This window comes from Brassica napus, chromosome C3 (assembly GCF_020379485.1).
Source record: "Brassica napus cultivar Da-Ae chromosome C3, Da-Ae, whole genome shotgun sequence".
Taxonomy (NCBI): Eukaryota; Viridiplantae; Streptophyta; class Magnoliopsida; order Brassicales; family Brassicaceae; genus Brassica; species Brassica napus.
Window position 1 is genome coordinate 32,024,177 of NC_063446.1, and position 72,089 is coordinate 32,096,265.

Genomic DNA, 72,089 nt, shown 5'->3' on the forward strand with positions numbered 1-72,089 from the left:
CTTTCTGACGCAGATCGACGTCTTTTTCCAGTTCATATGTGGCATGGAGAAGTAACCTTTGATCGTGTCGGTTACGTCCGATGCAAGACATCCGTCAACCCCAAACCTGAAAAAAACAAATTTAAAGTATAAATTATTTATTAATGTTATAAAAGAATTTTAAAAGAATTAAAAAATAATAATTGATGTAACATACCAAAAGGTTCCGTCCGGTCGGTCGGGGTCTATGACTGGTAAACCTTCTCTGCCTGGCTGGCCGAGAAGGTCCTAGACAGTGTACTGCGAGTAAGGAGCACTCGGAGGCACCATCAAATCGGGATGAATCTCGGCGGGCATCGGAGGAGCCATCGGAGGAGGTACAAGAGGAGGCATCGGAGGAGGCACATGAGGAACCGATGGTGCACTAAAAGAAGGCGACCGAGAGACACTCTGAGAAGACTGAGTCTCGGGGACAGTCTCCGGACCCGAAGAACCGGGAGCTGAAGAAGAACCGGGAGCCAAAGAAGGCGGGTCTAAACGACTACCAGGCTCACCGAACAACTCTCTGTAAAGGGGAGTAAGCATGTTCTTTCGAGTGCCCTGCAAAAAAAATTTAATCTTTGAAGTTAACAATTTCTATAAATCTAGCTAAATTCTCTACATTAACCACATAATCAACACTAATTAACATAAAATCCGTAAACCTATCTAAATTCCCTACACTAACCACCTAATCTATCCTAAACTAATCAAATTAGAGAGGAAATACAGAGGAATTAGAGAGAGTTACCATTGCTACGAAATAGAGAGGAAGTGGAGAGGAAGTTGAGACGAAATGAAAGTGTGAGCGCTCGCGAGTATATATAAGAGATTAGGTATCCTCGTAATGTCCTAGTAAATTTACGAGGAATTACAAAGGCCCGCATTTTTTTCCTCGTAAATTCCACGTTAAATAAGGAGGAAATAGCAAGGCCCGCGTTTTCCGGTTACGAGGTCTTTACGACGATTTCGGATTACGTGGAATTAACGAGTCACACGTTCTTTATTTTTTAATTTCGTCGTTATTTCGTCGTTATTTTACGAGGAAATTACGAGGATTATGTTTAAATCCCTAAAATCCGAAACCCCAAACCCCATCTTCTGAGGATTATGTTTAAATCTCTAAAATCTGAAACCCTAAACCCTATCTTCCATATCTTCTACTTCATATATTCCAAACCCAAACCCATCTTCCCTTTAACGAGGAGCTTGCAAGGGCCGTGTTTGATTTCCTCGTAACGTACTCGTTCATTTACGAAGAATTAGCGAGGCCCGAATTTTTAATTACGAGGAATGTGACGAAGCTAATTGGTCGTAAAACCTTTCGAAATTTCCTATAAATACTCACCAGTTTGCTTCTCAAATCAAAGATAAACTCACCAATTTGCTTCTCAAATCAGAGATAATTACTCACCAGTTTGCTTCTCAAATTAGAAAGATTTGGAAAAAAAGAAAGAGAAGAAGATATTGGAACACATGTGGGCGGAGACAAGGCTAGACTTACGTAGGTCTCGCCTTGTTTCTTCCCACCTGTGATTCCAATATCTTTCTTCTCTTCTTTTTTCAAATATTACAACGGTAGTCCCTAATTGGTCGTTCATATACGAGGAAATAGCAAGACCCTTGTTTTTATTTTACGAGTCTATAGCAAGGCCCGCGTTTTCCGGTTACGAGGTCTTTACGACGATTTCAGATTACGTGGAATTAACGAGTCCCGCGTTCTTTATTTTTTAATTACATCGTTATTTCCTCGTTATTTTACGAGGAAATTATGAGGATTATGTTTAAATCCCTAAAATCCAAAACCCAAAACCCCATCTTCCTTATCTTCTACTTCATATATTCCAAACTCCAAACCCATCTTCCCTTTAACCTCAATCTATTCTTTCCATTCCAAACCCTAAATTCTAAAACCAAAATTCCTTAACTTATAATCTCAATCTCTTATTTCTAATACAAACTCCCATTACCTTACACAAAATCAAATTATATAAATAGTTTTTTCATGATTAACTCCATCAAATCACATGCATTAAGTCTGCAAATCAATCTTTTTAAAAACAAATACATCAATCGGATACATCAACATTCTCGTCATCACTAAAGACATCATCATTTTCATTAAACTCGTCTTCAACAGCTTCGTCTGTGGCATCGTCGGTAAGATCTTCGTACTCATGATTATGCGGATCAATGAGAAGGATGTCATCAATTTCTTGTTCAGGTTCCTCGACTTCATTTATCTGTTATTCTTGCAATGGTGGTTCTTCTCCACTGATGATTCGTCCTCGAGGTGTAACTTTGATCACGGCTAACCAATTTATTCCTGATTCTCTCATCCGAGGGTATGGAAGGAAGCTAACTTGGTCTGCTTGTGAAGCTAAGATGAAAGGCTCGAATTTGTTGTACCTGCAAAAATAAATAAAACATAGAATATAGGATCTGTGCACTATGAGCGTCTTCTTCACTCGACCACCAAACCTCTTTTGATTTCCCAACGAGTCGCCCAATCTGGCTAAAAATGTCTGGAACACCAGCAACTGCATATGTTGACGCGACACCACCATCATCATATCTTCTTGGAGCTCTTTTTTGGGTACGTACTTTTGACGCAAAGTAATACGATGTGAAGTGAGAAGTTTCTTCCGTCAAACTTCCAGCAATTATAGAACCTTCAACTTTTGCGAGGTTCTTTGCTTTTCCCTTCAAATATTTCATGGCCTGCTCATACTGATACATCCATCCGTAATGTACAGGTCCACGAAGCAATGCCTCATATGGGAGGTGGACACTAGATGCTCCATGACGTCAAAAAATCCCGGAGGAAATATCTTCTCCAAGTTGCACAAAAAGATGAGAATGTTCTTCTGAAGTTGTTCCCTGAAAAATGCTTCAATGCCTTGTATATTTCAAAAACAATTAAACACATTATTAGTCATATATTATTGCAAACTAAACCATTATAAAACTACTGCGTTATAATATACTACCTGCAAGTGCTTCATGTACATTTTTTGGAAGTAGCTCCGTAAATGCAAATGGAAGTAGTCGTAGCATAGAGACATGACAATCATGACTCTTCATCCCAGAGAACTTTTGACCCTTTTCAACACATCTAGAGAGATTTGAAATATACCCATCGGGGAATATCACTTCTGATGCCACCCAGTTGAACAACACCGACTTTTTTTCTGAAGACAATCTGAATATCGGAATGGGAACTTGTCCATTGCTTTTTATGTGTAACTCACTTCTCGAGCAAATATCCGGCAAGTCCAACCTCGATTTTATGTTGTCTTTTTTTTTCCCTGGGACATTCAATATTGTATTCATGATGTTCTCAAAGAAATTCTTCTCTATATGCATCACATCGAGGTTGTGGCGCAGAAGAAGATCCTTCCAATATGGCAACTCCCGAAATATACTCTTCTTGTGCCAGTTGTGATGAACACCGTAAGAATCAGGCATATTACCGGGGACATGCCAATTACCACCACAACGAACTGTTTCGTTAGCTCCGTAGTAGTCGATTTGCACTTCAATTTGTTTTCCAGTTAGATATGGCGGAGGAGTGTCACTCACAACCCTTTTGTGCCTAAACAATTTCTTGTTTCTTCGGTACGGATGGCCAATGGGAAGAAATCGACGGTGACAATCGAACCAACTTGTCTTCCTACCATTCTTCAGTTGAAACGCATCTATCATTCCATTACAATATGGACAAGCTAATCTCCCATGTGTAGTCCATCCAGACAACATCCCATAGGCAGAAAAGTCACTTATGGTCCACAAAAGCATTGCTCGCATCGTAAAATTCTTCTTCGTTGAGCAGTCATACGTCCTCACCCCTGTTGACCACAAATCCTTCAACTCTTTTATCAGTGGTTGTAGGAAAACATCCAGAGACTTTTTTGGATGATTCGGACCAGGTATTAATATGGTCAAGAATAGCAACTCCCATTGCATGCACATCTCCGGTGGCAGGTTGTATGGAGTAAGAAAGACTGGCCACAATGAATATTGTCTCCCTGACATTCCGAATGGACTAAATCCATCTGTGCATAATCCAAAATACACATTCCGACTATTGCTAGCGAATTCCGGATGTACTTTGTTAAAATGTTTCCAGGCTCTTGCATCTGATGGATAAGTCATCTCACCATCCGTCTGAGTATGCTCGGTATGCCATCTCATCTCTCTGGCTGTCTGCTCAGATTGATACAATCTTTTCAATCTGTCTGTAATTGGTAGGTACCACATCCTTTGGTACAGTACCCTATTACGTCCCCGTCCTTTCGGCTTGAATCGTGGCTTCTTGCAGAATCGACATTCTTTTAACTTCTCATCATCTCCCCAGTAGATCATGCAGTTGTCGATGCAAACATCTATCATCTCTGAAGGCAACCCAAGACTATAAACCAGTTTCTGAATCTCATAATAAGAATCAGCAGACACATTGTCTTCCGGAAAATACTCTTTAAACAAGTCTGCCCATTCATTCATGCAACTTTCAGGTAGATTGTGATCAGTTTTAATATTCATCATTCTAGCAGCCAACGACAATTTAGAGAGACCTTCTCTACAACCACTGTAAAGTGGCTGATTCGCCGCATTTAACATTTCATAAAACTTTTTTGCATCTATGTTAGGTTCTTCATCTTCATCATGAGCTACGAATGCATCAGCTACCATATCATGAACCCTATCATAATCTACCATCTGCTCCTCCTGATGGTAACTATGTTCATTATGCAAATGATGATCAACCGGTTCTTCCTGAAAATTGCTATTACTACTACTAGCTTCATTCTGATCATAATTATAACATTCTCCATGTTGAAACCAGATATAATAATTTGGCGTGAAACCTCTATTTATTAAATGCTTCCAAACATTTTCACGATTTGCCAATTTCGAATTGTTGCATTTTCGACAAGGACAGAACATCTTACCGCTTTCTTGGGTGAGCGGTGTGGAATCTGCTTGATGCATAAATGTCTCCAGCCCCGCAAGGTATTCTTTTGTCACTCTCCCGTTAGCATCTCTATGCATATGCATCCACCTCCGCAACTCGAAAATATTCTCGTAGCCCGACATTTTTTTTTCTTTCACGTTTTTTTTTTCTTGTTGGTGTGTTTAAAATGATGTTCAAACGTCCATATTTATAGGAAATTTTCGAATCTGGTAGTTGTAATTTTGCTAGGAATTTATGACGAAATTTAGTTAGGTTGCCGAAAAAAACGTGCTACAACTACAAAGTTGGTGGATTCAAAATTTTTTCGCTAAGTAGACGTAAAATATTTCCTCGTAAAGTACACGCTACATTTATGTCGAGCTTACGAGGAAAGCGTATTTCCTCGTAAAAGCCACGTGACATTACATCGACTTTACGACGAAATGATTTCGTCGTTATTTTACGAAGAAATAACGTTGATTTTATATTTCCTCGTAAAGTCGACATAAATTTACGAAGATTAGTTTTCCTCGTTAAATTTCCTTGCTAAACTTGTGTTTTCCTCAATCGGATACATCGAAATGATTTCGTCGTTATTTTACGAAGAAATAACGTTGATTTTATATTTCCTCGTAAAGTCGACATAAATTAAAAAAAATAATTAAATAAAATATTTAATTACCATTTCCAAACGGACACCGTTGTGGGTTTTTTGGCTCGTAGAGTGAAGCATCGGCCCGTGGCCGTGCTCATCTACCGTGTTACAGGAGGCAGAGCAAGACTGGGCGATTCTAATGGCGTCAGGATCCCGCCAATAACGGATGAGGTCATCCCACACATCCGTGGTGAGCTCAGCGGGTTTGCCACACTCATACCCCTTCACGATCGAGTCACCCTTTCAGTTGGAGACAATGTCCAACAAGCGAACTTTCGCCTTCGCGTAAAACGCTTTCCTCACCCTCTCATTGGTCCATGGACCAATGATATTTTTGTTGTAAAAAAAATTTAAATTAATGATTAGTTTTTAAAAAAAAATATATATAAATCATGAAAAAATTAAAGTATATATAATTAAGTAATGGTAACTTACAGCGTAAATTTTGAACCACGTGTTTCTGACGCAGATCGACGTCTTTTTCCAGTTCAGATGTGGCATGGAGAAGTAACCTTTGATCGTGTCGGTTACGTCCGATGCAAGACATCCGTCAACCCCAAACCTGAAAAAAACAAATTTAAATTATAAATTATTTATTAATGTTATAAAAGAATTTTAAAAGAATTAAAAAATAATAATTGATGTAACATACCAAAAAGTTCCGTCCGGTCGGTCGGGGTCTATGACTGGTAAACCTTCTCTGCCTGGCTGGCCGAGAAGGTCCTAAACAGTGTACTGCGAGTAAGGAGCACTCGGAGGCACCATCAAATCGGGATGAATCTCGGCGGGCATCGGAGGACCATCGGAGGAGGTACAAGAGGAGGCATCGGAGGAGACACACGAGGAACCGATGGTGCACTAAAAGAAGGCGACCGAGAGACACTCTGAGAAGACTGAGTCTCGGGGACAGTCTCCGGACCCGAAGAACCGGGAGCTGAAGAAGAACCGGGAGCCAAAGAAGGCGGGTCTAAACGACTACCAGGCTCACCGAACAACTCTCTGTAAAGGGGAGTAAGCATGTTCTTTCGAGTGCCCTGCAAAAAAAATTTAATCTTTGAAGTTAACAATTTCTATAAATCTAGCTAAATTCTCTACATTAACCACATAATCAACACTAATTAACATAAAATCCGTAAACCTATCTAAATTCCCTACACTAACCACCTATCTATCCTAAACTAATCAAATTAGAGAGGAAATACAGAGGAATTAGAGAGAGTTACCATTGCTACGAAATAGAGAGGAAGTGGAGAGGAAGTTGAGACGAAATGAAAGTGTGAGCGCTCGCGAGTATATATAAGAGATTAGGTATCCTCGTAATGTCCTAGTAAATTTACGAGGAATTACAAAGGCCCGCATTTTTTTCCTCGTAAATTCCACGTTAAATAAGGAGGAAATAGCAAGGCCCGCGTTTTCCGGTTACGAGGTCTTTACGACGATTTCGGATTACGTGGAATTAACGAGTCACACGTTCTTTTTTTTAATTTCGTCGTTATTTCGTCGTTATTTTACGAGGAAATTACGAGGATTATGTTTAAATCCCTAAAATCCGAAACCCCAAACCCCATCTTCTGAGGATTATGTTTAAATCCCTAAAATCTGAAACCCTAAACCCTATCTTCCATATCTTCTACTTCATATATTCCAAACCCCAAACCCATCTTCCCTTTAACGAGGAGCTTGCAAGGGCCGTGTTTGATTTCCTCGTAACGTACTCGTTCATTTACGAAGAATTAGCGAGGCCCGAATTTTTAATTACGAGGAATGTGACGAAGCGAATTGGTCGTAAAACCTTTCGAAATTTCTTATAAATACTCACCAGTTTGCTTCTCAAATCAAAGATAAACTCACCAATTTGCTTCTCAAATCAGAGATAATTACTCACCAGTTTGCTTCTCAAATTAGAAAGATTTGAAAAAAAAGAAGGAGAAGAAGATATTGGAACACATGTGGGCGGAGACAAGGCTAGACTTACGTAGGTCTCGCCTTGTTTCTTCCCACCTGTGATTCCAATATCTTTCTTCTCTTCTTTTTTCAAATATTACAACGGTAGTCCCTAATTGGTCGTTCATATACGAGGAAATAGCAAGACCCTTGTTTTTATTTTACGAGGAAATAGCAAGGCCCGCGTTTTCCGGTTACGAGGTCTTTACGACGATTTCAGATTACGTGGAATTAACGAGTCCCGCGTTCTTTATTTTTTAATTACATCGTTATTTCCTCGTTATTTTACGAGGAAATTATGAGGATTATGTTTAAATCCCTAAAATCCAAAACCCCAAACCCCATCTTCCTTATCTTCTACTTCATATATTCCAAACTCCAAACCCATCTTCCCTTTAACCTCAATCTATTCTTTCCATTCCAAACCCTAAATTCTAAAACCAAAATTCCTTAACTTATAATCTCAATCTCTTATTTCTAATACAAACTCCCATTACCTTACACAAAATCAAATTATATAAATAGTTTTTTCATGATTAAATCCATCAAATCACATGCATTAAGTCTGAAAATCAATCTTTTTAAAAACAAATACATCAATCGGATACATCGACATTCTCGTCATCACTAAAGACATCATCATTTTCATTAAACTCGTCTTCAACAGCTTCGTCTGTGGCATCGTCGGTAAGATCTTCGTACTCATGATTATGCGGATCAATGAGAAGGATGTCATCAATTTCTTGTTCAGGTTCCTCGACTTCATTTATCTGTTATTCTTGCAATGGTGGTTCTTCTCCACTGATGATTCGTCCTCGAGGTGTAACTTTGATCACGGCTAACCAATTTATTCCTGATTCTCTCATCCGAGGGTATGGAAGGAAGCTAACTTGGTCTGCTTGTGAAGCTAAGATGAAAGGCTCGAATTTGTTGTACCTGCAAAAATAAATAAAACATAGAATATAGGATCTGTGCACTATGAGCGTCTTCTTCACTCGACCACCAAACCTCTTTTGATTTCCCAACGAGTCGCCCAATCTGGCTAAAAATGTCGGGAACACCAGCAACTGCATATGTTGACGCGACACCACCATCATCATATCTTCTTGGAGCTCTTTTTTGGGTACGTACTTTTGACGCAAAGTAATACGATGTGAAGTGAGAAGTTTCTTCCGTCAAACTTCCAGCAATTATAGAACCTTCAACTTTTGCGAGGTTCTTTGCTTTTCCCTTCAAATATTTCATGGCCTGCTCATACTGATACATCCATCCGTAATGTACAGGTCCACGAAGCAATGCCTCATATGGGAGGTGGACACTAGATGCTCCATGACGTCAAAAAATCCCGGAGGAAATATCTTCTCCAAGTTGCACAAAAAGATGAGAATGTTCTTCTGAAGTTGTTCCCTGAAAAATGCTTCAATGCCTTGTATATTTCAAAAACAATTAAACACATTATTAGTCATATATTATTGCAAACTAAACCATTATAAAACTACTGCGTTATAATATACTACCTGCAAGTGCTTCATGTACATTTTTTGGAAGTAGCTCCGTAAATGCAAATGGAAGTAGTCGTAGCATAAAGACATGACAATCATGACTCTTCATCCCAGAGAACTTTTGACCCTTTTCAACACATCTAGAGAGATTTGAAATATACCCATCGGGGAATATCACTTCTGATGCCACCCAGTTGAACAACACCGACTTTTTTTCTGAAGACAATCTGAATATCGGAATGGGAACTTGTCCATTGCTTTTTATGTGTAACTCACTTCTCGAGCAAATATCCGGCAAGTCCAACCTCGATTTTATGTTGTCTTTTTTTTTCCCTGGGACATTCAATATTGTATTCATGATGTTCTCAAAGAAATTCTTCTCTATATGCATCACATCGAGGTTGTGGCGCAGAAGAAGATCCTTCCAATATGGCAACTCCCGAAATATACTCTTCTTGTGCCAGTTGTGATGAACACCGTAAGAATCAGGCATATTACCGGGGACATGCCAATTACCACCACAACGAACTGTTTCGTTAGCTCCGTAGTAGTCGATTTGCACTTCAATTTGTTTTCCAGTTAGATATGGCGGAGGAGTGTCACTCACAACCCTTTTGTGCCTAAACAATTTCTTGTTTCTTCGGTACGGATGGCCAATGGGAAGAAATCGACGGTGACAATCGAACCAACTTGTCTTCCTACCATTCTTCAGTTGAAACGCATCTATCATTCCATTACAATATGGACAAGCTAATCTCCCATGTGTAGTCCATCCAGACAACATCCCATAGGCAGAAAAGTCACTTATGGTCCACAAAAGCATTGCTCGCATCGTAAAATTCTTCTTCGTTGAGCAGTCATACGTCCTCACCCCTGTTGACCACAAATCCTTCAACTCTTTTATCAGTGGTTGTAGGAAAACATCCAGAGACTTTTTTGGATGATTCGGACCAGGTATTAATATGGTCAAGAATAGCAACTCCCATTGCATGCACATCTCCGGTGGCAGGTTGTATGGAGTAAGAAAGACTGGCCACAATGAATATTGTCTCCCTGACATTCCGAATGGACTAAATCCATCTGTGCATAATCCAAAATACACATTCCGACTATTGCTAGCGAATTCCGGATGTACTTTGTTAAAATGTTTCCAGGCTCTTGCATCTGATGGATAAGTCATCTCACCATCCGTCTGAGTATGCTCGGTATGCCATCTCATCTCTCTGGCTGTCTGCTCAGATTGATACAATCTTTTCAATCTGTCTGTAATTGGTAGGTACCACATCCTTTGGTACAGTACCCTATTACGTCCCCGTCCTTTCGGCTTGAATCGTGGCTTCTTGCAGAATCGACATTCTTTTAACTTCTCATCATCTCCCCAGTAGATCATGCAGTTGTCGATGCAAACATCTATCATCTCTGAAGGCAACCCAAGACTATAAACCAATTTCTGAATCTCATAATAAGAATCAGCAGACACATTGTCTTCCGGAAAATACTCTTTAAACAAGTCTGCCCATTCATTCATGCAACTTTCAGGTAGATTGTGATCAGTTTTAATATTCATCATTCTAGCAGCCAACGACAATTTAGAGAGACCTTCTCTACAACCACTGTAAAGTGGCTGATTCGCCGCATTTAACATTTCATAAAACTTTTTTGCATCTATGTTAGGTTCTTCATCTTCATCATGAGCTACGAATGCATCAGCTACCATATCATGAACCCTATCATAATCTACCATCTGCTCCTCCTGATGGTAACTATGTTCATTATGCAAATGATGATCAACCGGTTCTTCCTGAAAATTGCTATTACTACTACTAGCTTCATTCTGATCATAATTATAACATTCTCCATGTTGAAACCAGATATAATAATTTGGCGTGAAACCTCTATTTATTAAATGCTTCCAAACATTTTCACGATTTGCCAATTTCGAATTGTTGCATTTTCGACAAGGACAGAACATCTTACCGCTTTCTTGGGTGAGCGGTGTGGAATCTGCTTGATGCATAAATGTCTCCAGCCCCGCAAGGTATTCTTTCGTCACTCTCCCGTTAGCATCTCTATGCATATGCATCCACCTCCGCAACTCGAAAATATTCTCGTAGCCCGACATTTTTTTTTCTTTCACGTTTTTTTTTTCTTGTTGGTGTGTTTAAAATGATGTTCAAACGTCCATATTTATAGGAAATTTTAGAATCTGGTAGCTGTAATTTTGCTAGGAATTTATGACGAAATTTAGTTAGGTTGCCGAAAAAAACGTGCTACAACTACAAAGTTGGTGGATTCAAAATTTTTTCGCTAAGTAGACATAAAATATTTCCTCGTAAAGTACACGCTACATTTATGTCGAGCTTACGAGGAAAGCGTATTTCCTCGTAAAATCCACGTGACATTACATCGACTTTACGACGAAATGATTTCGTCGTTATTTTACGAAGAAATAACGTTGATTTTATATTTCCTCGTAAAGTCGACATAAATTTACGAAGATTAGTTTTCCTCGCTAAGTTTCCTTGCTAAACTTGTGTTTTCTTGTAGTGAGATGATTTAAACTACGATAAACGTATTAAAAAATTTACACCGACATAATAAAAATTGAACATAGGTTCACTGAAACAATTATAATAGTCATATTAGAAACTTAGTCAACCGAAGTGAAACTATGACTGAATCTTCTTAAACAAACAAGTTAAAAAATATGATGATAATATAAAGAGAAATGATCATAGAAACAACAATTCATACGTAATATAAAACCATACTCTTTAAACAAAAATCAAATGTTAAATAAAAACACAATGAACACAAACTTTCATGTAAAGCGCAGATCAACTCTTAGCATATATATAACATTTTGTTTTTGAAACACAACATATATATATATATGTTTCATATTAAGTGTCAATTTAACATTTTTCACGGAGATTAAAAAATTATGTAATATACTAATATATCATTTATTTAATGTATGATTAATTAAATGAAAATAGTTTAAATAAAAACTTATTGGTTATTCAAAATGGTAAAACTACACTATAATTATAGAATGATACTTATTTTGAAACAAAAATTAAATCTAAAGTAAAATTTATTATGAAACAGAGAAAATAATATTTTTATTTAAACACAAGTTCTAAGAAACTGCCATGTGTCATTTTATATAAGCTTATAAAATATATTTGATGTAAATTAGAATATACTTTTTATACTAATTTAAAATCTATAAAACATTTATTGTCTTAGAAAAGTAAAGTAAATTTATGAATGTTAAATCAACAAATAAGAAATGAAGTAATGTATTAGTTCTGTAATTGTTTTAGATTCACGATTACTCCGGATATCTACACTAGAATCTGGTTTTATATTGTGTGCCTTAGTTACATTTTCGTGGGGCGTAAACGATTCAAACAAGAGAAATCCTAATTAGCTGGATATGTGTCACTGTCTTTTCGTCGAACCATTAACCGTAAGATAAGCTGCTCGAAAGGCAACGTAGGGACGGGGGCAATGCATACGGACAGAAACATCGAACCAACTTTGAAATATTGTCAATAAATAATTTACTTTGCAAGAAAAAGGAAACTTGTGGACCACGTATCAGTGATCGTGGCACGAAGTATAGCCGATCATGAACTTGTGTTGGTTACATTATCTTCTTATTCATATAAAACATTTAGATATATATCTTTATGGTTTTAGTTTCTTGAGGAATGTGAACCATTTACTAATTAATAATCTCTCCATTCAAAATAATTCATGTTTCTTAAAAAAAATATTTCAAAAGATACATTTTTTATATTTTCAAGATAATTTTATTAAAATATATTTAAAAAAAATTAATTCTGTTTATTAAATTTTTGATTGGTTAAAAGTTTTGGAAAATAATTAATCACGAAATAATGCATTTATAACATTTTTTATAAAATATTTTCTTAATAGTGTAAAAACTTTAAAATATACATCTTTTTATAAACCGATGGAGTATTAATTTTTCTGACCTGTTTGGTTCTGAAGACAATTATAATAGGTATGGTGGCATCAGAAATATAGTTCATGTAGTGTTTTATTTATATTTAAATATGTTTTAAGATTGTGGAAATTTTATCATATCTTTTTAAACAGACGATATAACTGATGTTGTTACTGAATGAGGAGATTTCTTTATTTTTGTTTTGTTTCTCAAATTGAGAAAATTGGTTCGCATGCCCTTAATTGGTACCATAACTAGAGCTTTTTTTTTTTTTTTTCCATCTTTTATTTTATTAATGGGTCTAAGCCCATGATCCAACAAAACAAACATAAAACATAAAGCCCGACACAATGGGCCTACATAAACTAAACCCGGGCCTAAAGCACAAGCCCACAAACCAAACGGCTAAACACGCGTCCAACAAAGCTCGCATGCCCGTCCACGTGTTGAAGCCCACCCCTTTCGAGAACACGCGTCACCTGGTCACACCACCGCGACCGGCACCGAGAAAAACATCGCCGGCGAAGACGAAACCATCTCCTTCTGCTCTGTCTTCTCTGACTCCGGCGTAGTTTTTCTCGAGTTAGTCTCGATGTAGCTCTCCGTTGAAGAGTCCAGGCGAAACAGATGGGTGAGATGGTCTCAGTTTCCGGTGTGCTCCGTCGAAACTATAGGTGGTTTCGTCTTCGCCGGCGATGTTTTCTCGGTGCCGGTCGCGGTGGTGTGACCAGGTGACGCGTGTTCTCGAAAGGGGTGGGCTTCAACACGTGGACGGGCATGCGAGCTTTGTTGGACGCGTGTTTAGCCGTTTGGTTTGTGGGCTTGTGCTTTAGGCCCGGGTTTAGTTTATGTAGGCCCATTGTGTCGGGCTTTATGTTTTATGTTTGTTTTGTTGGATCATAGGCTTAGACCCATTAATAAAATAAAACATGGAAAAAAAAAGTTGTACCATAACTAGAGCTTTGCACCTGAAATGACAGTATTAGTTTTATTCCGAAATTAACCCTACTTCCTCATTGACGACCCTAGGTGAAGCTGTGTCAGTATGTTCTGCGCATGTCGGAAATATGTGTTAGATGGAAAATCCTTTTCTAGTTCTCTTTTTTCTCATAATATCTTTCTTCTCCAAACTTTTTTTTTCTTTTCATTTCTCTGTATTTTACAATTAAATATGTGTTTCGCAAAGTCTTTCTCCTCTCTCCTCTATTTTTTGTAGTTTCTTTATTTTTGTTTTGTTTCTCAAATCTATAGATCTTTATAATTGAAAAAAATGAGAAAGGAATCCATCTCAGGTTTGTTTTAAATTTGTTTTGTTCTATTTTTTCATATTATGTTCTTCAGCTAAATTTTTTTCCTTTTAATTTATTTTCTTTGGTTTATGATCATTTAATTCTCTGTTTATATATATCATAATCATATAGAAGTCTGAATTATCTTTGATGGTGTAGGTGAAAGTTGTGTCAGATCTGAGAAGGATCAGATGATAAACTCTCTTCCCAGAATTGGGAAGTTGCTGAAGATCGAAGATGATTCCAGAGTGATGGCTAGCAATATCCTGATGTTTGTTGATATATATAACATTTATGTTAGTAGCCATTTTACTCGTTACCCAATATTATTTATGTTTATTAGTGTATCTTTTGTTTTTTATCGCCATTTGAGATAAATGGTTTGTTAACTGTTATTATTTAATTGTCGCTAATTGATAATATGTGGTAAAATGTTATAAGCCATGTGTTGTTAGCAGATATATAGTTGGTTAGATGATACATGGCTTGTTAGGTGTTACATTTTGCTTGGTACTTGATATATTATTTAATACATTATTTGTTAACTGATACATGTTTTTGTAATAGATGCATTATTTTTTTATTATGTATGTGATTGATTATTTTAACACGCTACACATAATCATGATCAGCTAACAAAGCATGTTATATGGTTTGTTAGCCGATATATTATATACTGAATAAACAACTTTATTCTTCGTTTGTTAGATGATAAATAGATTGATATATGTTTTGTGAGTTGATACATTGTCTGATAAATAATTCATTATCTAATAAATGAATTGTTATCTGGTACATATTTTCTTAGTTACCAGTTTTTAACAGCTAATAAAATATTGCTAACTAAAAAATACCAACTAAAACATATGTTGTCAAGAGCGGGTTTCTTTGAACTTTTGATACACCACCGCATGAATTATGGTTGAAGAAGACCACAACACAGAATCACTATAAATATAATTGGAAATTGAAAACAAATTATGATTTGAAACGGAAACGGGTAAGAAAAACGTTCATAGAAGAGGATAAAACCGCCGCAACATGTCATATCGGGTGTTTAATGTTAAATCCTTCAGTGAGTTTAATTTGGTTCATCATAAACAAATAAAAGTATTTACCATATTTTCTTTCTTCATAGAATCACAACCATGTATCTTCGATCTCTGCTTTATCTTTTGTGAATCTTCACCAAATATTTTGAATCTTTGTGAGAATCTTAGTAAAAATTCATCAATTTTTTTTAATCTTAGTTAGAAGACAACGATAAATCAAGTTTTGAATTTGAGTTTTTTTTCTAAAAGCTTGATTGATAAACGAAATAGATGAGAATGGACAAGGAAAACCATAAAATTGATTTTAAAAATAGAGAAAAAAATGTGGAGGAGAAGACTCTAGCAACAAACCTACAATCTCGATCATGCCTCTACGAATCTGCGGTGCCAGTGTACTAAGCTAAAGCTTTTGTCATAAAGTGTGAACATTTTCGTCTACTTGCATCCTAAAGTGTATAAGATAGACCATTGATGTCCACTCATGGGTAAGTCACTAATTAAGGCTTTAGTTAGGTGTAATTAGCTAATTCTCCCAATTCTTAAAGAAAATAAAATCTAATAGTACTTTAACTGATGTTTACAAAATATATTAAACTTTTTTTATCTTATGTCCAAATTTGAGCTTCATTTATTGGTGGAAAATTCTCCATCCATTACTAAACTTAGCATTGCATTGTTTTGCATATTCAATTTTTATTTTTGCATTCACTTTGACATTTTTTATTTCAAGTAAAACTAAACACTGTAAAGACACCAAATGCACCAAAATATTTCAAAACTCATAATTTGATTAGATAAAAGATTCAAAACATATATTAGAAACTAGTAAAAATACCAATATATCAATTTGATGTCAATTTACTTTAACATTCGATCTAATATGACTTTTTATATTAAAAGTTATTTTAGCTTACTTAATGCAATTCCATATTTATAAAAATAGAATATAAACTGAAAATACTTAGTTATAGGTATTTTCAAAAAAACTTTCTTCATAAAGTATTTGAGTGTTTTAATTAATTATTGTCTTTATCATATAATTTATAGAAATATTAATAATTAAATTATTAAAAACGTGGGATCTAATGGTTTTAGATTATTTGGAAACATGTTTAATTATGTATTGTTTGGAAACATATTTAGTATTATAATGTTATTTTTCTGAATTGTTTTTAATGTAATTTTAATATCTTTAATTATCAATGATATTTGTAATAATTATCACATGAAAAAATGTTAATTTTATATTATTTTTTATTTTATAGCGGAAAATGACTATGACTATCTAGGCTTGAGTTAGGTTCAAGTGATTTACATAGTGGATCGTAACAAATGATTGGTTCATCCCTTGGCATTAGTCGGAAGGTATTCAAAACTCAGATCATGTAATGTGGTAGTCAATCTACTCTGTATCACTAAGTGCATTGCTTTCGGAGCCGACAAAATCAGCTGATGGGATTTATCAAAAAAAAAAAAAAAAGTGAGTGGGATAGTAACTAGCAAGGCAACGAGAATAAGTGGGGACTTGGAAGTGGTTGGGTAAACAATAAACATGTAAGTGGTTGATTCATTATGATATTGAAAATGCACACGCTTGCTTCTCCTTATTGTAATGTTTTTTTTTTCGTTTTTTTTTGGGTCTAAATAATGTTTTTTTTTTCATTATTTTCCTATTATTGTGATTTGCGATAGAGTGGAGACGAATGAAAACTGTTTGTCCCTTGATACTTCCGAACAGCCAGTTGAAGAGTTCTTCTTACTTCAGTAGATTTGTATTTGAATGTCAGAATTTGGGAATATCCTTCTTATAAAATTACGGAGTTTATCAGAATCACAAGCTGAATAGAATTCTAAACATGAAAAATTATCTATGATAGAGTTTAAAATCCTATAATCTCTTGCATTGTACAGTAAAAACTTTACAAATTAATATTTAATAAACTAAATTGGGTGGTGACGAGTACTTAATTATTATCATTAAATTATATTGTTTTATTCTGCATTTATGTTTATCTGATTTTGTATAGTAAATCAGTTTATCAGATTTTTTTATTAAGATTTAGCTATTTTTCATTTCTATTTTAATGTGCATTGTAAACTTCAAATAAAAATCAAAATTTAAGAATGAAAATCTTTAAGAAAAACATTAATCATTTTTGAAATAATTTGATGCATTAAATGATTTTGAAATTACATATTCTTCTAATTGTTCTGGGGTGACCGAAGAGGATACGTTTACCGAAATTGCAAAAAATGGATTGGGTGTTTTGATGAGTTCTTCATCTGGAACTGAGCTAGCTTTAAAAAGAGAACCGGCATTAATTCCTTGGAAACAGATTCCATCTGATGAGGTCTCGAAAACCTGTGACGGTAAGGACGCCAAAATTGCCAAGGAAAGCATGAACAGCGGAGAGAAAAGTGGAGGAACATCGGATTACAGAGTAGTTGTGGCATTGGAATTCATGAGATTAGGATCAGAGATGACCGAAATCATGCTCGTGAGATGGTGTATGTTTACGCAGACAGATGTAATAGTGGAGACAATGTTGGATAATTCCAAGCTCGTGGAAACTTAACATATTATTAGATGTTTAATATGTTAAGATAAACACAATAAGGAAACCTAAAAATAGGAAAATAAAGTTTCTATTTAGGTTAGGTTTGTGTTTTCTATATCCCACATGTTAAAGGGAATTGTCTTTCATATAAATATAGGTCTAATGGAGAGGTGTTCCATATGATCTCAGAGAAACATATTGAGAGCTTTAGTTTTGAGTAGTTTCTAAAGCTAATAAGAAAAGTTGTTCTTATAACTCTTTGTGTTTCTAAGAGATCTGAATTGGTATCAGAGCCTCAGGTTGGAGACTCGATCTAAGCTTAAGTTGTAGCTTAAGATCCGGGTGCTTGTGAACAAGAGATCGCGACGGCAAGATGGCTGACGTGACTAGGGCTCCACACACGAAGGACTTTGGATCTACATCCATCCAATGTCCGATGTTGTCACCGACAAACTACACAGTTTGGTCGATGAGGATGAAGGTTCTACTACGTGTTCATGAAGTGTGGGACACAATCGAACCCGGTTCAGATGATCAAAGGAAGAACGATGTTGCGATAGCTCTTTTGTTTCAATCTGTTCCAGAGACTTTGATTCTCCAGGTGGGAGAACAAACCGCATCAAAAGAGATCTTGAATGCCATCAAGTCGCGACACCTAGGAGCTGATCGTGTAAGGGAGACGAGACTTCAGACGTTGATGACGGAGTTTGATAGGTTGAAGATGGATGATGGAGATACGGTCGATGACTTCGCGGGGAAGATATCGGGCCTATCATCCAAAGCAACCTCGTTGGGAGAAACCATAGAAGAATCCAAGATGGTCAAGAAGTTCTTGAAGGGTCTTCCAAGACACAAGTATATCCAGATCGTAGCATCACTTGAGCAAGTCCTAGATCTCAACTCGACGGGGTTTGAAGACATAGTTGGAAGGCTTAAGGCGTACGAGGAGCGTGTAGGAGAAGAAACTCAGAAAGAAGACCAAGGGAAACTGATGTTTTCGAACAATGAAGAGCATAGTCAGAGGGGCTATGAGAATTCCCGTGGTAGAGGAAGAGGACGGAACGGTAGAGGCAGAGGTCGAGGTAGGTCACACAACCAAAACCGTGCGTCACACACCGAAGATAACAACTCGAAGAAGAATCGTTCAAAGCTGATATGTTGGAGATGTGACAAGCCTGGTCACTACGCAACTGTCTGTCCCGAAAAGACAGAGAAGAATCAAGAAACCAACCTAAACGGGAGGAGCACGTCAGGACATGCATTCTACTACGGTTCATCACTGATTACTTGGACGTCGCAGAAGCAGCCGACGGTTGCATTGTCATCATGCGAAGCAGAATTCATGGTAGCAACAGAAGCAACGAAGCAAGCTATATGAATCAAGGAATTATTGAGTGAGATACTAAGCAAAGAAGGCGAGAGAGTCAAGCTTAGGATCGACAACAAATCAGCCATTGCTCTAACCAAGAATCCAGTTTTCCATGGAAGGAGTAAGCATGTACTCAAGAAGTATCACTTCATTCGTGAGTGTGTGGAGAACGGGCATATCGAAGTGGAGCATGTGCCGGGTGTTGAGCAGAAGGCTGACATCCTTACCAAGCCATTAGCAAGGATTATGTTCAAGCAAATGAGGAGCTTAATCGGAGTTCAAGAAATTGTTCTCCCTAATTCAAGTTGGAATTAAGGGGGTGAATGTTGGATAATTCCAAGCTTGTGGAAACTTAACATATTATTAGATGTTTAATATGTTAAGATAAACACAATAAGGAAACCTAGAAATAGGAAAAGGAAGTTTCTATTTAGGTTAGGTTTGTGTTTTTCATATCCCACATGTTAAAGGGAATTGTCTTTCATATAAATATAGGTCTAATGGAGAGGTGTTCCATATGATCTGAGAGAAACATATTGAGAACTTTAGTTTTGAGTAGTTTCTAAAGCTAATAAGAAAAGTTGTTCTTATAACTCTCTGTGTTTCTAAGAGATCTGAGGCGATACCTGGCAACAAAATTATCTGTTGATAAAAGATCACGATGAAATTACGTTTTGGGTTCTTCAAAGTTGATTTGATGTTACCATCTCGTCGGTGGATTTGAGCTCTGTTCAGTACCATTTTGGGTGTTACTCTTCATCTCTACGTTGAAGTTTTGCTTCAAAGCGTAAAAAAGACCAGTTCAAGTTCTCTAACCTAGAGCAACGATCTGTCACTCAGTTCTGATTGGGTCAGTTGGATCTGCCGGTGATGTGGAGACATGCTTAAGAAATGGTCATCCTAGTGCGCCACTTGGTTGTTTAGGCATATTGTTTCTTCTCTTTTTTTGCAGGTTATGATCTTTATCTAGTATTCTCTCTATCTCAATCTAGTATTCTTGTTCAGAAGATGTGCGTACCGCCCACTGCTGCCTTTTGGTTCTTAGTGGTTGTTCCATCAACTTTCTCCGCTTATCCAGTTTTTTTAGTGGTTCAGTGAATAGATCGGTTATATTCTTGATGAAGTAATTGGAATTTAGCTACTCCAGTAGGAAGGAAAACTAAGATGACTGAAAAGTCCTTTAGGCTCGGAAAAATCCAGCAATGCGGGTAAATTTACGTTAATTCCACCTTCATGAAATATATCTACTCCGGTTGAGAACGGAGAACGATTCCCAAGATTTCTTGACATTTTTAGGATATCATGTTGACTAGGTTTGTGTAAGAGAACCTAGTTAGGGGATGGATTGAACGGGAACTTTGTTTGATTCAAAATTGTAACCAATACAAAAACTGAGACGTTTTTTTTCTATAATATAAATATACATTTAAAAAATATATATATATCCTAAAAAAAAAGAAGTATTAGGTCGAACGTTTATATTGAATGAATCATGATGTGTACGTGATATATTATCCTTTTTTTTTGTTCAAAGTACGTGATATATTATCCAATCACATAAATGCCTAGATGTAAATTTGGTGTGTGTATCAAGTACACACTCGTGTGTGACTCCCGACAAATTTTGGAATGTTGCGGATGCATATGGCCCAGACATCTAATATACGTGACGAGTAGGCCAAAAGCCAACGCAGAGGAGAAGTGCAAAAAGACCAATTCATGTAACCCATACCGTACCTTAAACAAATGCACGTGTGATACTTTTGACCTTTTTGTAATAAACACATCCCAAATACTTGATGAAATTTGAAGAAAATGCATGTATCCTTGCGGCGGTAAGTCTTGCGAAAATCCATATATTATGTTTGTTTATGAATCATCATAACATATGTACTCAGTTTTTTTTATCTAGTAAAATAAGAATTTCCTATTTTTTATTTTTTTTTCAAAAGTTATCATTCAAGATGTAAAGTTTAGAAGATTGAAAACGCGTTTATTTCAATAGAAATTATACACATAAATAAAGTCTAAACTGTACAGCGTAGACTGTTAAATGGTACGACGACCACTGACCACCCACATGTTTTGTAATCACAGGTCGCCATTATTGTTATTGGGACCTGCTTGGCCATAGCAACGAAAGGGACTACCAAAAGCTCGGCTTGTATAGCAAAATACAATGAACGTTTTTGAAAGGTGAACAACACATTAAGGTAAGCCGTAGAGGTATAAATGAAGAAAATTAAGAAATACTAGATTTTGACCGGCGTTTCAAAAGCGCGGATTTAATTTGTTGATAAAATTATATATAATAAAAATGGTAATTTTGTACAAAATTTTTATTTTTCAAATTATATATACAGTTTTATAAATTTGTATTCATGATTTATTTTAACTATTGTACGAACACAGAAAAATATTTTTATATGCATATTCATAGTTTTTTATTTCATATTTAAAAATTTAGATAAAGAATAGTTAAATATAAATGTTTCCAATTTTATTATAGCCGTAAATGTTTAACTTTTTGATGTTATATTTATGAAAAAAAATGGACTAAACTAATTTTTGGATGTCAAATATATTGACAGTTTGAACTAAACTAATTTTTGGATGTCAAATATAATTTTATTAACAATTATATTAAGTTTTAACCTATTATTTAACCTGTGATTTTTTCTTACTTTTAAAATACAATTGTATATTGATTTAATATATTTTATACTTAACCGAATAAAATATTTTAATATATAAAATTTATTAGATTTCTAATATAATAAAGTTAGATTACAATTTGGTATATATATATATATAATTATATGAAAATTAAAATAGAATAGTTCATTTATTTATTTTTTGTACTGGTTTTAATTTTATTTAATAATTTTATTTTAATAATATAAAATTAGATTAAATTAGATAAAAATTGTTCACAAAAGATATTATGTAGACTAAAATTTTGTCAATTTGTTTTAAATGAAACACAATATTTAGTGTTGATTTAAAATTTTAAGTAGACAATTTATAACTTGAGAATTTTTACATTTAGATATTTATATATCAGATTGAAGAAGCTTTTGATATCATGTACAACATCAAACGGTAGAAAAAAAAAATTAATATCCATGTTATTTTTTGTCAAATATAAATTTGGTTTTGATGATTTGAAGTTATTTGTTACATGTGACATATATTAATTAATTAGATTAAATAGTGTAAAAGAGTCGTTAGCAAACCATGTTTATGTGAGAGACGTGGGCTCCACCACTTTAGCATTATTCCTGTGAAAACTAAAACTGATTTACGGTTACAGGTAAAATAGTATTGATTTCCGCAAGGTAGATAAATTAATGACGGTTAGCATATTAAAAAATGGGTCCAATGGCAAAGTTGTAATATGCCGAGTAATAGTAAGGGCAAATATTAACAATGATCCTGAATTAATAATATTGACTAGTGGTCGAGCAATTGAGTTAAAGAAAAATTGCCAAAACGGAACAAAAATGCAGCATAATTGTCAAATTTTTGTCCATTTTTTTCTTTTTTTTACTCTTTCAATTTCTAAAAGTTAATGAAATAAATAGTTTTATGAATAAAAAAATGGACAATTCTCTCAAACAGCTCTTGTTAAGTTTTTGTTACAAAATAACACTCAAAAAATAAAATGACCAAAATAGCACATTTTTGTTTTCGAATTTTTAATATTTATATTTTATTTTTTAAAATTTGAAAACCTAGAAGGTTGGTTTAATACTCTAGAAATATTAGAGCTAGTCTATCTTCTCTCTATGCAGAGATGAAAGCGTTACTCTGAGCAATGGAATGTGAGAGAAACTTACGACAGTTTCAGGTCACATTTGCAACAGGTTGTTCTCAATTGGTGAAGATGGTTTCGGAACCAGAAGAATGACCAGCTTTTGCAAGTTATTTGGAAGATTTAAAAATCCTGAAAGAGAGTTTCCTCCGATCAGAGATCATCTATGTACCACGAACGCAAAATACAAAGGCGGATAGCCTAACACGCAGTGTAAGGAAGCAACCGTCATTTGTCGTTCACATGGATGCAGATCTCCCGATGTGGTTCACAGAGTCAATATGAGTCTGTATAAGTTGATGACAAAAAAAAAAAATTTGAAACCCTTTCCCCAAAACCCCACTTCTTAACTCTAAACCCTAAGTCTAGATTAGTTAACTCTTCGGTATAAATGCATATTTACCCTTTAATAAAACCTATTTTGGTCATTTTTGTTCCTTGAAGTCTATTTTTGTGAAAATAAACTAAAAAGGGCTATCTAAGAAAATTTCTCTAAAACAATTGTAAAAAATAGAAACAATTGATAAAACACTCATATACATAAACTGATATATTTTTTTTGCTTAAAAAATTTGATAAATTAAATTTTAAAATTACGTTCTACTAAAAGTAGAATTCATCTTCTACGAAAAATGGGTTAGTAGAAAGTGAATTCTAGATTAAACAAGTTAGTCTACTTTTTTTTAGAACGAAAAATCTACTTTTACTTAAAATTCTATATAGGGAGGAATGTGAATTCTACTAATTGTAAAGATGACTACTTTTCTGTCGAATGCACATTCTACCTTTATTACGTTTTCTACAACTCCCGGAATGTGAAATCTAGACATTACTCTGATGGCTACATGTGGTAGAATCTGCTTAAGGAATTTTTGTCTTCGTTCTACACAGTGTAGAAAGTGCCTTCTACGGAAAAGAATTATATATGTATATTTATTTTTAATTTTATTTTTATTAATATATTTATTTATAGAATTATTTGAAATTCAATTGTGTATATCACGGGGAATATATAAATGTTATTGTCCATGCTATGCACGAGAATATTTTATTTTTAATTAAAGTTATATATTAAAAGTAATAACTGAATTTAAGTATTCAGTATCTGTAAAAATATTATTATATAAGTGTTACTTATTATAACTAATTAAAGTATAAAATTATTTATTAAATATGAATAAACATTTAAAATATTTAATAACAGTTTAAGATATTTAAATAATTTATAAAATAGTTAACATACACTAAAAATTGTTGAATATTGACTAATATAGTCGATATTTTGGAAATATCTCCTTGAAAATTTAAATATACAATTTATAAAAAAAAATATATTAATTTTTTTTGTGTGCTCTTTATGTTAATTAATTTTTTATTAATATATTCATTTCTTTTTGTTAATGTACTTACTTATATAATTCTTTTGAATTCAATTGTTTATATCAATTTTTATATTAATATAAAAAACGTTAAATATATTATTTTTATTAATATATTCTAAAATGTTGACTGAAAATTATATATATATATATATATATAAATATTTTTAATTAAGTTTTTATTTTTAATTATTTTTTTAATATTTAAATAATTTTAAAATGTATTTATTTGATTTATTTGATTAATCAATGGTTAATTTGGGATTATAAAACAAATTATATTAAATGGACAACTTAATGATGATATTATACCAAAAGGACAACCATGTTGAATTTTTGTTCCGTTTTGGCAGTTTTCCTTAATGACAACTAGAAGTTTTCTGTGCCATGCCCAAAAATAACAATTTTAAGCGTTAATATTCTTTTCATTTAAAACAAAATAAAATTCTAAGTATTTAACTATAATAAATTCTAAGTATTTAACTATCAAAAAATTATATGATTAATGTTGTTTTAGTTTTGTATTTGAATTCACAGTAACAACTAATTTTGATAAATATATCTTAACTTTTGTATATCATATTTTTATATATGAGATGATATATAATTCATGTAAAAATATATATTTTAATTATATTTAGTGTATTTTTCTATTAATGTTATATATATATATATATATTAATTTAATGGTGATATATGACCTATTAATTATTAATAGGTCTAAATATTTTTGTCAAGATAAATTTTTATACAAAAATTATATCATCATATTAGTTATTAATGGTAATATATGAGTTATTAATAGTCATTACTATATTTAAAAAATCTTGCCAAAGCATACATTTTTATAATTGTACTTGTCGTAATTTACTCTAATGACATGTTATTATTGTCTCTGCTAAATCTCTGGTTAGCAAAAAACTAATCAAAAGCGTGAGATCATGATCATCTATCTCAGTATGGAATGATCATTGACTCCCAACCACTCGTCCGAGACCAACAAACAATAATCAACAAAACATTTACCCTGGTCTTACAATGGACTCACTCATTAATGCATCAACGAGATAATGGAATTTTCAGGCACTTCGATCTTTGGTGGATTATAGAAAGTATACCTTTAAGCCGGATGCAGTTGGATGATATAGATGGATGGAATTTTAAAAATAATGGAAAATACACGGTTAAATCTGGTTATCAAGTGGAAAGAGTTTATCCTGATAGAGAAAAACCTCCTACAGAGTATGGACCAACGATCAATTCTCTTAAGGCGTTCTATTGAAAAATTCGGTATCCACCTAAAATCAAGCATTTTCTATGGCAATTTCTGACAGGTTGTATAGCGGTTAAGAAGAATTTACGGACCAGGGAAATCCAGGGTGATATCTGTTGTGCAAGATGTGGAGCATCAGAGGAATCAATAAATCATGTATTTTTTGAATGTCCTCCGGTGGTTCAAGTTTGGGCACTCTCAAAGATCCCTTCGAATCTGGATTTTTTACCAGACAATCACTTTTCGCAAATATAGATTATCTATATTGGAGAGTTTCTCCCAAAATGGATGATCACCAATTAGCATGGATATTATGGTATATCTTGAAGCGAATGAATAATAAATTTTTTTAGTAATATAGATGTTGATCCCATGGACACACTTAAGTTCGCAGAGACATAATCTTTACTTTGGATAGAGTCACATGTTTCAATCACACAAAGGATTCAATCACACAAAGGACTGTTGCACATAGGGAAGGGGAGGCTACTACACTGCCTACCATTCCGGGAAGATGGTGTTTCACATATGGATCATGGAAGGATACGAAAATTCATTTGGGGTAAAGTTGGTATAGTACATTAGAAGTTTTGATGGATTGATGGGGGCCAGAAAATAATCGAGCTGGTTTGTCACCTCTTCACTCGGAAGTGGAAGCTCTCATATGGACAATGGAATGTATGAAAAATTTACATCAGTTTCAGATCACTTTTGCAACTGATTGTTCTCAATTGGTGAAGAAGGTTCCAGAACCAGAAAAATGACCATCACTTGCAAGCTACTTGGAAGATATCAAGATCCTAAGAAGAAGTTTCTACAACTCAGAGATTATTCATAATACCCCAAACACATAATTCAAGGCCGGACAGTCTCGCACGAAGTTCAAAGATACAACTGTCGTTTGTTGTCCACATGGATGCGGAGTTTCTAATTTAGTTTGTAGAGTCTTCATGAATTTGTTTATGTTGATGACAAAAAAAAAATATCACCACCGCATTTAATTTGCATATGTATCATCATTTTTAAGGACATTTCATTATTTTTGAAGTACATGGCATCATTTTTTGTTGAAATTAAATGCGGTGATGATACATATGCAAATTATTTTATAAATAATGTCTAAAGGATAACAACATATCTTTAAAACATAATAATACCAGCAATGCCACTAAAGAAATCCGAAACAAATATATTACACTTGAAAAGCAACAAAATAAAAGCACCTTTGGAATGGAACAATATTTTTCAAATTGGAAATTTTAAAGATCTATCTTGTTAAAGTAGAAGTACCTTTAAGAAGTGTTTGGAAACATAGATAGCAATAAAAATAATATAATATTGTTTGAAAACATGGATAGCAGTATATTAAACAAAAAGAGTAATGGACTTATGTTATTAAAAAAAAAAAAAACTATACATCTATCATCTGGGTCATCTTTAAAATATACAAATATGGCCAAAGCTAATTATCTAAAAATATCTTTTGTCAAAATAATCATAAAACAAAATTTAAAAGTTATGTACATATCTCAAATCAAAATGTTAATTTAAAATTGATTTATACCAAAATTGATTCAAAAATATACATATATTCAAAAAATGATTTTTACTAAAATATTTTTCAATAACCTTTATAAAAAATGTTTTAACTATATATATAAGAAAAATACAATACAAAGTCTAATTTCAAACACCAACATAAATTATGGTTTTTGTATTTCATAGTAAGTTTTTAAAAATATAATATATATATGATTATTTATATGATGGTATGTAGAAAATACGATTAATTATATGAGTACTTACATGATGGTTCATATAAAATACATTAATTATATGATGACACATATATGATATATAATAGTGACATGAAAAATAAATAGCAACATATTTTTGAAAAAAATAATATAAGAAATATTATATTATACTTATAAGAAAAACAACATAATATTTAATAGAAAACATATAACACTGTCTACTTACAACATATATATATTTATATAAAAAATAAAGTAAATATCCGTGCGGGTGCACAGATCGAACTCTGGTTGGTTTTAAATTTGGGGGAGAATATGTGTAAGGTCTGAAGCTTCTGTTAACCCACACAAAAAATTAAGACTGATTGGCATGTGTTTGTTTCTTCATAAATTAAAGCTGTAATTATCATTAAATATTTAATGTAACGTGATTAATATGTTCGTCCAAAAAAGGAATCAAAGCCAACAACTTTTTAATTATGAAGTTAGGTTTCTGCATTCTGGCATTGACAGCAATAACCTGACTTACCCTCTACTCAAAGTGGACCTATGTGCTTATTTTGAAATTGGGCCCAAGTTACAAGTTTTTTTTATTCTCCTGTATTTATTATTGAACTTGGGCTTTCATTAGCATTAAGCGGTCCTTAAATCCTGTCCAGATGAGAGGAAATCAGAGGATATTATTTAATTTTTCTTCAGATACTCTCCTATTTTTGTCAACTTCAGACACTCTCCAAAAGGTCGAAAAGCGTTCATCCCAAAATTAGAAAAAATTTATGTATAAAAAGTTAGAAGTTAGAACTTACATTAATATGTTGATTACTAATTGTTTCGTGTATCATACTATCATGGAACATAAAAGAATATGATTTTATATATAGCTAAGTATACTGTTGGATGTTAAGCACTGAGTAACAAAAGGAACTTAAAAACAATCAAACTGAGGGCTGTTACTATAAAAACTGAAAGAAAAAAATATAAAATGGAAATAAATATTTTCATTAATCCGTGTTTTCCGTGGGATTAAGGAACTTTTCATGTGGCTTTACGTGATTGAAAATTTCGGGAATAATCTTTCTTAAATTATGTATATCTTTAATTTGGAATATAGATGATCAATTATCTTTAACACACGAGAATTCAGGAAGATGTTAGAGAATAAAAAATTAAAGTATTACTGTATCATTATACTTGCTGAATGTTGACGTCAAAATTTTAGATGTACTAATCAAAATGGCCTCTGCACACACATGCATGTACAACATATCCCTCTTTATATGGGTCAAACAGTTTATGAATTACAGATTTACTAGTTCCCCAATTCAGATTATATATTGATATCTATAATGAATTTCCAACCACTATAATTAATTTATAAATCATAAAAATCTATTCTAATTCAATTAGCTGAAAGTTAAACTTTTAATTCATTTATAATTTTTTCATACAAAATAAAAAATTAGTAAATGTTTCCATTATTTATATTTGTTTTTACTTGAAGTTCTAAATCATTTATTGTTTTTTTTGTAACTGAAAATCATTTATTGTTTTTCTTCATTTAATTAAGAAAAAGGATTAATAACAAAAATTGCATTCAAATTATAAAACGATACTCTTATTTTGTAACAAAAGATTTACTCTAGGACAATATATAATTTGAAACAAAAGAAGTATATTATAAAATCATAAAAATCACTTTTTATTGATATGATATTGCATAGCCTTCGAAGTTAGTTTAGATTACAAAATTCATAATAATATGTTCCCTAGAGGTAGCTAAACATGTTACTCTGCCGGTTCAACCTTAAAAATCAATGGTGGGCTTCAATTCGTAATTAAACTACCACCCGTGGAAAAAGACAATGCACATAACTAACGAAAATATGTCTCTACTAATTTTATGGGGGTTAGTGATGTCATGAGATTTTACATGTTTTACCTATCATTTTCATACTCATTTAGATCATTTAGGATGCATTTAGAGTCCAATTAGGTGCATAGCATATGCATTTATGGTATTTCAGGATTAGTGAGGTTCGAGTTGGAGTTATGAAGGTTTGGGCAAGATAAGTGGACTTGATGGAGTTGAGTAGATGAGATGGAGTGAAACTGATGGGGCGCGGGCGTATACTGCAGACGAAGGCGAGCCGCGGATTGTTGGCTGAGGAGACCATTCGGAGTGAGCGAACCGCGGGCATGTACCGCGGGCATGTACCGCGGGCATGTACCGCGGGCATGTACCGCGGCCTCAAACCGTCCGCGGCATATGATCCGAGAGACCCAACCAGTGTGGACGAAGCGCGGCCGTTCAGCGCGGCTTGGAGCTGTCCGCGGGTTTGGACGAGACAAGCGACGCGGACGACGGGCGCGGGTCGAGCCAAGCCGCGGAATTCGACTAGAGACATCATGTTCTGAATGCACGGACCGCGGCCATGCAGCGCGGGTTGAGGCCATCCGCGGCCGATACCAAAACTGTCTTATCCATTTGTCTTTCGGGTCAAACCCGGGTTTGTCGGGTTGACCCGGTTCGAGTTTAAAACCTCTATAAATACTTTTTAGACCTAATCTTAGGACTGATCTTGTTTTCTCTTAAAAATACATTGATATTTTGGAGAAAGTTTGAATCTTTAGTAATATAATATTTCTTTCTTGAGTAATTTGAGTCTATCTCATCTTCTTAACATGATTTCTCTTGAATCTATTATGGGTTTAAGTTTAATCATGAAGATTAGTGAGTAGACTCTTTTTGGATTCATGGGTTAGGATGATTAGGATGATTAAGTGATGATCTAGAATGTTTAGGGTAGATTAATATGTTTCCTTGCTTGATTGAGTGATCTTAATGCTAATCTAGAGTTGGCCATTTTAGATTAGAAATCTAGACATTTCATTGCCCGGAAGGTGTTCGATGAAATGTCTGAGCCAACTCAACATGCTCTTAGCTTACCCTACCAAAGGCATTTGATGTTAGGGGAGTTTAGAAAGTTGAATGATCTGTTCTTAATGATTACTTGATTGACACAAACCAAAGGAATTTGATGTTTGATCAATGAGAGTAAATGAGCTTTTGTCTTAACAAAGAACTTGCTTAGAATTGTTATCTAGACTTAGGGAAATGTGTTGATTGAATCTTTGCCATTTTAGATTAAATCTTAGTGATATGAAATGAAATTCCTACACCTATGACTCCTCTTTTATCCATTGCTTGAATGTTGTTAGTAAATTGTGTTAGAGTCTTGTTAGCTTAATCAAACAACTTCATTACATTGAATGCATTTAGCTTAAGTATGAACCTGAATTCTCTTTGAATCGAAACACTTAGAAATGAATTGACATCTTAAATACTACATGATTTGAATTAGGACCCTTGAAAAGTTCATTTCAAATTTGGCGCCGTTGCCAATTCTAAGTTGATTTTGACATTGAGATTTGGTCCTTACTTGAGACTAAGTCTTATTTTTCTTATATCTAGTTACTGATTCTCTTTCCTAGCCCTTTTATATCTCAGGTACATGAACTTGCGGAGCAGAGTTCCAATAGACCTAGTTCCAAGAGTTGAAGACATTAGAGCACTTGAGAGGGAGATTGCAAGGAGAAGAAGAGAAGAAGAGCAACATGCTCACTTAGACAGATTGGGGTTTGTGATGGATCAACATCAGAATCAGCCTCAAGATGGAGAGGGTAATGGCCAAGGAGGTGCCAACCTTAGGCCACAACACCCACAGCGCCAAGCTAGAGCTATTGGCACCCATGATGAGCCCAATATCCATGGGCATAAAGCTGGCATTAGAGCACCAGCTGTGGAAAACAACAACTTTGAGATCAAGTCAAGCTTGATAAACATGATCCAGAGCAACAAGTATCATGATCTTGCCTTGGAGGATCCACTAGACCACTTGGATAACTTTGATAAGCTGTGTGGAACAACGAAGATCAATGGTGTCTCTGAAGATGCATTTAAGCTAAGGTTGTTCCCATTCTCTTTGGGAGACAAAGCTCACACATGGGAGAAGAACCTTTCAAGAGATTCAATCACCACATGGGATGAGTGCAAGAAATCTTTCCTCACCAAATTCTTCTCTACTTCAAGAACTGCTAAGCTAAGGAATGAAATCTCTGGATTTCATCAAAGGAATTTTGAAGGCTTTGGAGAAGCATGAGAAAGGTTCAACAGCTACATATCTCAATGTCCTCATCATGGCTTCAATATGGAGAGTTTACTTAGTACTTTCTACAGAGGTGCTTTATCCAAGTTTAGAAGCCAGCTTGATACTGCTAGCAATGGTTTCTTCTTGGGATGAAGTGAAGCAGATGCTTTGGAGCTTGTAGAGAATATGGCTAAGAGTGATTCAGTCTACAGTGATGAGCATGATAGAAGCAACAGAGGCAGTGGAGGTGATGATACAAACACCAAGAGAGAGTTAAAGGCTCTACAAGACAAGATGGATATGCTTCTCTTGGATAGGGCTAAACAAGAGAAGGTGAACTTTGTTGGTGAGCAGAAACAAGAAGGGATTGCTGTGCTTAATGAAGTTGATGGTCTAGAAGGTCAAGAAGAGCTTTGTTTTGTGAATGCTAATGGGACATGGTACAAGAAGGAACCTAAGTTTCAGTACAACAACTACCAACAAAAGCCCTTCTACAACAACCAACAAGGTGGTTACCAAGCTAGACAAAACTACTCTCAAGGCTTCCCCTCCTAAGTAAATCAGTCTACACAAGGCCAAGCCGGATCTTCTACTTCTGCTACACAAGAGAGTAGCACTGATGCAATGCTGAAACAAATCTTGGAGTTCCAAACTAGAAGTGAGAAGCACATTGGATATGATCTGAAGAACCTTCACACCAAAGTTGATGGAAGCTACAATGATCTCAACAACAAGTTCCTACAACTCTCCTCTCACTTGAAGGCTTTGGAGAATCAATTTGCCTCTATGCCTTCAACCTCCAAGCGCCCAATGGGATCTCAACCAGGGAAATCAGAGCAGAATCCCAAAGAGTATTGCAATGTTATCCTCTCTACTACTTCTTCTGAGATTGAGTTGCGTGATCATGAGAAAGAGGTGGATCAGATTGAAAACCTCTCGTATAGAACAAAATTTGTTTCCCAAGCTACATCACAAATTGTGGATAAGACTGAACAAAAGGCCATGGAGAGGGTTAAGGCACAAGCTGAACTGAAGGTTGCAGCAGAGATTCTGAAGAGAGATGAGCACAAGGCTGAGAAACAAGTTGACAGAGAGGCTGTGCAGAAGCTAAAGGAAGTTAAGTTGGAAGGAACCACTGAGGTTGAGCAGTCACATTATGATAAGCTCCCATTTCCACAAAGGGTCCTCACCAAAGCTCAAAAGAAGGTAATCTCCAAGTTCAGTAAGGACTTGAGTGCTGTAGGAGTCAAGCTTCCAGAGATCTCTCATATGCGTGATGCTCATGTCCAAATGATGCTCATCAAGGACATTATAGCTCACAAAGAAGAAGTAGCAGAGCTTCTTGACATCTCTACTTTGCAGCTTGATCCTCCAGTCACACCAAAGTCTATTCTAAAACTAGAAACCCAAGGAAAATTCACATTGTCTTGCTCCCTTGGTAAGTTCACACTTGATGATGCTCTTGTTGATTCTGGTGCAAGTGTGAATATGATCTCAATAGAGATGGTGAAGACTCTTGGGATTGAAAACATGGAGCCAAATACATCTTTACTAATGTTTGGGGACTCTTCTTCTACAACCCCAATTGGTCTCATCAAGGACTTTCCTTTGAAGATTGGAGCTTGCACCATTCCTATTGACCTCACTGTTTTGAAGATGACAACTGAGAAGAGAGTCACATTGATCCTTGGAACACCATATCTAACAACAGTAGGAGCTTGCATTGACTTTGCCAACAAGAAGGTCACACTCCTCAATGTGAAAAAAGTTGTCTCCTACCCAATCAAGTCTCCAATGATGAATGTTGATTATTGTGGAACCATCACTTGTGGAGAACCATCCATTGAAAAGATCAAGTATGAAATGGTTGTTAGTAGAAAAAAATGTCTTGATGGAGAGTCCTCTAAAGAGATGTGTGATGAGCACTTGGAAAGTGCTACAAAGGAGGAGGTGAGTAGAGCCACAAAGGCTGCTCATGGTAAGAAGAAGATGATGAAAGAACCTCACCCTTCACCTCTTGATATGATGCCACACACTCTCACTCTTCACCCAATGAAGTTCAAGGATGGAGCTATTGAGTACAAGATCAAATGCAAGGGAAAGTCTACACCATTCTCAAGTGCAAAGGCCATCATCACTCCACAGCTCCAAGATGATCCAATCAAGCTTCAAGAGCTTCTCTCTCAAGTCCTCACCATCACTCTTGAAAGTGGGAAGGATCCTCCTTCTCCACTCTCCGCTTGAGGTACCACTCCAACCTTTCCATTATATATACCAGTTTTTCTTTGCATTTATTCTTTCTTTTGAGTATCTCTTTCCACTTACTAACACATAGACTGTGTGAACTAAGTTTGGGGGAGGTACCAAGTATATAGACTGTGTGAACTAAGTTTGGGGGAGGTACCAAGTATTTGATCATGTTTGCTTTGATGATATTGCATTGAGTCTTGCATTGTACATACATATTTGCATAGAAAAACCAAAAAAAATTTGAAAATTTTGAAAAAACACAAAAAGAAGCATGTAGTTGCATCACTTGCATTTTTAGGATTGAGTCTAGAGCGTATAGGTTGCATTCATGAATAGGGAGAAACCTTGTAAAGAACACATGTCTAGAACTCAATTTGACATCCTAGCTAAGCATGTCAAGTAGCTTAAGCATCTCTTGAAAAAACTTGTAAGCTTCGAGCCTTGAAAACTCTTCTTGAAACTTGTTGCTTGCTTGATGATTGACATTGTTCTTGAAACCAACTCCATATGAACTAAGGCTTAATGAACTTAATATCTCTTGCATATGGACATTTTCATACTTGATCATGGATATTATACACATTTGGGTTATCTTTCTCTCTTTCTACCAATCTTTGTTAACCCAAATGGCACTCCCATACCCATTAACCCTCACCATTCTTTGAAACCAACATTAATTTGCTTGAGTGAGGTGTAAGACCCGATCCCGGCCGTCTAGGCCGCGGACTAAGCCTTACGTCGCTCGGTCCATACACTGACCGAACCTCTCAAAATTTTGCTCTTTATCTATTTTATATCGCCCATAGGCGAGGGCTAACTTAGATCTTAGCTTAAGACTATCTTTGTCATTCCCTAGCTTAGATCATTTCAACTTATGCACAGCGGAATAATATCTACTTAACCATTGGTCTAAGACCAATATAATACTTGTCTGGTCGAATCACCTCAGCTAATGGTTAGTATACTCAACTACCAGCTAGCTCCAAGGTCAATCCCGAACCCAAATCAAGTCATACAAATCTGAGGTTCCATTCCCCTAACCATTCTATCTAGAACTAAGCAAGAGTTACTAGATCATACCTTAGCCACATCCACGGAGCTTGTTAGCTCATCGGCCCAGCTGCTCTAGCTGAATGAACTCGTAAACCAGCTGATCGAGCTGTCACACTCGAACTGAGCTAAGACCGAGCTATGGCCAGCTGCCATATACTGCGTCCAGCTCCTTTACACATAAAACAACTCCCCTAGGTACTTAGTCATTCAGCCAACCATCCCCACTGACTTAAGTAACCCTTGAGAAGTCTTCAAACAGCTAAGGACATGCATTTGGCCCTTCTCGGCTCATACTTCATTCAACATCCTTTAGCTTATCAGCTTATGATACCAAGTCCAGCTCATGGACTAACAATGTCAAGTCCTCTCATGGACTAGTAATGCCCATCAGATCCTAATTCAATCAACCAACCACCCCACATGACTCAGAACCGATGAGTCTTCACACATACTCAACCGGCCATGGAACCTTGTCCCAACGGAGCCGATCAGTCTTGCTCTAACATCTGGTGCATCCTTTGTCAATCAGAGCATACACCTTATTCCATCACCAATGGATCAGGTCGTCCATCGTTGCCCAAGATCAGATAACACACCGCTCAGTACTTATGGACCACACCACCAAGTACTAGCAATACTCTTCTTTATGGCTCTTACCCAATGCTTTGCACATAGCTTACCAACACCAAGGTTGATAACTAACATTCCTTATGATCAATGATCATAAGTGACAAACATATCACAACACACAAGCATATGATCTGATAACCTAACACAAGGATCTATCATTGCATGGTTGGTTCCTTATCTAAACATCAAGTTACTCATCACGCCCAAATCCGGCCAATTTCGAAAGTACTCCAAAAACTAGTTAAAATTAATGTAAATTCATGATAAATCTCAACTAAGAGATTCCCATAATCAGAATCCAATGAATCGACCCGGATCATATGGATCCTGACCATGAACAGCCCGGCTAAGGTCATGGGCATCATTCCTGAACCGGCCAAGGCCCTGGTTCAGTGCCATCAAGTCTGACCCAACAGACTACACCATGTAAACATAGTTTACATCACAATATATAGTCTTCAAGGGGCGTGCCTTACTTGGCCTCAACAGCACCACAAGAGACATAAACATGAACAAGGAAGTAATCATAAAGTATTACCTTATACATGATCCTTCTAGATCTTGTGCCTTCCCTTATCATGGACGACCATGCTCCTCCAGAGCACGTCTCCATCATTGTCTTATCACATACCTCCAGTATTGATAAGATCTATTCAAGGGTCGCACCAACTTCCCATCCATGGAACTTCCATGAAACCAGTTTCTACACTGCATCCGCCTTCAAGGCTGTTCATGCCATTGAGAGTGGAGTCCGGCCTTCTCCCTTCCCTCCTGACCATTTGCGTGTGTTCCCAGGACACAGAGGAAGCCTAGGACGTGATCATCCATGATTAATCACCATCAAAGGGTTGTTCTCAACTCCCCTTGTGATTGCCCACAAAACTGCCTCTTTGCTGCCTTCACACCATTCTTGATCTTGGATGGAGCAATCCGACTCTCTTTCTATTTTTCTCTGGTTTTCTTTGTGTTTCAGGGTATAGAAGGAAGCCATGGCGTGCCTGCAAAGTCACGGACTTGCCTTTCTTATATAGGAGAAGGGGTGGTTACTTTTTAACCATTGCATCCCTTCGGTATCATTTCTGGCCATTGATTTAATCAATGGATCAGATCACACCCATTCGCCTATGGCAGTTACCAGATGTCCCTGACAGGCCTAACTGCTCCTAGACACGTCACACACAAGCCCATGCTGGTTGCCCAAGCCCCTGGTCAGATCCCAAGTGCCCACCGGCCCATAGCCATCATTGACCAACAAACCGGCCTGGTAACTGTCCAGAACTGACACACTGGTCCGAGCTTCCAACACTCCATCCAGTTGAGTTGAGCTGACTTCCAGCTGACCTAGCTGAGTGAGCTAGTAGTCCAGCTAGCTGAGCTGGCCAAAATTGATGTGAGCTACACTGAGCTTGTCCGAGCTTCGCCCAGCTGACCGAGCTTCATTCTCGCATCGTCCAGCTGTCTCATCACTCGTCCAGCTTGCTCTCTTCATCTTATTCGATCTTACTAAGTCCCTTGGTCTATTTCCAGACCTAGACTTAGTTTTCTCATGATCCATCCTGATCATTCACTTCATTACAGCTTGTTCACGATCAATTCCCATGATCTGAACCAAAGCAGTCACGTCTATGTCCCATGTCAAGTTCCAGGAACGGGGACATGACACGAGGCCTTTTATTGATAGCATGTCATGTGCAAAATCTTGAGAGTATTAGGAGTGACAATGGGTTGTTCTCATCTTTAGCTAGCATTAGGACCTCATTTAGGCTAGCCTCTAGGATGGTTGTTGGGTTTGTGAGTTTAAATTCTTTTGATTTTGGGAATGAGAGAGATTGAGTGAAAGAAATGAACCAAAAAGAGTGCCTAAAGAAAAGAAACCCCTAGGGACAAAGAAAGTTAGAAAAGAGAAGCTCTAGAGTATAAATAGAACCCTCTCCCAAATAAAAAGAAATGAAAAGAGAGAATTAAAAAAAAAACAGTAAATGAGTGGGGAAAAGAAAGGAAAAGAGCTGAGCCAAAAAGATCTTAAAGTTTAAATTCAAAGTAAAATGTTCCTAGTTGGTTTAAATCAAAAGAGAGAAAAGAGTGTTGGGTGAGAGATGAAAGTGAGTGTATTTTGGGTTTGGGAATGATGAAAAAGGATGGGTAGAACTTGAAACTACTTAGGAAAATGGTAGAATGATGAGAACAAGGCATTGTATGCATGAATTGCTCATTTTCTTAGATAAATTTTGCATAATGATCTTGCTCCTATTCTTGAGTGTGAGTCACCAATAAAAGATGCATGAAAACCCCTTTTTCTTCACATTGGACCATCTTCTCTCACCAAGCCAAATGATTGAGATCAAATATTCATTTGCAAGAATTCACTTGTGTGTGTGTGTTTGAATGAATATGAGGGTTGGCTAAGAAACTTGTTCGTTGAATGGCATCACAACTTGTGTAGAGATAAAGGAGTCTTGATAGGCAGGGGCAGAGCTACGTTACGGAGTGTGGTGGCACGTGCACCCATAGTTATTTTGATATTAAACATGTTACATGTAAAAACAGTAAATTTTCAGTGGCTCAGATGGTAAAGCTAAGCTTGTGCGCCCATAATATCCCAGGTTCAATTCCCCTTTCGTGTATATTTAATTTTTATTACTAGTGATGCACCCAGTTAAGAAGACTTCTAGATTCGCCCCTGTTGATAGGCCTTGAGAAGCTAGAGTGAACTAAGAGAATTGCTCATGCTATTTGCTATGTTTCCCTTAGGATGTTAAGTTGAAGGCTAGAAAGTTTTCTTTTGGTTATGAGCTTCCATCTTCAAACCTCTTCCTCACCTTGTTTTTAAAGGTTTACTTGTGGACAAGTAAAAGACAAGTTTGGGAGAGTTGATGTCATGAGATTTTACATGTTTTACCTATCATTTTCATACTCATTTAGATCATTTAGGATTCATTTAGAGTCCAATTAGGTACATAGCATATGCATTCGTGGTATTTCAGGATTAGTGAGGTTCGAGTTGGAGTTATGAAGGTTTGGGCAAGATAAGTGGACTTGATGGAGTTGAGTAGATGAGATGGAGTGAAGCTGACGGGGCGCGGGCGTATAGTGCGGACGAAGGCGAGCCGCGGATTGTTGGCCGAGGAGACCATTCAGAGTGAGCGAACCGCGGACATGTACCGCGGCCTCAAACCATCCGCGGCATATGATCCGAGAGACCCAACCAGTGTGGACGAAGCGCGGCCGTTCAGCGCGGCTTGGAGCTGTCCGCGGGTTTGGACGAGACAAGCGACGCGGACGACGGGGGCGGGTCGAGCCAAGCAGCGGAATTCGACCAGAGACATCATGTTCTGAATGCACGGACCGCGGCCATGCAGCGCGGGTTGAGGCCATCCGCGGCCGATACCAAAACTGTCTTATCCATTTGTCTTTCGGGTCAAACCCGGGTTTGTCGGGTTGACCCGGTTCGAGTTTTAAACCTCTATAAATACTTTTTAGACCTAATCTTAGGACTTATCTTGTTTTCTCTTAAAAATACATTGATATTTTGGAGAAAGTTTGAATCTTTAGTAATATAATCTTTCTTTCTTGAGTAATTTGAGTATATCTCATCTTCTTAACATGATTTCTCTTGAATCTATTATGGGTTTAAGGTTAATCATGAAGATTGGTGAGTAGACTCTTTTTGGATTCATGGGTTAGGATGATTAGGATGATTAAGTGATGATCTAGAATGTTTAGGATAGATTAATATGTTTCCTTGCTTGATTGAGTGATCTTAATGCTAATCTAGAGTTGGTCATTTTAGATTAGAAATCTAGACATTTCATTGCCCGGAAGGTGTTCGATGAAATGTCTGAGCCAACTCAACATGCTCTTAGCTTACCCTACCAAAGGCATTTGATGTTAGGGGAGTTTAGAAAGTTGAATGATCTGTTCTTAATGATTGCTTGATTGACACAAACCAAAGGAATTTGATGTTTGATCAATGAGAGTAAATGAACTTTTTTCTTGACAAAGAACTTGCTTAGAATTGTTATCTAGACTTAGGGAAATGTGTTGATTGAATCTTTGCCATTTTAGATTAAATCTTAGTGATCTGAAATCAAATTCCTAGACCCATGACTCATCTTTTATCCATTGCTTGAAAGTTGTTAGTAAATTGTGTTAGAGTCTTGTTAGCTTAATCAAATCATCTCATTACATTGAATGCATTTAGCTTAAGTATGAACCTGAATTCTCTTTGAATCGAAACACTTAGAAATGGATTGACATCTTAAATACTACATGATTTGAATTAGGATCCTTGAAAAGTCCATTTCAGTTAGCAAGATTACAAAGGCTTTCAGTGAAGATGCATTTTTGTAGGACCAAAGGCTTTCAGTGAAGATGCATTTTTGTAGGACTAGTATTTTTTTCGAAAAAGACAATTTTTTGATATGTACATTTTGCTAATTGTAAATATCATACTAACGATGAAAAGATTCTATATAAAACACGATCTTAAGTCTGAGCTATCCCAGCAAAAGAGAAAAGAAACAAGGTGGAGCAATTACGATCAGGTGGATCTTAAGTCTGAGCAATCCCAATAATAGAGAAGAAATGAGGTGGATCTTAAGTCTGAGCCATCCCATCAAAAGAGAGAAGCAATGCCCAATAGTAGAAAGAGTAATTCTAAAAGAAGTTTTCCATAAAAAAATTGACATTTTAAATTCTTCCATTATAATTGTAATTATTTTGGCTATTTGTATACTCTTTTAGGGAGGAAAATATAAAATTATCTATGGAAAGCATTAAGTTCATGTGTTGGAAGAAGAGGATTGACGTCAGTCTTCACTAAGTGTCCTCAGTAAGAACATGAACCTAGACCAATAATAAGATTCTCCGTTTATGTACCAAAATGTCTACGCTTTTATTTGAACTAGTAGCACTATTATTTATCACCCCTAACATTCAAGGAACAGTACATTAATAAACAAGATGACTAAAATATAAGAACGGGATACCGTACTCAGTTTAAATAATACTATCCATAGTAGTACCGCTTGACATAAACTAATTAATTAGAATGTTGACCAATTCGATTAACAGAATTTCACCATCCAATTCCCATTGATGTACATGCGATGAACAGTTGACCAGAGGAGACAATGTGTAACAAATAGGCTATTTAAAAATCTCACAAGTAATACGTTCATATATAGACATCTTGAGACAGCTTATTCTTTTCTTATTTTACAAACAATCTGAATTTGTTTCACACTCTACTCTAGTATGGTAACGTAAACTAATTTAATTATATGTGCCGGAGCTAGCTAGATCTATATACATATATATTTAACTTTAAGATCATTTGTGGAGAGGAGGATGATTTGATAAGATATAGTAATACTTCCCTGTAATTAAGCTATATATATATTAACTTCTGCATATTGCCTTACCATCTTTGTATACTTCTTACTCTGTATATAGTCAGAGCATTGTCAATAATATTATTCATTCGATAACACATTCAATATAAAAGACTCCAAATAATTCTCCTTCTAACTGCACTGAAACCTAAGGCTGGATAAAAAATCCAAACCCGAAAAACTGGATAAAAAATCCAAACCCGAAAAACTGAACCTAATCCAATCCGAAAAAGTAATATCGAATCTAAACTAAAACTGGTTAAATATTTGAACTGGTTTAAAATTTTGGTATCGAGAGAACTGGAACTGAACCCAACCCAACCCAAACCGTAACATTTCGGGTATCCGAATATATCTGAATCAGATTTATATACTTAAATATACTAACTATTTTTAGATTTAATATCTAAAAAAGTTATTAAAAATATATAAGATATTTGAACTTGTCCAAAAAATATAAAATATTTTTAAGTTGTTCAAAATACTTAAAAATATATACAAATAGTCAAAATTAAATATTTAAAACAATTCAAATGAATTATTTGAACCCAAACCATACCGAACCCGCAAAGATTCTAACAGAACCCACGAAGATCCGAACTAAACCGAATCAAAATTTGTAAATACCTGAATATAACTAAAATCTTTTAACTCCGAAAACGCGAAACGAATAGACTCGAAATAACCCAAACGGTTACCCGAATACCTCGCTGAAACCGATTAGAACTTCTAATTCTACCACTTTTTCTTTTATAGCTAAAACAAAAAAAAATTATCTCTTGTCAGCGCCATCAAAATTTCTAACAGAGAATCCCAGCTTTTGTAGCAAAAGAAATATATTAACATCTAATCAATCCCACGTGTCAAAAACCCCACATATGGAGAGAAAAAGAGCAAATGACATGGTTTTTATCATGGTTTTTATAATTTTAAAAAATTTATCAATGTTAGTTCAAAATTTTTATCAAAAAAAATTATTCAAAGTAAATTTTGAAATTAAAATATTGATTTATTCAATATGGTTTATAGTTTAATTTAGAATGATATATATACATATATATTTTAAATCTTAATGATTAATTAAATTAGACTTTTATTTATATGATTTTGTAATCATTTGTATTTTGTCATAACAAAAATTTTAAACCATGGATCGCAAAATTTGAATGTGAGACTTTTAACAGTTTTAGTAATTTATAGTCGTTTTTTACAATTCAAAATATAACATATACAGAAAAATCTAAATTTTTATAATATGATCATTGTGATTTTTTTAAATTATTTTAATAGTTTAAAATTAAACAAATTTGATAGAAGATATATTATTTTTTTATCAGATCTTTATTATTCAAAATCATTAATTGTCATATATACTTTAGCCACATTAGGCAATTCCGTAATCTTTATTTAGAGAAATAATAAATGACATTAATAATGAATTTATGGTTAGTTTAATAAAAAGTTTATAATATAATTAGATGGACCAACATATTTCTCTAATAATTCTAAGAATCATCCTAGTGATGAAACGTGGCTACAAAAAGAAGTTATAATGTTTCACAAATAATATATATGGGATAAGTAGAATGAAGTATTTTGAACACAAGTCGTGGATTAACTTTTGGTCTTAAACATTTATTTCTCGAATTTATTTGTACTATTTTATTTTTATATGTATTCTCTTAAAAGTTGATCTAAGCATAGATGTTTTTTTGTTCAACCATTACTTGAATTAGATTAAAACTGATAAAACATTAGAGTCCATTGAACTCATTGCTGAGACAGGCTTTAACAATTGCTGAGACATGACTTAGCAATGGTAGGAACTAGCCTATTTTGAAGTGAAAATGTGACTGAAACGATAAAAAATAAAAAAAGTTGAAAATTGTGGATCGATGTCGGAAATGGTTCCGTAGAGCTCCGACGGACGACGATTCAGATTGATTGCTTTGATAAGCATTTGAGATCTGATCTAATCCAGATGTGTGTGAAACCGAGTGAGATTGCATGAGACAAACGTCTAGACCTCGTTCATGCAATCGCACAAACCGTTCGTTATTTGATTATACTTTCTAGTTAGTTCCCAGTATTCCAATCATCGCAATAAATCCCAAACGCTATCTCCTTTGGACAATTTTTTTTTTTTTTTGGTAAAAATGTAAAGATATTATTACCAATTTTCAGATTTTTGACAGAAGTACAATGGCAACAACGAGAATCAGAAGAAAGAAAAAAAGTCATAAACATCAACTCGACCTAATCTAGAAGGAACCGACACAACAAGCAAAACTGCTACTCAGAGGCCCCAACCAGTCCGCACTAACATCTTGCCGCAAATGGAAGAGCCACAGTTATTTCGAAAGACAGAACCCGGTAATTTTGGGCTCCCCGATGATCCGCTCTTTATGATCTGACTCTTCGAAGAACATCTCGCTGCAGACGTCCTGAGTATCCACCAACATGAACAGACAGCCTCACCAGAGGTCAAGCACACCCACATCGACCAGACTGAGTGTTATTTGACGGAAATAGCCTCCGAGGATGGCCACACGACAAGAACAATACCAAAAAGACAGAGAGATCAGCACCACCAATAAAGGTGTACATGAGGCATCCCAAGATCAAACCTCTGAAGCGGACCGGCTCCATACGCGTCGCCACCGAGTAGGAGAGTCGTGGTTGACAAGACCAACTTCTAACCTCCTCACGCGCACCCACAATGGAGAACCCGCAGGGTATCTTTTGAACCAGACTTGACGCATCCCCAAAAGAGCTATCCATGATTATTCATATATACACAAAGAACCTGAAATAGAAAGAAAACGGGCTGGTGTTTCAAAAAAAAAAAGAAAGAAAACGGGCCAGAGAGAGCCGCTGAATACTGCCCGGACTGAGCTCAAAGGACATGCACAAAAGAGATTAGAGAGGCAGCACAACCATAGCTATCAAAGACAGATATAGCTCCTGGGAAATGCTTTCCCTCCGTACAGTACCACCAAGGAGACGCAAAGTTCACTGACCACCCGAACCCGCCAACTCCAATGCTGTACGCTCTCAGCGAGAACCGAAGAGGAGTAATCGATTGTTGTCCAATTGCTAAAACCAGTGGTAACGGAAACAGCCTCAGAGAAGAACACACCAACTCAAACCACCTAGAGCTTGTCGACTAAGCTCTGAAAATGGTGTCTGAAGCAGATTCCGGGAAGCGAACAACCAGATGAAAGGGAGGCCAGTAATATCGCACGAGACTGCCCCAGACGACAGCGACGATCCACGACACCACAAGCTACCACGCGCCAGCACCTGTAGACCCAACACACGCCGGCGTCGAAGGCTGAGCACACTCTTGAGAAAATCGAAACTCCAAGACTTTCAAGTTGTCGACTTTAGAGGAGGCATTTCATCGAGACACCATGACGAAACCACCAACCAATACTCGACTCCACTCCACGACAAACCAGACGTAATGGATCTTCGAACCCACAGCCCAGATCTGAAACGAAAGCCTAGTGTCTTCCTCCACGCGCCGCTAACACTACCAGTGGAAACAAAGTAAAATCACCCACCAGCAAACCTTAAACGCCGACTCCAGCAATCGCAAAACCCTCCACCTCCGTGCCGAGCCTCCAAAACCAGTAGAACAGAGCCGGACGTGTCTCCTCACACGAGAAACCCACGCCGGAAACTCTCCAGAGACAGAGAGCTCGAGCAAGACAAAGGGAAGGAGATGAGACGATGATGAAGCAAATCGAAAAAGAGAGGGGAAAAGGAGACGCACGGTGCCTCCGGCGCCGGAACGCGCTCTCACACGCGGCCGGACGCCGGAGCGTTATCAATTTCGCTTAAGAGAGTCTCGAGAGATGAGATGAGAGAGAAGCTGAGGTTTCAAGTTTTTTCTCGGACTGTGACCTTTTTCCTCCTATGGACAATCTTGATATTTATTCTTTTACTTGGAGACACACACACAAAAAAAAAATCAATTTACGGTAGTGGTTTAGTGGATGAAGATAAATCATTCGCATGAGTGGATGGCAAGAGGATGTGTGGCATGTGCCCCAACCTAATTTGTTATTTTCATTGATAATTAGTGTTAAGATTGATTGAAATATTTCTAAACTAAAAATTAGTTCTAAGAAATTGATAACGCCCCATGCTAAAAAATATTTTTAATCCTTCCCTGATCAATAATTTAATAAATTGAGCTTAAATAGTTAATGTAATGGGAGATTTAAAATATAGTAATCGTATGCAGTAATAATATTGGTCAAATTCTTGTCAAAACGAGAAGTGTTCGTTGGTTTTGAGAATCTGATTATGTTTTGATTTTTCCTCATTAAATAACCAAAAATTTAATGTTGGTTTGTTGTCATTTCATCATAAATTGGTATCTTAACTTTTTTGGAAATGTGGTTTGTCATCGGTCATGTTTAAACTAACTGACAATTATATCTGTGGCAGCTTTACAAGATTTAATCTATCCCAAATTCTATGTTGCTTCCTTAATTTAAATCAATAGATTATCTTCTCATTTTGCAAAAATGAAAGTAATTTGTTTTACACTTACAAAAGAGGATATAAATTTTAGTCAAACATATTTAGTATTAGAATATTTATTTGTGCACTTATAATTCGTAATATGTATGATATAGGCATATATCACTTGTGATTTGTATGGATGACTAGGAGTTTTCCTGCGCCATGCGCAGATATAAAATATTTAAAAATGTTATATATAAATAAAATTTTCTATTTTTATATTTTAGTTTTATTAGTTAAAAAAATAAAACCATAATGTATTTTTTTTTTGTTTGATTTATTCAAGTTTACATTGACCTTTTAATTTTGCATTATCTAACTTTTGATAAAAATAATTGAAATTTATAAAGTTACTTTATTATATTATTATTTATTTATTTACCATTTTTAAATATTTCTATTTTTAAATATATAAATTATTTCTAATAATATATATATATTAAATAAAAATAACTTATATACGTTGATAAAATATATTTTAAACTACACTTGTTTTAATAATAAAAATATGATTCATATATTGATGTAAAATTTTAATATTCGAAATTATTATTTATATATAAAATCATATTATTTTAATTGATATAGAAAAGTTATTAGGTATCATAAAATCTTACCAAAATGATTATTTACTGAGAAAAAATATTTTTGATATAAAATTTATTAGTTATTACTATATTATGAAACTTTTCCAAAAATATAAATCCGTATATAGAAAATCATCATTATTATATTTAAGAAATCTTACCAAAAACATAAATCTAAATATAGTAAATTTTACATGTCACAATTAGATTTATGCCATGTCATATTTTTTTTAAGTCATGTAATCATTTTTTGTGAAAGTTAATATATTGATGACACATGTACAAATCACTTTTCAAATATAGTCGAGAGGATGCCATGGTTTTTATCGATATAATGAATTTACTTTAATAGTACTATCATCTAAATTATGTAAGTCGTCGACGCTTCCAATTGGTATAGTTTGACCTTTTTGCTCTCTAATTATGTGGGAGGGATTTATTAAATTAAGGGCCCATGAGAAGGGCAGGGAACAAGAGCATGTGCATGCATATTCATAGGTCTTCTAATTCATACTATATTATGTTATTGTAATGTGTATCCTATTTTCCTCGAGAAGAAAATTTATCCTGTTTAATAATTTGTCTCAATGTTTGTGTCATATTCTAATTTTGATATTACTCATATAAAATAATAAATAGTGGTCCCGGTCGGTCTATGAGAAATAACTAAACCAAGGTCAAGCATGCAATACGAAAATGACTTGAGCAAAAAAAAACTATAGTACTGCGAACTCTGATGGGTCCTAATTAAGTAATTATACACCAACATTATTTGACAATTTAGATTATTTCTATGTTTAGTAACTTTACTATTGCTATTTGCTAACCAGCATCATAAGTTTTGATTTGAATTCTAAACTTAAACCGGAAATGGAAGACAAAATTAGGTGCAATGTAGTAGAGAAAAAATGCAACAACTACCTAATCAATAAAATCATTTAGTCTACAAAACAGGCCAGCTCATTTTTGACATATGACATTTCGAATGTCCAACTCCAATCTATCATAGTAATAGTAATGTACCAGTAAAAGAGTGTAAATGTAAGGTACAATTAGCGTAACAAAAAGTAGAGTAAACGATTTACTCTCATTTACGCTTAAATTCAGCCAATAAAAAAAAAGAGATTAAAAGCTTTTATTCTGATTTAATCTGAAAAGTAGAATTTTTTTTGTCTTTTCTAATTTTATCTCTCTCTAGATCATGAGCATAACTCAGCGTAACACAAAAGGTAATAAATCCTTTTCTCCTTTTTTTCCCCTTCATTTACTCTGGATTATGCTATTTGTTTACCGGTCAAAGCCAAAATATGTATCATAGTAATGTATATCAAGTGATAATGGTAGTTAACCAAGCTCAGCAATCAAAACGAATGTCGGTCTTTTCCTGGATCCAACGCAACAGGGCCATGCATTCTTTCTCAAAAAAAAAAAAACAGGGCCATTCATTCACCAATTTTAGGTCAAATGATAATAACTACCTTAAACATTCTATAAATTAATAATTAGAAATAAATATTTTATTAATTTTTATAGTTATTATTTAAATATATATTCTCTTTTAGAATATTAAAAACATATTTTATTTAAACGAGAAATGGTTTTTAATTTTACGGTATTTTTTCCAATCATTTTATGGTATTATATATTGACTAAAATTTATAGATTTTAATTTTATCTATTTTATTAGATTATTTTGTTTACTTTATGTATTAAAAATATATAATATTAAAATAAATATATTTTATATTTTTTTAATAACACCAAAATATTGAAATAAAAGTAAAAAATTAGTCTTTCCTAATTTTCGGATCAGACATATCCCATGGGCACAAAATACTATGGCGGACAAGCTTGCATAATTTAGATATTGATCCTAGAGACATTCTCAAACTGACAGAAACATAGTCATTAGTCAATAGTTTGGGTTGAGGTACATGTTTCACTTACACATGGAATTGATCAAACTCGGTTGTAATCAACAACAATAGTGCCGTCTACACCGGGTCGATAGTGTTCTACGGATGGATCATGGAAAAATCAGGAAACATTTCCGGGACAAGGCTGGTATAGCACATTGGAGGATTTGATGGTTTAATGGCGGTGAGGTATACTATAGCGAGTCAGTCGCCACTTCAATCGAAGATAGATGCTCTTATTTGGATAATGGAATGTATGAGAAATCTAAGACAGTTTACTGTGACATTTGCAACAGATTGTTTTCAGTTGATGAAGATGGTTTCAGAACCAGGAGAGTTTTTGCAAGTTATTTGGAAGACATAAAGATCTTGAAGAAAAATTTCAATAGTTCAGAACTCATTCATATACCACGGACACATAATTCAAGAGCGGATAGTTTCGCACGCAGTGCAGGAACCAACCGTCGTTTCTCATCCGGAGTTACCAGTTTGATTTGCAGAGTCTATATAAGTCTATTTAAGTTGATGAAATTTTATTTTTTTTTGAAATAAATGCTAGTTTATGAATCAGCACTGTATAAAAGTTGAGTAGAAAAAAACCATGACGAAAATTGTTGAAATTGGTGTTGTCCCTTTCCCCTTTCCTTACTAGCTAGTAGGTACGACATAAGATAATATACATGCATGTTTTTCAAAAAAAAAACAGAGTAGAATTATAGTTTCAGCTAAAAATTAAACACATATGTTTTCTATTTTTTATCAAACAGTTTTAGTGATACATATATTGAATTTTATAGATATTCTTGATAACTATAAAATAATGTATACAATATAATCTTACACAGTTAGTATAATTTCTAAAATGTATGATACAACAATACATCTATATATACAACTTAGAGGTTTCTCTCTTATGATCAAGTTTTTATTTCATCAAGAAGTGCACCAAAAATTGACACATCATCATAAGTTTTAAACATTAATAAATTATCTCATGTTTTTCATCTTTATAATATTTAAACAAATATATTAAAAGCATTTAATAACCTATCAATATTTATAATTCGTAATTTATTTTAAATTCAACCAAATTTTTATCATCAATAATTTATCAACATATATTAATTTTATAAATTATTTAATATGTAATACATAAATTTAAGAATAAATATTTTTATACGAACAAGAAAGAGAGAAATCCATTTACGCTAACGTTTTAATGTTCCATCAAACTCAAACTAACAAAAATAAAAAGAGTTAACCTTAGGAAAATTTTCCTTTTTGTGGTACCGATTTTAAACTGAGAGAAATCATTAAAAAAAAATGGAAAACCATAATCAATGGTTAATACATAATTAAAACATATTTTTATAACAAAACAGAAAAACTAACAAATACAACCGTAAATATTTAGTTGAAATTTACAATATAATGAACTTTGTGAAATATTTAGTTAAAAATAATAATCTAATGAAAAATATATAAGATATTCCAAATACATAAAGTTAAAAATTAAACAGGGAAGTTAATAAGAAAAAAAGCAAATTCAATTTACGATATCTTTTTCACGTTTCATTAAACCTAAAACCAATCAAAGTTAAAAAGAGTGAACTCACATTTTTTATTTTTTATTTTTCACCAAACTCAAGCTTAGAAGTTTTTTAAAAATGATAAAAGTCAAAAATTAATACTTAATAAAAATAAAGATTTAAATGAAAATCAGTTTGAAAAAAATAATAAACTATAACAAATAAAACAATACAATCTTAGTGAAATACATGATATAAGTAAAATTTGATGAAAATTTTAGTCAAAAAGTAATAATTTAATAAAAATAATATTATTAAAGTTAAACACTCTTTTCTCACGATGACACCTCATCAAAATAAGTTGTTTAAAAAGTTAACAGGTCGGTAACGTTGATGAATTAGGTAAAGGTACGGAAAGAGAGGGATTCGAACCCCCGGTAAACAAAAGCCTACATAGCAGTTCCATGACTATAACAGTTCCGATGAGCAGTCACTCACTTTTGACAGTTATATGATTCCAGAAGAAGATCTAGAGGCCTTTTTTTGTTAAAGTTCAAAAGACCCATCCAATGGGTTTTTATACAAAAAGGATCTGAAATAAAAAAAAAAGGAATCCTGCTTTGCCTAATTTTAGTAAATCTACGCTAGAATTTTCTGTTACGCAATCGATCGGATCATCTAGATATCCCTTCAGCTCACTCATCCAGCGGAAGGAGAAGCAGCATAGGAGCAGATAGATGGATATTGATTCTAAACTTTCTCTAGCCAAAAGACGAGTTAGGGCTATCTTAGGTCCCATTGTAATCAGACAAACGATTCACTTTCTTTCTTCGATGTGTGGAAATCGTCTAGGCTCTTGCTTGCCTTTACGAATAGATATTTTTAATTACTAATTTATCTTATTACTTGGTGAAGGAACAATCGTATTTTATTGCTATAAATATGGATTACTAAAAAATAAGACATGTATTTGGACTCGATAAGAGGTCCTTTGGAAGAATGCGGAAGCACCACCAATGGCCAGGCACAAGGCTACGTCTGGCACTCTTGCAAGTAGGGATGTTTCTAAAGTACTTCCCGAAGTTTCAATAAAAAGTTTTTTTAAAGTAAAGATAGATACAAATACTAGTTCCAAGAATCAAAAAATTAAATTGAAAATTTGTGAGTTATCAATAATTATCGGTGGTATGAACAAAAATAGAGAAAAAGAAAAAAACTAAATTCATCGTCTTTGGCATTTGCACCATCTCAGGATTCAGAATTCACGTAACTGATTCATTGAAAAACTCTTTAAGAAATTAATAAGAAAAAATAATACATAAAAAAATAACTCTATTATATAACTTCAGTAAAAACATAGAACTTTTTTTGAATAAACATGTAAATTTTTTTAAAAAAGTTGTTTGATTCCTTCATTATTATTTATGAAATTATTAATGATATATGGTGTTTTTGACATCATTGTGTATATGATTTCTAACTTGTTTTCGTTGTTTTATCGAGTTAGTCTAGTCTTTTTTGAGTCATTTCAGGTCTGGAGAAGATTGAAGAGCTTAAGGAATATGCATGAAGAAAAGAGCAAGGATTGGAGATTTCCCCTGAAGAATAATCCGCGGAGCAGTCTTACGGTCGATCCTACCAGGAACAGCCAGACGATTGTTCTCGATAATTATGGAAATTTCCATATCTTCCAAAAATTTTCCCTGGTTGCCGATTCTCCACTCTGAAGTCTATGGGCGCTTCCATATAAAAGCGACCCCTATCTATCTTATTTCTTTACGCTAGTTTTTGGCAAAAAGACCTAGACCTATTCTTGGATATTGCTATTGTAAGGGAGACGGCTCCTCTTCTGGACAGAGAAGATCATCTTGAACCCTATTGTTTTACCTTTGATTTACATGCAGTATTATTCAGTTATTATGTCCTGTTCATCTTGTGTTATGGCTGAGTAGTCGTCTAGCTTGTCTAGGGTTCTAGGGTGTTAAACGCAAGGTTACACATAAATAAGCACTTATCGTTTCTTCGTTCATTCTAGTTCTTAATGCTAGTTCTAACCTGATCACTTATTGCTAGATCTTAGGTCCGATCACCCACTAACCGTGTAGTAGTCTACCTGATATCGAATGAATGAGCTGAACATCTCTAGCCAGCGAAAGTAGATGCTAGAGTGTTCAGTGAACTTATCGGACTTGATCTCTATAGCTTGCGACCGATCCTTGATCCAAACGACAGTTTAGGCGTCAAGGTCGGACCGCAAAGGGAACAGCACTACGACAGTGGACTGTTCTACTAAGAGTGATCCGTGTTCTAGATCGTGTCTTAACGAGCTTGAATAAATGTTTGGCTAAGTTTTAACACCCGATGAGAAACCCTAGATCAGCTTATTCTCAATATCGAATCTAAACCTTTTAAAATCTTTTACTCTACTTGCAAGTCACTACTTAATTCAAAACCCATTTTAGTTTTAGCTAAGTTGAAAACGCATAAGAATAAAGTGTAGACTGGTCCTCTGGATTGAATCTCAATTACTACAATTATCACTGTTAACTTGATAGTAGGAAGAGTTCAGTTTTAGTGTATCAATTAACTAAACCATATTTTATATAATTTTATTCTTTTACCCAAATTTATTAATACAATATTTAATAAAACATAAGATGAGTTAATACTTTATTTTCATTCTAATAAAAAATTAAGATCAATCTGAAAATATACTTTATAAAACAATAATAATAAAATCTAAAATATATAAGAATTAAATAAATCATTAGAGCCAAAGGGGAAAAACAAACTATGATATTTTTCTCATGTTTAGTCATACAAAATTAAAATAGTATAGCTGATGGAATTATAATTCATAGAAAAGCCAAATAATTTTAGTCATACGAAAAACATAATTAAAAATAAAAATATTTTTCTCATGTTTAGTCATACGAAAATAAAAATAGTTAATCGAAACCAGGTTTGAATTTAATAGAAAAGAACAGTCACCGAAATAATAATTCATACATAAATATATGACTAGACTTTTAAAACAAAAATAAAATAATAACAAAAAAATAATTTTTATGCGCCAAGCGCTGAACAACCTCTACTTTAATATATTATTTAAATTATTATGTTGAAATTAATATTGGTTATGTGTACGCCAATTTAAAATAACACTTTTTCTCCAAAAAAAAAAGAAAAATATTTTTGATTACTAACAAACAATTTTTGTGAATACATATAACTTTTTTAAAAATTTGTGAGTAATTTATTTCAATTTTTTTAAATAATATAGAAGAGATATTTTTAATTCCCTAAAAATATACAAAGTAATTTTCTGTTTTATTTACTGTTGAATAAAACATGCGTTACACAAGTTTCCCATCCCGATTAAGAATTAAATGTTTTTCCTTTTTCTTTTTGGCCCTCCAAATCAATCTTTTTCACTTTGAGCTCTCTAATTTTGTAAAAGTTTCAAATCCAACCCCTCTCGTAAAAAAATTACATATTAAGCAAATTAACCTCCAACAATCAAAACCCTCACTTATTACAGAGATTTCGTTTTCCCCGGAGCGAACGAGCGAGAGGAGAACGAAAAGTTTCAAACTTTCGCGTCTCTGTTTCTGCGAAATCAACGATAAAGCTTCAAACTTTATCGTCTGGCCGTTTGGTTTCTTCGTCGTAGTACATGCACCATGCTGCTTTACGTGAACCCATAAAGAAAAGAAAAGAAAAAAACGAATCTTTTGTATCCGAGATTCATATGGTAATGGAGAAGAAGATGACTGTTTTGAAGGCGAAGAGGCAGGACATGAAGGCATGCTTCTCTTGTCCTATCTGTAACAATCTCTACGACCGTGCCACCACCATCTCCGAGTGCCTCCACACATGTGAGCCTTTGTTTTTTAATCGAATCAGTGCCTCTTACGTTCTCTTTGTTGTTATGTTAGTATCTATTTCATCTGCGTAGATAGTTGTGTGTTTGCTTGAAAAAATCTCTGAAATTGAGAAAAGTTATCATCTTTCTGGTAATAAAGACATTAAAATCCTGTTCTTCTACTTGTATTTGGGGAACACAGTTTGCAAAAGATGCATAGAAGAAAAGTTGGTAGTAGAGAATCTGAAAGCTTGTCCTGTCTGCAATGTTGATCTTGGTGTTGCTCCTCTTGATAAACTCAGGTTATCAAATACAATGTTCCTCTTGATGTTTATGAAATATCAAATAAAACTGAAGTATATATGAAAATGCAGGTCGGATAACATGTGGGATGAGTTGAGGCTAAAGGTCTTCAAACAAAAGCCAAAAAGCGTAAAGGCAGCAGCAGCCATTGAAACTGCTTCAGCATCTTTGACATACTCCAGAAAGAAGAAGACGGCTACTTCACCTAGAGCATCAACCTCACCTGAGCCAGCTCCATTGGAAAGTGAGAAGCTTGAGGAGGAAATGGAAGCTGTTTCTCTGAACCAAAGCTCGAGCGCACTAGTTTCGAATTTTAGGAGGCGTGTAAGGAAAAACCTGGCGCCTAAAAGGAATGAGAACCCACTGGAACCGGAACAGCTTCATGTGGAAAGCGAGAATGGTTTTGAAATTGTTCTCAACATTGAACAAGACAATGATTTGGTTAGTAATAACTTATTACATTATCATTCGTTTTAGTTTCTTTAATATTTGTTATTGAGATGAAGTGATGAATCATCATAGGCTGGAGCATTGACATCTAATGGATGTATACAAAAGGTTCCAGCTTCATCTGATGATCTTGGCAAGTCCTTGAGTAATGGTAAGGAGAGTAACGGTACCGCACTGAATGTTGAGACTGTGATAACTACAAATGGCAAAGAAGATCAAGGCCATGGATCTAGTTCTGGTGGCAATACAGAGGAAGTCCCTGTTCAAGCAAATATAAACAATGTCCTGTTAAGCTCTGGTGAGAAGCAGAAGAACAATGGTCAAGAAAAGCAAGAAAATGGCTCTACTGGGAAGATCTCTGGTAAGAAGGGGAAAGGAAAAGCTTCTTCTCCTCGGGTTTTGAGACCTCGAAAGCAGGGGAATATGAGTTCAGATGGTGCATCAGAAGCAGCCATTTCTAAAGAAGCAGAAAAAAAAGCTGAAGGAAGTAACAAGAAAGTTTGGCTTTCACTAATAGCTGCAGCGAATCAGTAAAGACTTTATTACTACTATCTTCTTTGCATTTGTCCTTTAAGCTTTTGGTTCTGATTATATAAAGTGAGTGCGTTTACAGGAAGACAGAGAGGCCACTACTGCCACAAATCTCCAATCCATACATACGAACGTAAGTGATCACTAGATCTTTCCTTAACAATTAACTTCATTCACAATGTGTGATAGTGATTCTTTTTTGCATTTTCACAGAGATGGAAACTTACCTGTCTCATATGTCAAGAAGTATCTAGCGTATAAGCTTGGTCTCCAAAGCGAAGACCAAGTAATTCATTCTTCTATGTCTCTCTCTGGTTCTTAAAAGGTCAGATCTTGATCTTGGTTGGACGTTGCAGGTGGAGATATGGCTAAGGCAAGAGCCTGTGTGTTCGACGCAGAAGCTGCATAACTTGGTGGATTGGTGGGTCCAGTCTACTCCAGTTTCTGAGAGAAAAAGCGCCATGGTTGGGAACTCTGGTGCTGAATTTGTCATGGTTCTACACTACAGTGGCTCTCACTTTGAATAGCTCTTCTCACATCCAATCATCAAATCATTTTCTTCTTTTTTAAACTCTTTCTTGTGAAAGAAGAAAGCATGAATAAAAAGACTGCCTAGAGTTTGCATCTTTCTTTATTTAGTCATTTGTTGAGGATAAATATGGGAACTTTGCTTTTGCTTTGATTTGCTTGCGAGGGGTGACTGGGTGAGAAAACGGTATCGTTTTCTGACAGAGGCACATTGTAGCCAGCCAGTCTCCCTTTTAATGTAATAAAGATGCGCCGATTTTGTTCCTTATTTGGTTTAGTTAACACCTGGTTCTTTTGACTGGGTCGGGTTTTACATTCTAAATAGCGGTCTACACACCTTTCGCGGGAAAACGGCTTATTCATATCCGCACTATAAAGCCAGAGAAAATACATACCCAAACAATATTAACGTGCCAAAACATTCACAAACTAAATAATAATTTGAATTGCATACCTAAACTCATAATAAATAGATAAAACATGTCTCGTAACTGACACATGTCAGTCCATTTTAAAATGTATTGATTTATTTTTTTAAATTATTATCTTTTAATTTTTGTCATTTTATTTGTTTGTAAAGTACCACAAATAATTAAAATCATCAAATTGGCCTTATTTATAATTTCAAAATTGGAAATAAATTTTAATATATGGTGATATATAAATTGGAAATATTTTTTATCAAATAAAATAGATTTAATAATGTAAATATATTATTATTATTTCATATTGAAATATTTGATACAAAAAATTTAAATAAATAGAAAACAACATAAAAACAATATCATAATTTAAAGCCTAATTTAATCTCACTAGTTCTTAAAGTTTATAAAATATTTTTTATATTTTCTTAGGTTATTTTAGTTGCAAATCTTATTATGTGCTTGCGTGATATATATAATATAAATAAAATTAAAAATATGTAATTTTTGTTTGTAGTTATCAAAACCAATATTAATTACACTAGGCATAATGTGTGCGCTTGACCCTAACCTAGCGCCGAATCAATTATTTGGTAATTATACGAGAATTAATCGGGAAATAGTTTTGTAAACTTTTTGTGTATTATTAATATTACATACTAGTTTTGTAGCAAAATAAAAATAATGTAATATGGTCTAGTGGTTTTGTGCGATATTTGTTTTCTTGAGATGCTGCGTTCGAAACTATTTTTGGTTAAATAGCCATTCTTTTCTTTTTATTAAGTAAGGGTAATATTATTAAAGATCTCTACTGTAAAATCAAATTTCTAAAGAGTATTTTTAGTTATGTTGATTAAAATTTGAATGACTATATTTGTAAAGAAAATTTTATATAAATATAAATTTGGTGGTATTTCTTGTAAATATTACATACGAGTAAGATTATTTATAATTAATTTTCATGTTTTAATAAGGTAGATAACATACTTTGATAACTAAATTAATTAATATATTGTATATGATAACTATCTAAATTTCTGATAAATAATTAATTTTTTTATTTAAATTTAATTAAAATCTGGAAAAAAAATAAAATTGTACTTTTCAAATTAAAATTATAAATACGATAAATTTGATTATTTAAGTTATTTAAGGCATATTAACAAAAAATAGAATTATAGGGACTAAACTACAAAAATAATTAAAAAATAGTCCAAATCATTATATAACCGGTTATAGGTATGTTTTAGCTATTTATTATTAGTTTAGGTATGCAATTCAAATTTTTATTTAGTTTAAAAATGTTTTGACACGTTAATATTGTTTGGATATGTATTTTTCCTGGTTTCATACATAAAGATAAAGAAGCAGTTTTCTCTTCCCCTCCCCACGTTTCGCCTAGACAGCAAATCAGTGAAATGTTTTTAAAACGATTTTTTTTTATAAAAACTGGCCAGTTTATACGGGGTATCAAAGATGTTTAATTCGGTAAAACCAAAGCGACTAAAACCTAACTGAAATAAGGAATATGGTTTGGATTTGGTTATACCAAACTAAAATTGCTATATGGAGACGATAATATATACGGTATCTAAATGTCCGTCTATGCGCTAATTATTTTTATAGTTCATAATTATCTCCTAACTATTTTTTTGATTACTGGATTTTATCAAGTATTTTTTTTTCTACTTTTCTACCTTTTGTTTATCTTTTATTGTTTTGATTACCAAATTTTAAAAAATAATATACATAAATTATATAATTTCTGATATATATAAATTATTAAAATTTATTCCAAAACAGTTATGGCCTTCTAGATTTAGACCGGTATTAGGATGGAAATTTGGACGGAGATATGATTGTGTCCACCCTACATTATCTGATGTCGTACCCTTTTGTTGGGTGATATAGCATCCTCCCTCTCTTTGTCTTGTGCTTTCATTTTTCAATACGTCATCGTTATCTATTTCCTTTGGCTTAATCTGATTTACATTAACAACAGCAAATAAGACCTACTCAACTGATTAATATTAATAGAAAGTCATATTCATTCTCCCTCTGAATTGGTATACCACACTATACAAGTAATATGTTATGCTTCAGATCTTTCACAAAATAAAGGTCAACGTTGAAGAACTTGTTACCTGCAAAGTTAACTAAACATTATATTATACAAGAATATGGAATTCAACTAAAATCATAATTACTATATTGATTTTCCTTTTGAGTTGGTCTACCATGTTTATGTGGACATTACTGATATGATTGAATTGTTAAAAAACATCTATATGTGCTGTTTTGTTCTTTGCTTTTATAACTCTTGGTGTTCTGTTTTGTTCTTTCTCGTAAGTCAAATTAATCAAGAAAAATGACAAGAATCATTACACATTTTGCTATTGTCCTGTTTTGCTTCTTCTTATTCTCTCTTCAAACCATATCCCAATCTGCACAAATGAGCTCTGGTTGCGACCAGGTACCCGACAATTTCAATAAATCTAGCTCTTATCAATCAAACATAGAAACTGTCCTCTCCACCCTTCGCGACCGTTCCGCCCACGGAAGCTATGCTAACGCTACGGCCGGTCTTAGCCCAAACACAGTCTATGGCATGTTCCTCTGAGGAGACATCAGTAGAGCATCCTGTTTAAACTGTGTCCATTCGGCAACGTTAAGCATGTCTGAAATGTTGTGATGGATGTGAGAAGATATAGATTAACAGATGGATAAACAATAAAGAAAGACACAGCGATTTAACGTGGTTCACCTCTAACGGCTTCGTCCACGGGCAAAGAGAGATTTTATTGATGGAGGAATTATAGAGATCTGTCTACAAGAAGATCAGATCTAGTTTCTCTACGGCTGCTAACTAGGTTTAGAGGAGACACAAAATATATATAGTTGTGTCCCGGAAAACCCTAGCACTAGTGGGCCTCAAAAGACTAAAGCCCAACAGATTCAAGGCATTATTCAACAAATCTCCACCTTGACTTGAATCATGCATAATCAGATGTACCAGAATGCACTTCTTCGTACTCAGAATACAGATGTACCGGACTCTCTCTTTGCTCAGATGTTCCGTCGAACTCAGATGTCAGATATCCCGTCGGACCAGATGCTCATCAGAGCCAGATGCCCTCACTTGGGCCAGATGCTCTCTTCGAGCCAGATGCCCCTCAGGGCCAAACGCCCATCAGGGCCAGATTTAACAGCTTGAGATGTTTAGCAAATCAAGACAATGCTTGAACTTGCTATGAGGAACCGGCTTAGTGAACATATCCGCAGGATTATCAGCTGTTCCTACCTTCTTCACTTCAATCCTCTTCTCATCTCTCAGAAAATGGTATCTTACATCGATATGCTTGGTTCTCTCATGATGAACCTGATCCTTGGCTAAGCAGATAGCATTTAAGCTATCACAGAACACAGTAGCCTGATCATGATGAAGACCAAGATCACTGACCAATCCTCTCAACCATATTGCCTCCTTAGCAGCTTCTGTCAATGCCATATACTCTGCCTCAGTTGTAGACAAAGTCACTGTCGACTGCAAAGTCGCCTTCCAGCTCACAACAGAACCACCCAAAGTAAATACGTAACCAGTCATAGATCTCTTGCTGTCCACATCTCCTGCATAATCCGAATCAGAATACCCAGTAACCAGTCTCGGATCCTTGTCTCCATAGACAAGACCAATATCAGATGTACCCTTAAGGTACCGGAAAATCCTCTTCACAGCGATCCAGTGCTCCTTTCGCGGCTGAACCATGAACCTACTCACAACACTGACTGCGTGTGCAAGATCTGGTCTTATACAAACCATAGCATACATCAAACTTCCTACAGCACTAGCATAAGGAACACGTGACATATAATCGATTTCCCCTTCAGACATTTCATCACTCATGGTAGGATGAAAATTTGCAGCACATGGAGTATCGATAGGCTTAACATTAAGCATCCCGAATCTTATCAAGACCTTTTTAATGTAGGCCTTTTGTGACAAGAACAGCTTCTTCTTCGTCCTATCCCTGAAGATCTCCATTCCTAGAATCTTCCTCGCAGCACCCAAATCTTTCATCTCAAACTCAGGACTCAGTAGTTCTTTCAGCTTCTGAACATAACACTTCTTCTTGGCAGCTATCAGCATGTCGTCTACATACAGCACCAGGTAGATATACGACTCATCCTCCACCTTGCTCATGTAGACACAACAGTTATAAGGACTCCTGTCGTAGCCCAACTTGACCATATAGCTGTCAAACCTCTTGTACCACTGTCTAGGAGACTGCTTAAGTCCATACAGCGACTTCCTCAACTTGCACACATGATCTTCTTTACCAGGAAATAGAAAACCCTCAGGCTGAGTCATATAGATCTCCTCCTCAAGCTCTCCATGAAGAAAAGCAGTCTTCACATCAAGTTGCTCCAACTCCAGATCCTGACGTGCTACTATCGCCAATAGCACTCTGATAGAGGTGTGTCTGACCACGGGTGAGAATATCTCATTGTAGTCCACGCCTTCTCTTTGACTGAAACCTGTAGCAACAACTCGAGATTTATACTTGACTCCCTCTTCTGGTGACTGACCTTTTTTTAGCTTATAAATCCACTTGCAAATCACAACTTTTCTCCCAGGTGGTAGTGTGACCAGATCCCATGTGTGATTCTTTTCATGAGATACCATCTCATCTCCCATTGAAGCAAACCATTTCTCAGATGCATAACTTGAAATGGCTTCTCTGTAAGTAGACGGCTCGTAAGTGTCCACTTCCTCTGCAACCTGTAGTGCATAATCCACCATATCTTCAAACCGATATCTCTCTGGTGGCCTAACATCAACTCTCCTTGGTCTGTCTTTAGCAATACTGCGTTTTTCAGACCCAATACGTTGATTTCCAGAATTGGAAGATTGAGGCTACTTATCAGACATTGATCGCTCGCTCTCTTCCTGAGGATCGATCGATCTCGTGTTGTCGGACATCGATCGAAGATCTCTGCCATCGCCCAATCCTGTGTCTGGCGTAGATCGATCGCTCCCTGACACTGGATCGGTTGATCCTGGGTAGTCTGACTGCACTTCCTGCAGCTCCACCTGCTTGTCAACATCCTCCTGTTCTGCTTCTGAAATGGACTCAGCTGAAACTTTGAACATAGAACTCTCATCAAACACAACGTTCCTGCTCATAACAACCTGTTTCTCAGATGGAGACCAAACTCTGTATCCCTTTACACCATCTCCATAGCCCATAAACACTCCCTTCTTCGCTCTTGGTTCCAGCTTTCCTTCATTAACATGATAGTAAACCGTGCAACTCATTAGGTATTCGACACTCGATCCCTGTATGCGGTCCAAGATTGATCAAATAACAAGTCGTGTTCACTGCCTCAACCCAAAACCTCTTCTCTAAACCAGCATTAGAAAGCATGCACCTCGCTCTCTCCAGTAATGTCTGGTTCATTCTCTCTGCTACACCATTCTGCTATGGTGTATACCTGATTGTATGATGCCTAGCAATCCCTGCATCCTTACAAAACTAATTGAAGTCTGTTGAACAGAATTCCAGACCATTATCAGTACGAAGCCTCTTAATCTTCTTCTTAGTTTGATTCTCCACCAGTATCTTCCACTCCTTGAAGCTGTTGAAAGCTTCACTTTTGTGCTTCATGAATGTTATCCAAGTCTTCCTCGAATAGTCATCAATCATGGACACAAAATACCTGTGACCCTTCAGCGACTCCACCTTGGAGGGACCCCAACAATCTGAATGGATGTAATCCAGCGTGCCTTTTGTTTTATGAACAACCTTAGGAAACTTCTTTCTGTGCAGCTTCCCAAACACACAGTGCTCACAGAACTCAAGGCTCTTGGTCTTATGACCACAAAGAAGATCTTGCTTCGACAGAATCTGATAAGATGCGCCTGTGTCCAGGACCCACACATCTCTAGGATTTGTTTTTCCATGAGCAACCAGCGCAATATCTTCATCAGATTTAGCCTCAGTCTGCTTCTTCTTCTTAGGACAATCAGATTTCCAATGTCCTTTCTCTTTGCAGTAATTGCAAATATCAGTTGGTTTAGGACCCTTTGAAAACAACCTTTTGTCTTTCGACTTCTTGCCTTTTCCAAAGTTCTTTCCACCACCTACAAACAACCCAGAAGCGTGGTCGTCTGTACCAGAACCAGATGCCTTGTGTCGCAACTCCCTACTATGAAGTGCTGACCTGACTTCCTCCAAACTCATTATATCCTTACTCCCTATGAATGACTGAACAAAGTTCTCATAGGAGTTTGGTAGTGATACAAACAAAATCAGTGCCGCATCCTCATCTTCCACCTTAACATCAATATTCCTCAGATCCAACAAGATGGAATTTAGACTGTCAAGATGATCTTGGAGTTGTGTACTTTCTTGCATCCTCAGAGCGAAAAGACGTTGTTTCAGAAGTAGCTTCTTAGTCAGAGACTTCGTCATGTATAGACTCTCTAACTTCGACCACAAATCAGCTGCAGCATCAACACCGGAAACTTCGATGATGATCTCATCTGCCAGACACAACAAAATTGTTGAATACGCCTTCTCTTCAGTAACCTCCATCTCAGTTGTAACAGGTTCAACCTTCTTCCCTGAAAATGGTGCCCAAAGACCTTGTTGCTTCAGCATTGCCTTCATCTTGATTTGCCAGAGACTGAAACTGTTCCTTCCAGTAAACTTGTCGATCTTCATATTCATCCCAGACATCTTCTCACCAGATTCAACCCGAAGCTCTGATACCAGTTTGTTGTGACGGATGTGAGAAGATATAGATTAACAGATGGATAAACAATAAAGAAAGATACAGAGATTTAACGTGGTTCACCCCTAACGGCTTCATCCATGGGCAAAGAGAAATTTTATTGATGGAAGAATTACAGAGATCTGTCTACAAGAAGATCAGATCTAGTTTCTCTACGGCTGCTAACTAGGTTTAGAGGAGGCACAAAATATATATAGTTGTGTCCCGGAAAACCCTAGCACTAGTGGGCCTCAAAAGACTAAGGTCCAACAGATTCAAGGCATTATTCAACATGAAACTTGAAACTCTTATAAAGGAACGTTCGTATTCTATAACGAATGTTTGGTTCGGTACTAAAACTTTTCTTTCTTCACACTCGTCGAAGATGAACCTGTCTTTGGTAGATTCTCTGAGTTCAGTTCTTCGGGTTATCCTAAAGTTTCCAATCAAACACTTAGTGGGAAAATAAACGAGCTTATCCCCAGAGCCTCCTTCTCATCACCGATTCCATATTTTGTGGAGGATCAAGAACATGTGACTCAAGTGGAAAGTTCGTATGATTTAAAGGCAATCTTCCAGTGTAGTCCTGATCTTGATCCACGAAACTGCACCGCATGCTTGAGACTTGCAGCCCATTTTTATATGACTACTGCGGCTTAGCTAGTTTGGAATTTGCTCAGATATACTATTTTAAATGTCTTGTCAACTATAAGATCTCCGCTTCGCAGAGTCTCCGCGTTATAAATGGTTAGTATATAGTTTTCTTAATTTAAATGCATTATGCGGATTTAATCTCGATGGTCTGATACAAAGACTGTCCTTGTCCGAAATATGATTATATCATTTAGCATCATTTTATCATTTTAGTTTTGAAAAACCAATTGGAATTGTCTGATGACGTGATACGTTCCGGTTAGTCCTTGCCTCTCACTATGGTTAGGTGATATTGTATAGAATGTAAGCATGGACCGGTTCTAGTCTTCAGGTTTTTTTTTCGGTAACAAATGACTATTCTATTACTCAAACTTGAGGTGATCTGGTAACCAGACCTTAATAGAACAACCAATAAAAACAATGATCGAGCAGTCCTAGCTAACGAAGCAGCAATATCATTTTGCGCTTTAGGAATGTAGGAGATCTTGAAATCCGAAAAGCATATCTGAAGCATTTGAATAACCTCCAGCTCTGTTGAGAAGTTTGGCCAAACCTGTAGATCTTTAATCATTGAAATCGGGTCCTTGCAATCTGTCCCAAAGCCCTGGCAGATCGAATATTGAAACATGCTCTCCATTACCTACCTTAGCGTCTCTAGTTCAGTGCTGACTCGCGCCTTCTTGAGTTTTGCGTTCCCATGAGTTGAGTTAGATCTTTCCCATGCTATCCTTCCATGCCCCCACTTCCATTGATAAGTTAGGAACGAAATATTAGGGAGAGCGTTTGTTGCATAAAATAAAAAAAATTGTATGGTCCAGCCACATTGACCGAATTAAAAAGGTTGACTTGAAATTGTCGGTTCACCTTAGTCTAATTGTTAAGAATATAAAAACGTCAACGTATGTTTCGGCTTTAGTATCCAAATAGCAGAATTTTGGTCCACCGTAATGTATGTACTTACAAAGTTACAATCTAATGATCAAGAATCAAACAACTAAAACACACGTGTTTTTTCTTTGTCTGTTTTACAGGAAATGAAATATTAGGGAGAGTGTTTATTGCAATCATGACAGCTTTGGTGTTAGCACTAACGGGTTTATGATCAAATTGGTGTGGTGATGATTTAAGGGTTTGTAACTAAATGATTTATCTTAGCGTTCTCTAAATTTGGGTGGCGTGCGATGTGTTGTAAATTTGAGTGACGTACGATATGTTGTAATGTCATATATTGTAAATTGTGTAACATGTATCATGATGCATATCCATCCTTCCTTTCTACGTTTCTATATACTATTTAAATTAGTAAATTTCCAATGTAAACTAAAATTAAAATCTCTTGCTAAGCAATTTTCCACACGAATGAATAACATGCATACGTCTAATAAGCTTTATATCTATTTTTTTAATAAGTTTTATAGTCTTAAACGTCTTTAAAGAAATATTTGAACCATTTTCCAAACCGGATTAATGGATGAGGGTGTGGATCCGCTCTGATATCATATTACCTTTCCAAAGCTTCCAACTTAAAACTAATCGACGGCAAATGCAGTGGTTCATGTCCTTTATATATTACTCATGTCTGATTGAAACTTTTGATGTGGGATTTCTATCCAACAAACTCTAAACCTGGAATCGTGTGATTTTGATCGATGGCGTATTTGAAGCAATTAACAAGCTTAAGATGGAAATAAGTGTTCTAGGATCTTATGCTGCTTCTAGGATCTTCGATAGCTGCTCGCTTCTTCAGATTTCGTCTAAGTGTTCATGTTTCTGTTTAGGAATGGATATATTCCTGTTATCTATTTCCTTTGTCGACTATACCTCCAATGGTTTATTCAGCATAGATTATCGCTAGGATCTCTGTGCAAACCTCTGAGATTTTGAAACTGCAGTGAACTTCATTATGGTGAATCGTTCCTCTAGTGCCTTGTTTACATAAATTTTGTGAATGGCTGATTTGGTGTTGTTGGTGAAAATTCCAGTGTATAAGATCCATATTGATCTGGCATCTTTTAACTTTGATATCCTTGTGCTGGGGACTGCTCGAGGTATAATAGACGGTGGAGATGTGAAGAAACTACAAGATGGGGATCATTTATGTAGTGGCTTGATGATGCTTACCAATTATGTAAATACCAAACTTGTTTACTAGTCATTCATTGGTTTTATCACTTTATAGTGAATCTATACCAAGCCCTCACTAGTGTGCATGGTCTATCAAAGGCCAAAATAGACATAATCTAGAAAGCAGTTGAGAATATATTGGTGGTAAGCTTGATTTGATTTTTTTTGCAAATGATCAATATGTATCTCATGCTAGTTAACATTCCAAATGTGACAATTTACTGTGTTTCTAATATTATTAACACATGCAAGTGAAAGTCCAGACAAGAACACTTTACAGTTTCCTTAGGACATCAAAGCTTATGACCTCAAAAGCAAGATTGGATTCGGATCTTGTGGGTCCATCATATACAAAGTTTATTGCAACCATATCAAGTCAATGGTTTCTATCAACATGCACAAGCGTAAGGAAAATTCTGACACTCTAACAAAACACCATAAATGTTTCCAAATCTTCTCACGATGTCTTCCTCTTTCATAATACATTGTGAGTTTGTGCCATATGGATCCCTTACAACGACTGCTAGGAAATCTTTGCATGCTTCTTCCTTTTTGAGATCCTAAAATGGATGCTATATCTTCATGCTCAAGATGTTCACATCACAGCAGAAAACATATTGTTGATTATGATGGATCAATAACATCCACACTTAACGATATCAGAAAAAGAATCAATGTTATCTTTCGATGTTGTTCATTTTGGTGGAAATAATCAAATGTTAAATTTGGAAAAACAATATACAAAATTTTGATACAAATTGATGCTATAATTTTTGGGTCATTTATCTGATCTAGAGTTGATGGTATTAATATCTTTGAATAGCACATAAATCAAACAATGGAAAAACTATGGTTGCCAACTATATTTTGAAAAAATACTTGTCTTTCAATTTTAAATTATTTCTTATTTGTAACAATTTTTTTAATTAACTTGTGTTTTTAAAAAAAAAAAAATTTGTACTAGGATTGAACATATTCTATCAAGAGATTTAGTTAAACTAAGAAATTTTTGATAAATTATGTATGAAGTATATGTCTTCCGGTGAATTTGGTCCTCTTTACTATCAAAGTAATTAGTTTTGACAAATGCAACATCAATAAAACTTTATATCTTGCTAAAATCTTTGGTATCAAATAATAATGTAGGTGACATTCACTTTATGTCTATTACGTAAAAAATATTCTTAATTAACAAAGTTTGGTGGTGTCTCCATTACTCGGTGAATATATCCTCAGTAGATCATCTTCTCCAATCAAATCACTTGATGGACTTTATTGGTAGATCATCTTTCCCCATCAAATTCTTTTATGAGCTGTGATAGCATCATCTTCACCGATATCATCTTCTCCAAACTGCATGAACATGTATGTGTACTTATAACATTATGCCTGATATTGTAACTCAGTATTTATCGCAATAAGTAACTTGTAACCAATTCACATAATAACCAAACACAATTTTGTAATTTAACTTTGTTAACCCGTTAGGCTTGTCAACTTTCTCGTCGTTAAGACGCCTAACTACTCTGTTTCTTAGTCATCTAATTTGTTCTTCCTATTGTCTTGTATAATGCATGTTAGCTTCCTATTGTCTTGTATAATGCATCTAACATGTACATGCATGCAGCAGGTGAACAATTAGAATATATATTATTCAGCAATGATGTAAATAACTGGATACTTGATTGATTGTCAGGCTAAATGTTAAATATGACAGTTTAATTTATCTTTTTATTATTATTATATTATACCTACCACCTAATCACAATTTTCTTTAGGGTCAATTTTCCAAATGATCAACTTTGCAATAAGTATTAAAAATATAGCACCACTATTCAAGTGGATAGAATTTAGGGGTTATTTGTTCTGGTTTTATCTTTAACATTGCATCTCTTAACATTTGTCTTCAACCATTTTATCAAATGAAGTAAGATGTGTTTGTGATTGGTTTCACACACATTTTTATCTCTCACCACTATAGAACCGAAACTCTGCGTGGTTGTGGTTCCATATCAAGAACTTGGTCCAAAACACAACATTGGGCTCAATCTTGGTCGTGATCCAAATCTCCATCTCTTCAAACCATATGACAGTCATCAAAAACCCTCCCCATGAAGAGAGTTTATAGTTTGAACATCTTTCGTTTGGTTAAAAAACCAAAAAGCTCAATACAATTTTTTACCGTTGTGCATAGAAAAGATGCAAGCTAAGCTTACAAACATTAACTGAGATTAAATAAATTATTACAACACCAATGATGGTAACTCTAGTTTCACCTTGCTTCCATCACCGTGATGGAAACTCTGTTTACTGATGCATTTTCCGACTCCGGTTGCCCAACCTCTGTATCTGGCGAGCTTCTCCGGGGACCATCATAGAAAGCTGGCTCTTTAGGCAAAGAAAGAGCATTGTTTCCGTCGCCGTATATCATGGACACAACATCTAACATACTTGGTCTGTCTTCTGGCTTTTCTTGTACACACAAGAGAGCAACTTGAAAGCATCTCAACACTTGAGGGTTCTCAAGTGCAGAATCTCCCAAAGAAGGATCTATCACCTCGCCAACTCGGTTCTCTTTAAACAGATTCCACACCTGAAAACAGAGTTTAAACAATCCAAAGACTAAGTAAACACGTCAAATGCTAACAAATGAAAGAAGAGATTTGGCTTTTACATGAACTATGAGATTGAGAGGTCCTTCTGAGTCACGGTGGAAGCTATTGTTCTTCCTTCCACAAATGATTTCAAGCATCAGAACCCCGAAGCTGAACACATCTGACTTAGCCGAGAATAGTCCTTCTCTGAAGTACTCAGGACACATATAGCCACTGTACATATATCAAACACAAGAAATTATTATCAAAACCTGATCAAAGGAACCCTCTCTTTGTTTCTTCTGGTCACTCTTGAGAGAACTTACAATGTTCCAGCAACTCTTCTAGTGTTGGCTTTGGATTCTTGGGCTCCAAATATCCGAGCCATCCCAAAATCCGATATCTTCGGATTCATATCCTCATCCAGCAAAATGTTACTGGCTTTGATGTCTCTGTGTATTACTTTCAATCTCGAGTACTTGTGAAGGTACAAAAGCCCTTGAATGATCCCTTCCATGATCCTGAACCGCAGCCTCCAATCTAAAACATTTTTCCTCAATGGATCTGCACAAAATAGATTTGGCATTTCAGAAATCAGTTTCTTCCAAACATAGATTCTTGGAATTTTTTAAAAAAGAAAGCTCACCAAAGAGGAAGTAATCAAGGCCCTTGTTGGGCATGTATTCATAAATCAACATTTTCTCATCCTTCTCAATGCAACATCCTAGCAACTGAACGAGATTCGTGTGTTGAAGTTTTGCAATAAGCATGGCCTCGTTCTTGAACTCCACCAGTCCTTGCCCTGATGCCATTGATAGTCTCTTGATCGCCACTTCTTCCCCACTTATCAACATCCCCTTATACACCGGACCAAAACCTCCTTCACCGAGCAAGTTCTCATCAGAGAAGTAATCTGTTGCCAAGGCTACACTCTCAAAGCTAAAAATATTAAGTTCATTATTATTCTTCCTTGCACTTCTCCTGTGCCTGCCTCTCCTATCAATTCCCAGTTCACGCAGTAACAATTCGCGATCTACTGCTGAACCATACCTCAGTGTTAGAAGCCTCCTCCCAATGAAACCATTCACTATAATAATATAACAAACATTATTCTTAATTTTCCATAACGACAATTAACCTTATACAAAAAAAATTATTCAGTAGAGGCATACTTGGTTGAATGATTTTCCTCCATAGATAGCTAAACGCCGCCTTACTTGGTTGAATGATTTTCTCCCGTGAAAAGTAAAAAGCGGCCTTGCTTAGTTGAATGATTTTCCCACGTAAAAAGTAGAATGTTTTGCGGAATATATTAGTTACTGGAATTCATCACACACAGAACAAAAGAAGTGAACTTGTTAGTAAGAACACCATAGAGAAGAATGTGATTCTGATAACACTTTGTTTTACCTTTTACTTTATACTTATAGATGATGAAGCCAATCACAAGTATGGTTAGAAAGAGCGATGCTCCAACAATTAGCCAAACTACTGGATTTCCATTGTCTCTGTCTCCCCCAAAGCCCGGATAATTATTTCCCGAATCACTTTCCATACATGTCGGACCTTGTTCACGAATATATATACTTCTGGAAGTAGGAGAAGAAGACGACCTGTTGTTGGTAGGATCAGTATACCACAGCTTGCAGGGATCAGTCCATATCTCGCAGCCCGTACCATCCACATTGGTTGAGGCATAGGCAACACAAGAACAGTTCTGCAGACATATAACATGGCAATCAGCTGAACTAAGTCTTCCACCAGTCTCATTAAGCACAGATCCACTGCCTAGTAAAGCTGGTCCTGCCTTTTTGAAATAGGTAGAGCGAAAGGGATTGCAGTTCAGGAACCCATGTGCCATATCAGGAACTGTGCATCCAGCCTGCAAACAATCCCTGGATTTGTTCCCATAACAATCGCTGGAATTTTTTTCATACCAACCTCTGGATTTTCCCCCATACTGATCACTGTACTCTCTCTCATACTGATCCGTATACCCATCTCTGATCTCTTTCTCATACCAATCCCTGTACTCTTTCTCATACCGACCGCTGTAATCTTGCCTATACCGATCCCTGGAACTGACCTCTTTAGTCAAAGTGAAAGGAGAGCAACGGACATGTGCTAGCTCTCTGTCAAGCCTGTTTATACGCAAAAAACCATGTTGGTCTATCGTTATGGTGGGAAACACTGTTTCAGGATAGCGGCGATCAACTGAAAACATGAAGTTGCGTTCACTCTCTGTTGAGTTAAAAGAGAAGACCGATTCGTAGTTGTTGAATGCCTCCAAGGAGAAACGACCTTTGAACCAGAGGCCGCTTGCCCAATACCTTTTTCCACGCCACAAGATGGTCAATAAGTTTGATATATTGGCATCCATCCCAAATACAAAAGATCCAGAAGCTGGTAAAGTATCACTTAGCCCTGATCTCAGCTCCCATCTCTTCTTGGTCTTGACGTTGAAACCGAGTTTCATCCCAGGGAGAAGAGTATCAGTCGGATAATCAAAGCTCTGCCACAGAACCCTCGTGGATCCACCAGGACCCATCTCCGTGAGCTGGAGATTTCCGGAATCCAACAGCTTGAGGGTAGTGTTTCCAGTGCTTTCAGTAGAACTCAGGTTAAGCAGTAGGCTTGATGCTCCTCCTCTTAAAATCTTCAGTCTGCCAAGAGAGTCAATCATGAGGCTTCCAGGGCGTCTAGGAATCGGATTGTCACGGTTAGCTATCCAGACGGGTCTGTCCTGGACATCATTCAGATACAAATTGTTGTACCAAACACCAAGATACAATTTTCTGGAGTTCTTGAAGTTGAAGAACTTGAGCTTGAAGATATTGAAAGCTGAAACCAGCTCTTGCCCATCTTTCAAGAACTGCCCCTGAAGCAGAGTATCCGTCTGACAGCATGATTCTCCTAACAAGAGAGATAATGTTAAAAAAGCGAGGATGGTGCACATAGTTTCAAGAGCATGAAACTTGCAAAGTGGAAAAATTTAGCAATGGATATCATCTCACAAGTGGTTCTGAAGATGCAATGTAAATTAATAATACAGGTCAAAGTCTAGATAATAATCAAGAGTCCAAGTCTACGCTAGTGGGAGCCAAATTTGAATTCTTTGCAATGAAGACGGTAGCATGACGGTCATAAGTGATAACTACCAAGTTTGTGGTTGACTCTTCTTACATGCTAAAATTACAACAAAGAAAAATAAAATGACCTGAGTACTATAAGCAGCTGCAACAACGGTACATACAGAGTGAGTATCGATACTCTTGCTCGAGCAAAACCCATTGAACTAGAGCAACTTGGTTTGCAAAAGTTTCCTTTTTTTTTACCCTGTCTTAAGTTAACAGTGTTAAAAAATGCTTAAAATTTGCATTCTCCATAGCTTTCTGGGGATGAGTAACACCGCAAGTAAGTCTGCAACAGAGAACATCAAAGTCAGTAGAGGATACTTTGGAGGAAAGAGTATCTGAAAACTCACTCAGACATTTTATCGAACACCTTATGTCTACTCCGAGAATACAGTGGCTGAACTATAGTTCAAGTGTAAGGAAATAATTTTATACTAAAATTTTTGAAAAACGTTTTGAACAAAGTTACAGGGAAGACGAAGTGCATCATTCCTGATGAGGGAAGTGAAGAGAAAGGTTTACGACAGAATCAGCTGATGTCGTTTTGATTGTTTATGTCATTGCTTCGTGAAACTGTGTCGTTTGATGAAGTCTCAGAGGGTTTAGCCTTAATAAATTCCGAGTAAAATATGGCTATATGCATATGCTTATGGGAAAGTGAACTTCACAACGTTTTTACATGGACATTTGGATGTCCAGTCGGATTCGAGTTAGGTTTAATCGGATTTCAATTCTTTTGGAGGTATGAAATTTATTCTCGTTAGGATATTTGTAAATTTTGGTTCGGATTCGGTTTGAAATTTTTCAGGTTTGATATAGATATACGAGTACATCACAAACTTGGTTAAATCCTTTTAAATTTAGAGGTTCTAAATATTTGTTTAATTTCAAAAATACACAATTTTAGTTTACAAACTTGATAAGTTTTAAATAATTTGCATTACAAAGATTTTTTTTTTTTGTTGAATTTTTAAATTGATTAACAACAAAGAGAAAAATTACAGGCAACTTTAGTTTTTGCTTTCAAAGGAAACACAATTCATTACAAAGATTTGACGACATGATTAAAAAAAAGTGGAAACTTAACTAAGTTAAAATTAACAACTATCAGTTCTATATACGTAG

At 35.3% G+C, this 72,089-nt stretch overlaps 2 protein-coding genes, 2 long non-coding RNA genes and 1 other non-coding gene across 9 annotated transcripts in view; 2 read left to right on the forward strand and 3 right to left on the reverse strand.

Annotated features, from left to right (window-relative positions):
• The first annotated feature begins 11,261 nt into the window (after window positions 1-11,261).
• On the forward strand, window positions 11,262-14,892 carry LOC106417778. The gene is made up of 2 exons (XR_002656424.2): window positions 11,262-14,344; window positions 14,501-14,892. It is a non-coding gene; the product is annotated as an uncharacterized LOC106417778 (long non-coding RNA).
• A 16,748-nt stretch (window positions 14,893-31,640) lies between these two features.
• LOC125584681 lies at window positions 31,641-31,747 on the reverse strand. Its single transcript, XR_007321591.1, has one exon. It is a non-coding gene; the product is annotated as a small nucleolar RNA R71 (small nucleolar RNA).
• An 11,395-nt stretch (window positions 31,748-43,142) lies between these two features.
• LOC125584568 lies at window positions 43,143-45,993 on the reverse strand. Its single transcript, XR_007321483.1, has 2 exons — window positions 43,955-45,993; window positions 43,143-43,823 (listed from the first exon to the last, which is right to left on the reverse strand). It is a non-coding gene; the product is annotated as an uncharacterized LOC125584568 (long non-coding RNA).
• Window positions 45,994-52,615: 6,622 nt separating this feature from the next.
• On the forward strand, window positions 52,616-56,553 carry LOC106387059 (probable E3 ubiquitin protein ligase DRIPH). The gene is made up of 7 exons (XM_013826874.3): window positions 52,616-53,463; window positions 53,653-53,752; window positions 53,825-54,194; window positions 54,276-54,733; window positions 54,817-54,867; window positions 54,948-55,020; window positions 55,091-56,553. Exons 1-7 carry the CDS (start codon window positions 53,262-53,264, stop codon window positions 55,259-55,261), a joined length of 1,425 nt encoding a protein of 474 aa, XP_013682328.2. The 5' UTR covers window positions 52,616-53,261; the 3' UTR covers window positions 55,262-56,553.
• Window positions 56,554-67,323: 10,770 nt separating this feature from the next.
• Window positions 67,324-72,089, reverse strand: part of LOC106389070 (G-type lectin S-receptor-like serine/threonine-protein kinase CES101) — a 5,946-nt gene continuing 1,180 nt past the window's right edge. The window contains exons 1-8 of one of the 5 annotated variants that reach the window (XM_048753260.1): window positions 71,315-71,669; window positions 71,084-71,250; window positions 69,241-70,743; window positions 69,003-69,149; window positions 68,477-68,917; window positions 68,157-68,394; window positions 67,911-68,064; window positions 67,324-67,829 (exon numbers count right to left, since the gene is read on the reverse strand). In XM_048753260.1, coding sequence (XP_048609217.1) covers window positions 67,509-67,829; window positions 67,911-68,064; window positions 68,157-68,394; window positions 68,477-68,917; window positions 69,003-69,149; window positions 69,241-70,513 — 2,574 coding nt within the window. In that variant the 5' untranslated portion in view covers window positions 70,514-70,743; window positions 71,084-71,250; window positions 71,315-71,669 and the 3' untranslated portion in view covers window positions 67,324-67,508. Of the gene's footprint in view, window positions 67,830-67,910; window positions 68,065-68,156; window positions 68,395-68,476; window positions 68,918-69,002; window positions 69,150-69,240; window positions 71,251-71,314; window positions 71,690-72,089 lie in introns of those variants that run through there. The other 4 variants (XM_022699482.2, XM_013829259.3, XM_013829258.3 and 1 more) reach the window with 4 other exon arrangements.

What these genes read in the sequence shown, in the direction of transcription:
- LOC106387059 (XM_013826874.3), top strand. Translation starts at nt 53,262, where the DNA reads ATGCACCATGCTGCTTTACGTGAACCCATAAAGAAAAGAAAAGAAAAA. An exon ending in GCTCCTCTTGATAAACTCAG is followed by an intron (nt 53,753 to 53,824) that starts GTTATCAAATAC and finishes ATGAAAATGCAG; the next exon opens with GTCGGATAACATGTGGGATG. An exon ending in TCCAATCCATACATACGAAC is followed by an intron (nt 54,868 to 54,947) that starts GTAAGTGATCAC and finishes GCATTTTCACAG; the next exon opens with AGATGGAAACTTACCTGTCT.